This window comes from Lontra canadensis, unplaced genomic scaffold (genome assembly GCF_010015895.1).
Source record: "Lontra canadensis isolate GAN:19392208 unplaced genomic scaffold, GSC_riverotter_1.0 scaffold84, whole genome shotgun sequence".
Classification (NCBI taxonomy): domain Eukaryota; kingdom Metazoa; phylum Chordata; class Mammalia; order Carnivora; family Mustelidae; genus Lontra; species Lontra canadensis.
Window position 1 is genome coordinate 7254817 of NW_022631078.1, and position 70079 is coordinate 7324895.

General features: G+C 49.4%; 2 protein-coding genes, 1 long non-coding RNA gene and 1 other non-coding gene across 4 annotated transcripts; 3 read left to right on the forward strand and 1 right to left on the reverse strand.

Moving 5' to 3' along the window:
• Positions 1 to 2832: 2832 nt before the first annotated feature.
• On the forward strand, positions 2833 to 13440 carry CHADL (chondroadherin like). Its single transcript, XM_032882915.1, has 6 exons — positions 2833 to 2992; positions 4453 to 4621; positions 5303 to 7003; positions 7520 to 7686; positions 8376 to 8574; positions 13331 to 13440. Exons 1-5 carry the CDS (start codon positions 2985 to 2987, stop codon positions 8554 to 8556), a joined length of 2226 nt encoding a protein of 741 aa, XP_032738806.1. The 5' UTR covers positions 2833 to 2984; the 3' UTR covers positions 8557 to 8574; positions 13331 to 13440.
• L3MBTL2 (L3MBTL histone methyl-lysine binding protein 2) lies at positions 12279 to 31321 on the reverse strand. The gene is made up of 17 exons (XM_032882916.1): positions 31194 to 31321; positions 29128 to 29371; positions 27482 to 27615; positions 24685 to 24808; positions 23826 to 23905; positions 22217 to 22334; positions 21635 to 21769; positions 21273 to 21361; positions 17468 to 17699; positions 16998 to 17074; positions 16719 to 16823; positions 15986 to 16133; positions 15560 to 15642; positions 15000 to 15234; positions 14446 to 14511; positions 13407 to 13523; positions 12279 to 13055 (listed from the first exon to the last, which is right to left on the reverse strand). Exons 1-17 carry the CDS (start codon positions 31215 to 31217, stop codon positions 12943 to 12945), a joined length of 2124 nt encoding a protein of 707 aa, XP_032738807.1. The 5' UTR covers positions 31218 to 31321; the 3' UTR covers positions 12279 to 12942.
• A 3444-nt stretch (positions 31322 to 34765) lies between these two features.
• On the forward strand, positions 34766 to 49636 carry LOC116882479. The gene is made up of 3 exons (XR_004385650.1): positions 34766 to 34812; positions 37568 to 37608; positions 49599 to 49636. It is a non-coding gene; the product is annotated as an uncharacterized LOC116882479 (long non-coding RNA).
• LOC116882537 lies at positions 46710 to 46816 on the forward strand. The gene has a single exon (XR_004385660.1). It is a non-coding gene; the product is annotated as a small nucleolar RNA U13 (small nucleolar RNA).
• Positions 49637 to 70079: the final 20443 nt, after the last annotated feature.

Consider the following 70079-nt stretch of genomic DNA (forward strand, 5'->3'; position numbering starts at 1 on the left):
AAATTTTTAATGACATGTTACAGTGAAGTTATATTGCCTCAGGAAAGTGGTTGCCTCTGGGGGGAGAGCGAGGGAAGAGAACGAGATAAGGTGGAGAAAAGGGGGCTTCCAACTGCCTGCACTCCTACTTCCAGTGTGTGTGCACCCAGAAGAAGGGAAAGCAGGGACCCCAGCTGATAACCTGTAGGCCCACAAACACAGCAGCATTACAAGAGTCAAGAGATGGACGCAGCCTACTGTCCATTAACAGGGACAGATGAAATGTGATCATTATACAGGGGGGTGCAGTCGGTTGAGTGTCTGATTCTTGGTTTCAGCTCAGATCTGATCTTGGGGTCATGAGATTGAGTCCCATGTCGGGCTCCACATTCAGTAGGGAGTCTGCTTAGGTTTCTCTCTCCCTCTTCCTCTCCTCTACCCCCTGCTTTCTCTCTCTCGCTAAAATATAAATCCTCAAAAATACACACAGTGGAGTACTGTTCATTCATAAAAAAGCAGTGAACTTTGGACACATGCTACCGCACAGATGAGCCTGGAAGCAAGGTGCTCAGTGAAGGAAGCCAAACAGGAAAGGACAAGTAACACGTGATTGCACTGATAAGGGGTAGCTCGGAGAGGTTACTACGGGCTGAAGACAAAGGAGAGTTACTGTCTCTTGGGTGTAAAGTTTTTCTGTTTGGGATGACGAAAAGTGCCTGGAAAGGGGTAGTGGTAATGGTCTGCACAGCTTTGTGAATGCGCGTAATGCCACTAAATTGTGCAGTTACAGGGTTAAAATTGTAAATTTTATGTAATGTACATTTTACCACAATTTAAAAAATCCTAAATGTAAAAGACAAAACTACTGATCTTTGAGTTTGCGTAGGTGAGTATCTTGAAGACCTTGGGAGTAAAAAAAATTAATACATGAACCTGCATTTAGCTTCCTTGGTTTGCCATTGCAGGATACTCACACGATGGATACTGTGTAGCAGTGAGAACAGGACTTTGTTTACCACAAGGCATCATGGGGTGGGGGGGCGTCTGGGCGGCATAGGCAGTAAAGTGTCCAACTCTTGGTGTCTGCACAGGTCATGAGCTCAGGGTCCTGGGATCGAGCCCCACATCCGGCTCCCTGATCAGCGGGAAGCCAGCTTCTCCCTCTCCCACTGTCCCCTGCTTGTGTTCTCCTCTCTCGCAGTATCTCTCTCTGTCAAATAAATAAATAAAATCTTTAAAAAAATAAAAAATAAAATTATCATGTGATGCTATTATACTCAGTAGGGTGGCAAAAGTGCAAGACAGATGATAGCAAGCACTGGTGAGAGTGTGAAGCCATGGCGCTCCTACAAGGCTGGCGAAAGTGTAAATTGGTGCAAACCCTCGGACAAACTGTTTGGCAATATCCACTGAAGCCGAAAATAAGCACATTCTATGGCCAACAGTTCCACCCATCCGTCTGTCCCGACAGCGATGGGCTGTGCTGTGTTCCCCCAAAGACATGCAACAGGGACGCCTGGGTGGCTCTTAAACGTCTGCCTTCGGCTCAGACCATGACCCTGGGGTTCCAGGATCGAGCCCCACTTCAGACTCCCTGCTCAGCGGAGAGCCCACTTCTCCCTCTCCCTCTGCCCCTCCCCCTGCTCGTGCACACTCACTCACTCTCCTGTGCGTGCACTCTCAAAATCTTTAAAAAAAAAGCAAAAACAAAAACGTGCGAACATTGTAAGCAGCCCTCCTCATAACAGCCCCAGCCTGGAAACAGCCCACACATCCGTCAAGAGTGGAATGGATTCATTGCATCATGTGGTACGGAGAAGGCGGAGGTGAGAGTGGTCCACCCGAGCAGGGAGGAATATTTTAGCATCAGCGTTGTTTAGAATCACCAGCATGTGATGACAATGAAAAGCAAACCAACTGTGTCCCATTGCATTTAAATTCCCTGTTGACCGCACACCCCCTCATTCCCTGCATCTGGGGCAGATGGCTCCCCTGCCTCCCCCCAGCCACTCTTGTGGAATCCTTATGGAACGGAGTGCTGAAATGCTATATGAAATTAAACAAATTTTTAAAATACACATCACAGATGAAGCTCACAAACAGAATGCTGAATGGGAAAAAACCAAAGAGTGTACACACCGCGATGCCGCTGACACGAAATTGGCCGAGTCTGTGGCATGGCACTATTTCTGGTCAAAACAAAAAAATCCAAGCAAACTGAATGCAAATCCACCAGAAATAGGATCTGAACAGTCACAGATGTATAAGTTTGCTATGGTTTACTTTTTTTTTTTTTTTTTTTTTTGTTTAAGTAGGGTCCTTGCCCAGCGTGGAGCCCAACGTGGGGCTTGAACTCATGACCCTGAGATCATGATCTGAGCTAAGAGTCAGAGGTTTAACTGACTGAGCCACCCAGGTCCCCCTGTTGCATTTTTTTCTATTTTTGAAAAAATTTATTTGACAGGCAGGCAGAGAGAGGGAGGGAAGCCAGCCCCCTGCCAAAAGCCCAATGCGGGGCTCGATCCCAGGACCCTGAGCCACACAGACGCCCCAGAGTCCACCATTCTTGAGCACCTGTTATGTTCCCGCTGCCTACTGGACCCCCACAGCACCCCCGTGAGCTGGTTACTAATACTGGTTTTTCACAGCGTAGGGAATGAAGGCTCAGTGAGGGGCAGCCCCACCCGACAGCCCACAGCTAGGATGGAGCCCAGGTGTGGGACCCACAGGCTGTCCGGGGACGCCCCTCCCTGCCAGCCGGCCCAGGACCTGGCTGTCCGAGCTGGGCCTGGCCCACGATCCTGAGCCCTGAGCGGGCTCCGGGCAGGAGGCCCTGTAACTCCAGCCGCCTCTCCCACCACTGCCCGCCCCTCCTTCACCTCGGCCTCAGGCTGGGCTGCTCACAATGCCTCCCATTCAGCCCCGTCCCCGCTGCCAGGCCTGCGGGCCCGACAGGGGGGCTCCCGCGGCATCCAGGCTGGACTGGCAGTGCGAGGCGAGGCGGCATGGAGGAGTGAGTCTTTGGGCCCTGGGGGGCACCGGGGGTGTCTAGAGAAACTGGGGGCTACAGGCAAGCCCCTGGCCCTCTCTGGGCCTCTGACAAGTCGGGGAACAGGGGCTCTGGGATCTGCTGGGGGAGAGATTCTCCAGGGTGTCCCCAAATTGGTTTCTGAGGAAGGGGGTGAATGGGAGGGGGGCTGCTGCAGCCAGCCGCCGTGGGCGCGTCTTTCGGGGCTTGTCTGAGAGCTCAACGGGCCTCTGAACCCGGACACTTGCCCTGAGGGATCTGTCCCCACAGAGCCCCCCTTTCCCAGTCCACCCTGAGCCTCGGGAGGATGCCAGCAGCCCCAGCCTTCAACGGGCCTGGGACCTCAAGGAGACTGAACACAGATGGTGACAAGCAGAGAGGAGGCTGAGGGTCGGGCCCAGCGCAGGCACGGGCGAGGGCTGCCCAGGGGACGCTATGCGGGCTGAGAACGGCAGGAGGAGCGGGGGGGGGACTTAGCTGTCACAGGCGGCGAGGAGGAAGCTGTGTCGTGGGAGCCAAGGGCGACCCTGGAGAGTCTGGGCACATTCCAGGTGGCATCAAGAATCAGGATTTGCCACCAAAGGCAGTAGGGAGATGCTGGAAGGTTTTAAGCTGGTGGTGTCAGAAGCCCCTCTTTATCGTGGAACGTTCCCTTCGGTTGGTGGTGGTGGGCAGTGTTGGGGAGCCAGGAGAGCCCCGGTGGCAGCGGTCACCCCTGAGGCAACAGGCCGGGGTTGTGGTTGTGAGGGGAAGGGCCCCCACTGGCTGATGGATGCGTAAGTTGGGGGAAGACGGATGGGGAAGGGGATGGAGCTACCCAAAGCACAGCCCAAGCCTGTCCTTCAGCTCCCCGCATCCCCGTCTGGGCTGGTGGGTGGCATCGGATGGACGAAAGGGGAATAAACTGAGGCCCAAGCCTCCTGCTCACCTGCCAGTGTGGCTAGACCAGCCAGGACGTCCCCTCGAGCCTCTTGGCCCCCACAATACCTGCCCCCCCCGAGCCTTGCCTTATACACTCGGGCCCGGCCTGGGTCCCCCTCTGGCCGCGGGCCATCTTCTCACAGTAGGTGCCACTATGCTCCCTGCCACCGCGCCTGGGGCACTGGTTGCTTCTCTCTCTGCCATTGGGAGGTCCAGGAGCCTCACCACAGCCTGGGCACACCCTTTGAGCCCTCAGGTCACCCTTACATTCAGCAAGGCCTCCCTGAGCCGAGGGGCAGGTGACCAGAGACTCGCCAGGTCACCTATCTGAGCCTCAGTTTCCCCTAGTGTTAAACAAGGCTAACAATAGAAACTTTGCTGCATGGAGCAATGGTAATGACGCCTTCGCTGCGGCCAAAGGAGGAAGACATCCAAGTGTCTCGGGAACTAGGAGCTGGGTTTGGTAAGTGGACAGCATGGGACACTTCCCCCTGTGAATGACTGACCCTTCCTCCCTCTCCCAGGCCCCAGAGCATCTCCCTGGTGCTGCTGCTGCTTCTGCTGCTGCCACTGGGCCCAGCCTGGCACATAGCTGCCCAGCGCTGCCCACAGATGTGCATTTGCGACAATCCCAGACGGCATGTCGCCTGTCGGCACCAGAACCTCACTGAGGTGCCAAACGCCATCCCTGAGGTTAGCAGGATGAGGGGGGCAGGGAGGACAACAGGAGGAGCCTGGGTTGGCACCAGTGGATCTGCCACTGCCTGGCTGGGAGAACTTAGCTTGTCACTTTTCCTCTCGAGCCTCAGTCTTCACATCTGTAAAATGGGAATAACCATCACCACTAGGGAAACAACCTATTTAAAATTCTATATGATTGGAACAAGTAGGTGACATAAATTGGGGCGCTTGGGTGGTTCAGTTAGTTAAGCGTCTGCCTTCGGCTCAGGTCATGATTGGAGGGTCCTGGGATTGAGTCCCACATGGGGCTCACTGCTCAACAGGGGGCCGGCTTCTCCCTCTACCCCTCCCCACCCACCTCGTGCTCTCTCTTTGACAAATAATCTTTAAAAAAAAAAAAAAAGATAAATATTGAATTAATTACAATCCCTGTGAGAATATTGAATTAATTACAAACCCAGAGAGAACGGGGATATGCTGGACTAAGATCCGGTCCCTGCCCTGTGGAGTCAAGAGCGGGAGGGGAAGAGAGAAAGTAGATGGACAAGGCTGGTTCGATGTGAGAAGAGCGCCGGCGGCTCGAGCCGGGAAGCCGGGTGAAGAGAACAAGGAAAAGGAGAGGGAAGAGCACATGCGAGGGCTGCAGTGCCTGCGCCCCTCAGCACCCCCCAACCCCCGCCTCTCCCCGCGCAGCTGACTCAGAGGCTGGACCTCCAAGGCAGCAAGCTGAAGGTGATCCCCCCAGCGGCCTTCCGGGATCTGCCCTACCTGACACATCTGGACCTGCGCCACTGCGGGGTGGAGCTGGTGGCCGAGGGCGCCTTCCGCGGCCTGGGCCGCCTGCTCCTGCTCAACCTGGCCTCCAACCGCCTCAGCTCGCTGCCGCAGGAGGCCCTGGATGGGCTGGGCTCGCTGCAGCGGCTGGAGCTCGAGGGCAACCGGCTGGAGGAGCTGCGGCCCGGCACGTTCGGGGCGCTGGGGGCGCTGGCCACGCTGAACCTGGCCCACAACGCGCTGGTCTACCTGCCGGCCATGGCCTTCCAGGGGCTGACGCGCATGCGCTGGCTGCGGCTGGCCCACAACGCGCTCAGCGTGCTGGCCCCCGAGGCCCTGGCCGGCCTGCCCGCCCTGCGCCGGCTCAGCCTGCACCACAACGAGCTGCAGGCCCTGCCCGGGCCCGCCCTGGCCCAGGCCCGCGCGCTGGCCCGCCTCGAGCTGGGCCACAACCCGTTCACCTACGTGGGCGAGGAGGACGGGCTGGCGCTGCCCGGCCTGCGGGAGCTGATGCTGGACCACGGCGCCCTGCAGGCCCTGGACGCCAGGGCCTTCGCCCGCTGCCCCCGCCTGCGCAGCCTGGACCTCCGCGGGAACCAGCTGGCCGCGCTGCCCCCGCTGCGGGGCCCGGGGCAGCTGCGCCGGCTGCGGCTGCAGGGCAACCCTCTGTGGTGCGGCTGTGAGGCCCGGCCGCTGCTCGAGTGGCTGGCGCGGGCGCGGGTGCGCTCGGACGGCACGTGCCGGGGGCCGCGGCGCCTGGGAGGGGAGGCCCTGGACGCCCTGAGGCCCGCGGACCTGCGCTGTCCCGGGGACAGGGCGGAGGAGGAGGAGGAGGCGGAGTGGCAGGCGGCGGCGCGGCTCCGCGGCCCCCCTGGCGCCCCGCAGGAGGCCGACGGGGCCGCCCGGCCCTGCCCGTGGGCCTGCGTGTGCGCCGCCGAGTCCCGGCACAGCGGCTGCGAGAGCCGGGGTCTGCGGACGGTGCCCCGCGGCTTCCCCAGCGACACGCAGCTCCTGGACCTGAGGCGGAACCACTTCTCGTCGGTGCCGCCCGAGGCCTTCCCGGGCCTGGGCCGGCTGGTGTCGCTGCACCTGCAGCACTGCGGCCTCACTGAGCTGGCGGCGGGCGCCCTGGCGGGGCTGGACAGCCTGATCTACCTCTACCTGTCGGACAACCAGCTCTCCGGCCTCAGCGCTGCCGCCCTCGAGGGGGCCCCGCGCCTTGGCTACCTGTACCTGGAGCGCAACCGCTTCGGGCAAGTGCCCGGGGCCGCCCTGCGCGCCCTGCCCGGCCTCTTTTCCCTGCACCTGCAGAACAACGTCGTGGACCGCCTGGAACCCGGGGACGTGACGGGCCTGCCCGCCTTGCGCTGGCTCTACCTGAGCGGCAACCGCATCACCCAAGTGTCCCCTGGGGCGATAGGCCCAGCTCTGGAGCTGGAGAAGCTGCACCTGGACAGGAACCAGCTGCAAGCGGTGCCCACGGGGGCCTTGGAGGGGCTGCCTGCCCTCCTGGAGCTGCAGCTCTCGGGGAACCCGCTCGGAGGCCTGGCAGATGGGGCCTTCCGGCCCGTGGGCGGGTCACTGCAGCACCTCTTCCTGAACGGCAGCGGCCTGGAGCAGGTGGGCTGGGGAGTGGAGGGGAGGGCGAGGCAGCCTGAGGCCCCGTGCCGCATGCAGACCCTCGGCAAACACTGCTGCCCCGCAGTCAGGTCTGAGGCTGGCCCAGTGCCCCTGGGGTGAGCCAAAGGCTGTGCCTGCCCCCAGAGCGCTCTGGTGTGGTGACAGATCAGCTGGATTCCAGGGCCACACCGGGAGGCCGGCCAGGGAGGGTACTGCCAGAGCGAGGAGGAAGGAGGAAGGGGGTCCGTGGGGTTCTTGAGCACTTTGAAGGCAGGGCTGGAGACCCCAAGGGTGTGTTCAGGTATAGAAAGAACCATGAATGTTCAGTGATGCACAAAGGGCAGGCGCTTTGGGATCAGACCAGCCAGGGTTTCCATCCCTGCACTGCCCTTTCTCCCTGGGCCACCTTGGGCTCTCTGCTTCCTTTCTGCTGGGTGAGCATGGGTCAACCTCCCAGGCCTTGGGGTGAGATGGGCCTGGCAGGAGCTCACACCAAGGCTCGGCATCTCCTCGCAGATTTCTCCCAGGGCCTTTTTGGGTCTGGGGCCACGGCTGAGGAGCCTGCACCTGCAGAAGAACTGGCTGCAGGCCATGCCCGCCCTGCCCCATCTCAGCCAGCTGGAGCTCATCGACCTCAGCGGCAACCCCTTCCACTGTGACTGCCAGCTGCTCCCACTGCACAGGTGGGCACCTCACTGCCCCTGCCCTGGGGCGGGCTGGGGACCCACCAGTGGCTCTCAGGCCCCACCCTCTCCCCAGGGCACCGTGGCCGCGCCGCCGAGCATCTTCTGGGGGGAGGGTCCTGCCAGAGCCAGCTGCCAGGCCTGAGGGAGCCAGAAGTGCATGGGACTTGGGGTGGACTTCTCTGGGCCTGGATTCCCTCACTCGTCCTCCCGGCCTAGCGGGGCGGGACCTAATAAATATTTGTGGGCGCTTCATTAATTTCATAAGAAAGCAACAGGAACCCTGGAGTCCAGCAGAGCTGGAGACTGGCTCTGGGCCCCATGACTTCTCTGTGCCATTCCCTCATCTGTAAAGGGGATGGGAAGGACCTGTGTCCACCTCATGGGGGTTCTTCGTGAGGATGACCCTGTGAGCTCGCATATAATGATGGATTTGAACAGTGTCCGGAGCACCCTAAGCTCTCTGGAACTATTATTGCCACTATCCCCTTTTTACAGACAAGGGATCTGAGGATTGAAGGGACTCCCTCTGAGTCCCCTAATTGGTGAGGGTCTGAGCCAGGATTCCCTCCAGAGTCTGCCCTCACCCACCAGGCTCCACTGCCCCCCAGTTCCCGAGGACCTCCTCGCCGCCTCCTCCCCAGGAAGGCTCGGCATAGCGGGTTCCCTGAACTCTCTCCTCTCCTCAGGTGGCTCATAGGGCTGAACCTGCGTGTGGGAGCCACCTGTGCTACCCCTCCCAGTGCCCATGGCCAGAGGGTGAAGGCTGCAACTGCTGTCTTTGAAACCTGCCCAGGCTGGGCTGCCAGGAAGGCCAAGTGGATGCCCGCCCCCAGGTCCAGGGCCAGGAGAACCCCCACGAAAGGATGATGGCTGAGAGCAGACAAGGTTGGCCTGGGGGCAGGTTGGGGGAGGCCTTGGTGGGTGGGTCAGTTTCCGAAGAGCCTGGGGTAGCAAGGATCTGACTTCTCTTAGTCCTAATTCCTGTGGTTCCAGATCTGGACAGTGACTCTTGTCGCTTCCATTCCATGATATCTGTCCCTGCTCCTCACCTCCTCTACCTCTGGCTGGGCCCAGGTGGGTCTGTGAGGAAATGACTACACTGTCCCATCCTGTGGGACAGTGGCCTGAGAAGCCACAGAATCCCTGGAGCCTGCATTCTAGAAGCAATGCCACTATTGCCAGATTTGCTGCTCATTGTTGATTCCAGTCCTTCCTGGCCTCCGGGGCCTGGCTCAGCCCTGGGACGGGAGGAGCAGGGGTGCCATCGCTGTGGCCACCGCCTCCTGCTGGTCCCTGTTTTGTGTTGTTCCATCACCTGCCTGACAGTTTTGTTCACATATTTGAGCCCTCGGTTTTAGGAAAACTGTGCAGCGCACAGCGGAGGGGGAGGATACGGGGACCCTGGCCTGTGAGGCCCCCTGCTGTGTGGTGAGGGCACTGGGAGGGTGTCTAGGGGAGGGGCCAGTCCTGAGAGGGAAACTGAGAACAGAGAAGCGGGTCCCGGTAAGACAGGGAGAGGGTTCAGCCTGGCCTGCCTATGGAGAGGCATCCCCAGGACCTGGGTGCCTGGGGACCAGGAGGTGGTGGAGTAGCCCCCAGGGGCCGCTGTGACAAAGTACCACAAACTCGGTGGCTTAGGACAACGGACATTTTGGCTCACTGTTCTCAGCAGTCTAGATGTCCACGGGGCTGTGCTCCCTCTGAGAGCTGTGGGGGAGATCCTTCTGAGCCCCTTCCAGCTTCTGGTGGCCCCTGATGGTCCTTGGCTCGTGGCCACACAACTGCAGTCTCTGCCTGACTTCACATGACATCTCCCTGCCCCTTCACATCTTCCTGTGAGATTGGAGTCCAAGTTCCCCCTTTTAGGACAGGAGTCCTATTGGATTAGGGCCCAACCCCATGACCTTGTTCTAACATGATTACCTCTGTGAAGATCCTATTTCCAAGTAAGGTCTCATTCTCAGGTGTATCTTCTTTGGGGGAGGGGCACACAGCTCATAAGTGTTTCTAGTCAGGTAGGCTGGGAGGAAGGAACCTCTAGAAAGACCCCAAGCTGAAGGTGAGCAGTTGTGCCTTAGAGCACAGATCTGGAAGCAGCATTAATGACAATAGCATCAATCTTTGTGGACACTTTTGTGGCGCCAACTTCCTGCCAGGTGAGGTGCTCCAAATAGCCCTGGAGTTATGTTTTTTCTTTTTAAAGATTTTGACAGATCACAAGTAGGCAGAGAGGCAGGCAGAGAGAGGGGGAGGCAGGCCACCTGCTGAGTAGAGAGCCCGATGTAGGGCTCAATCCCATGACGCTGAGCTGAAGGCTGAGGCTTAATCCACTGAGCCACCCAGGTGCCCAATTCTTCATTCTTTAAAAAGATTTTTATGGGAGAGAGTACAAGCAGGGGGAGGGCCAGAGGGCCAGATTCCCTGCTGAGCAGGAAGCTCAACATGGGGCTCCATCCCAGGACCCCAAGATCATGACCTGAGCCGAAAGCAGCCGCTTACCCAACGGAGCTACCCAGGCGCCCCAGCTATTTCATTTTTGTGGAAAGTGGCAGTTTCCTCCCAGGAATGCAAAGGAACAGAAAGATGGGGGCCCTGGGGTGCCTGGCTGGCTCAGTCGGTGCAGCCTGCGACTTCTGAGCACAAAGACTCTTGAACCAGACTCCACGCTGGGCATGGAGCCTACTTCGAAAAAAGAAAAAGACAAGGACCCTGACCTCGAGGATCATACATGGCTGGGAGCCCTTCTCCGGGCCGTGCTCACCTTGCGCACAGCCATGACTGGTCCACGCACGCATCATGCTTTCGAGGCCCAACCTCTGGCGTGCTGTCTGGCAAACGGAAGATGCTTCAGCAAGGACACCGAGTGTGGACGAGGACTTACTGGTGGAAACATGGCAGGCCACCCTGGGTTTAATCCCAGTGCTGTCATTTAACAGTTGTGAATTTAAGCGAACAAGTTACTAAACTCTGATAAGCCTTTTCCTCCCCCATAAAGTGAAGTCAACGTGTACGTCAGGGTTCCTGTGAAAATCAATTGTGTACACGTGTACCCTTGTACCTGGTGTATGAGGCCGTTTCCAATGGCAGTCCCCTTGCTTGCCCACCCCTCGGGCAGAGCAGTATCTAGACTGGGGAGCAGTGAAGGAAAGGTGTGCGCATCTGCACTTGGTCTAATCTGCGCCAGGAGCCACTGCGGGTCATGGAGCAGGGGAAATGTTTCCTCAGGGGGTCTCACAGCTAGCCCCCACCCTCCCATCTCTCCCCTACCCATTCCCCCCGCTACTGGACTCCAAGGTCTCCAGTTCTCTCCAAGGGCAAATGAGGTACAAAGCTGGTCCTGTGCCCGGAGTGAAAACCTCCCAGAAGCCCACAATTCCGTCTGTGATCAATCAAGTAGCTCTTTTGGCTCCAGCAACACAGGTTACGTATTTTCAGGTCCCACACTCACTGGGGCTTAGTACCAGGCGCTGTGGCAGACAAGGCCCGGGCTCCGCCTCTGGGGAGCTCAGGATCTTCCGCGAGAGGAACAGCAAACATGTAAAGGGTAACCTGCGTGTGGTTGCTATGGAGACGGGGTGCTCAAATGAGGGCGTTTATTCCTTGTGCTTGTGGGTGAACCCACCCTCCGTAATGGACTCCATGAGGGGACAGATGAGAATACAGTCAGCTCTCAGGCACAGGCAGGCGTCACTTCATTCAGGAAGGAGGAACTGAAGGTCACGTGGCATACAAGTCCCATTTTCCCAGAAGCTCCGGTCAGAACTGGACCCAACTCCAGGTGGACTGGGACGGGCACTAGCTGCCGCCGGGAGCAGGAGCCTGCGAGCGCTCCACGGGTTCCCTGCGAGCCCAGATACACACTCAGGATGTCTCTCTCCCCTGGGGACTGAGGCTACGGACCCGTCACCACCGCGGGTCTGGGGTGTGTGGGAGCGACAGCAGGAAAAAGCAGGGCCCCTGTCCTTGACTTTCACTGCGTTCCAGATCTAGTTACTTTTGGGAGGGGAATTCAGGCTGCACCAAACGGCCACTTTCTGGGCCTGGTTTCTATACCACATGGAGCTTTCTAGTGCTTTTAGCAAAGGAGTGAGGCTGGAAGAAATGAGTGGAAATTAGCTCCCTTGGGCTGGTCACCCCATCTCTGGCTGACACCACAGAGCCTGGGTCCCGAGCGAACGCATGACCAGCGCCGCCCTCAGCAAGCACGGGCGGCGGCGGCCTGACGGGCCGGCTGAGGATGTAGCTGCACATCCCCAGCGGCCGGCTGCATCCCCGAGGGACGACACGGGAACCCACCCGGCAGCGCGCCTCTACTCAAAGACAAGAACTAAAGGTCAGCCTTCCTCCACCTTTCCTTCCAGGAAGAGTCACTGAAGAGATGGAAGGAGGAGACAGTTTCCAAGGAGACTAACTGGGAAAAGCAACTGAAATTTGGGTGGACACTAGGGGAGCTTCTAGAATGTAATTTCAGAAAGAACGATGGACAGAAAGGGATAGAGGGCCAGGAAGCAGGTGCTGTTATCCTCTTCTCCCTCCCTCCAGGGCTCCCTTAGGGCCACCTGAGCCAGCCCTGAGACTCGGCAGCGCTGCATCTGGCTCCGGGTAACAGCGAGAAGGGGGCGTGAAAGCCAAGCCGGGCTCAGAGTGGTTAAGCGCAAAGCTGGCGGTGGCCTCCCTTCCAGCTGCCCCCTCTGCCACCGGGCCTCCCCACGTGGCAGGAGGCCCTGAGCCCAGAGCAGACCCCACCTCAAGGCCACTATTCTGTTTAGGAGATCAGGGGCAGTCCTCTTGCCAACAGAAAAAACAGGTTAAGGCCACCTCACAAGTCACCAGAACCTGCCTCCTGGTCATTGCCACTTAGCTGCCTGCGTGGGGTTCCCTGGCCTCCCCCGGGTGTTGGCAGGAGCAGAGCGTCAGGCCCAGGGGGAGAGGCTGCTCTCAGGCACCCACACCACTCGCCACCAGCCTCCCCTCCAGAGCGCGGCTCCAGGCCTGCATTACGGGACTTGGAGGACACACGCGTACACGCTTCACGGACTCGTCTTCCCGTGTGACTGGGGCAGCCCTCTGCCCCCTGGCAGCTGAGGGGTAGGTGGGTGTGCGGCGAGGTTACTGCAGGGCGGAGGGCGTGAGTCCTTGGGGCCGGCCGTCGGAGCTCCTGGCAGAACTCAGGCAGAAAGGCTCCGTCTCCAGACTGAAGCAGCAGGGGAAGGGCGGCGGCCCCGAGGAGCCCGGGGCTGGTGGTGGGAAGGCTCAGTCGTCCGTCTCCTGTTTAATGCTCTCGATGGGAACAGGCAGCGCCGGACTCGGGGCTCTGTCGGGCGCAGCCGTGTCCAGATGCTCCTCCTTCACGCGCACGGCGATGACTGAAGAGGAGGGGTGGGGGGCGGGAGGACAGGGTGAGCGGGTGTGAAGCTCCTGGGAAAGGCAGGGGCCCCTGGGACGTGGCGGGGAGGTGGGAATGGCACCTTCCCCCCGTGGGGCAGGCGGCGGAGACGGAGAGGGCCCGGCTGGAGACGTGCGGGGGCGTTCAGAGGCGGGGGTGGGCGTTCGGGAAGCTCTCCAGGCCCCGGGGTCCAAGGAGGACTGCTTGGCGCCCGGAGAAACCCCTTCACACTGGACTCTCCTCTTCTGTGCCCAGGTGGGGAAGGAGAGGGGCCGCCTCTGAGCGCCCGAGCAGGCCGGCCCTGGCTCGACCCCGCCCGGGAGGCTCTTACTGTCTTCTGGAGCAGGATCTGACGACATCTTCTCTGCGGCCTGCAGGTCACCCTCCAGCAGGGGCTTCTTGGACCCCTGTCTGAGGGGCCGGGCCTTGGTCGGTGGCATTCTTTTCCCTTTGAATAAAAACAGAACGACACTCAGCACGGGCTGTATCCATGGGGGGGTGGGGGGCTCGAAGGCTGGGGTCATCCAGCGGGGAGCAGAGGCGATGGGCGGAGGGGCAGGTGCCCGAGCCTCAGAGAGCGTCTCCCTGGGAGGGGGTTAGTTCCAGCCACGCCCCCTGCCCCCCCGGGGGGCCTGCTGAGCTTCCCTCCCTTCTTCCCCTGCGCTGTGACTCTCCCAGCCTCACCAGTGCTGACGTGACCAGCTCCATACCCTCACGTCACCCTGATCCTGCCCAGGGACCGCATGCCTTCCTCCTTGTCCTGTTTCCAGAAACCTCTCCTCTCTGTGGTGCCCCCTCACGGAGAGCATCTCACTGCCACAGGCCGGCAGCTAGGAAGGACGGCTTTACCTCCCCCCTCCATACCCACCCCACCTGCCGTCCCCTCAAGCTGCGCCTGCACAGGGCTCCAGATCTGAGTGGGCCCTGCCTAGGGAAATGACACCACAGCTCCCACCCCTGAGGGTCCCAAGGGAAGAACGACAGGCTTGAGGAGAAACTGCCAGCCTCCCGGACATCTGACTTCCAAACAGCAGTTGTGTCCGCCTATGGGGTGGATGGGGTCATGCTGACTTCTGACCACAGGGCAGTAGGGATGGGGATCCCTCCCCCTTTTCTCTCTTATAAATACCATCTCTTGCCTTTTTTTCCTCGGGACCCTGACCATTCCCAGAGACCGAAGCCTCCCTATTTGTGCTTGGGTCCCTTAAGACACAGGCTGACAGGACTGTTGGAGCCAAAGGGCAAAGGAGAAGGGACGGAGGGACCACGAAGAGTGCTACCTATGTGGTGACCACCCCCTGCTCCCAGAGACAAAGGCCCAGCTGATCCCAAGTCCCACACCAGCCCGGCTGCTTCAGAGAATCACTTACTTTTCTTCCCAAACTGTTTCTTTTTCTTCTTTGTGGCCTCTTTGGCCTTCAGAGGTGTGGTTGGCTCTGTTGTTGCAAGACGAGGGGAAGAGGTAAGAGGAGAGTTTGAAGAGGGCATGGTACAGATACACCTCGAGACCCCTTGCCCACACCTCACTAGCCTCCCTTATACACAGGACACCCCAAGAAGGAAAACCAAAGTTGGGCAATGAGAATGGGGGAGGGACTGGAGAGCAGCTGTCCCTTTTTCCCACCCTTGTCACCCAGGCTGCTCCGAGGGGCCTGGGTGGTTTACCTGGGGTGCACAAGGGCACGAGCATATGACAGAGTGGGCAAGATCAAGGAAGGCGCTCTGCAGGCCAGAGGGAGAGGGAGACAGACAAGTCAGGAGTGGGAGGTGGGGACACAAGGGCCAGTCTTTCACTAGAAGTGGTCCAGGAGACTTCTCGGTCTCATGCCAAAGAATGAGGCAGGCATGGCACAGGGGCAGTGGTTGGCAGGAAGGAAAAAGAGAAGGAAAGTCAAGAGTACCCCGGGGCCGCAAGAGCCCAGACCTGCGGCCACAGGTGGCTGGAGCTGGTAGCCGGTGAGCTCACACCAGCCGACAGGGTAGATGTCCGGGGACTCACAGTCCACCCACTGGTCGTACTCGCTGTCCCAGCCGTCGAAGTGGATGCTGAGGAGCCTGTGCACCACCCGCTTCACCGTGGCCACGCAGATGAGCCGCGGCTCCATCAGGTCCACGGCCTCCAGCTTCATGCCCACCTTGAAGCCATGGTTGGGGCAGTCCTGGGGATGGGGGGGGAGACGCGGTGACCACGGCGGCCAGCTCCCTGCCCCAGTGGTGCTGAACCAGGGGGGAGTGGGCCCAGAGTGCCTGTGGGGAAGGGTCCCTTGCCAGTGATCCCACTGTTCCCCAGCACCAGCCCCTCCAGGGAAGGAAGCAGGCCAGACTGTCTGGCAGAATGCCTAAGGCAAAGTTTGGGGCTTCTCCCCTGAAGTGGCTGATCTCCGCAGTCCGGACTTAAGGAAGAAGGGGATGGAGTTAGCACCGCCGACAGCGGGCAGGGCAGGCAGGGCTGCCCCAGGCCCCGTGCCTCCCGGCTCTCCTCACCATGTTAAAGAGCCTCGATGGAGCTGCTTTCGACTTGGTCTTCTCCAAGTAGGTGTCCCAGCTGAAAGTGTGTGCCTCATAGCCTGATGGGGCAGAAAATGTAGATGTGGAGGGAAATCAGGGGAGGCGGAAGGGAGTCCAGGAGAGGAGCACAAGCCAAACAGGATAGCTGCTTCAGGACCCAGTCTAGAGTCTCCCCAGCAGCCTTCTTTCCTCCTCCCCAGCCTGGTACCTGCTATATAAGACCATGGTCCTGTAGTACAGGTTGTTCACTGCCCAAAGGAACAAGTAGGAGCTCCGCTCACCCAGATACTCATCAGCCATGGAGCCAAGTCAGCCCAGTTTAACGGCTGGTGGTGTGGGCTTGGACAGGGATCTGGGCCTGTGGGCACACACTGCCCTTTCCAACTGTGAGGACAGTCTTACCTTTCGGGGGCGTGAGCTCAATGTCATTCTTTTGGCAGAAGGTGGCTGGGAAGATGGCGTGGGAGGAGGCATGGTAACAGAACCAGTCTGAGCCATCTGTGGAGGGCCCCCCATCCACGCAGATCATCAGGTAGCCGTCTAGGAGAACCTAGTGAGGGGAGGGGCAGGCAGACACCATGGTATCATGAACAGCACCACCCATCCCAGGGTAAGGAGGCTACGGTGGGGACATGAGGCGGAAGGAGCCAACCAGAGTTAGAGGTCAGCCTTCCCTGAGCTTCTGCTTCCGCCGGAACCCATACTTAGCAAATGCTGTTTCCACAGGGACTACAGCTGTTTTTTTCCAGTGTGCTCAGCGGTGAGCACATAGCCCCAGCCTGAAGACTGGCTAGATGCGCAAACCAGCATGTCCCTGGGGCTCAGGCATAGTCATTCGCTTCTTAGGCCACAGCAGCAAGGGAGGCGGTGGCGTGCAGCGAAGTCAGCAGCTACGGCTCCTGGCGGGGCTGCCACTTGAAGATGACGGTGTGTGGCGGTGGGAAGGCCCCCCAGGGAGGTAACAGGGAAGCCGATCCTGAGCAAGAAGCAGGTAAGACTCCTACTCACGTAAGCACAGCACTCTGCGAGCAGCCAGAGCGGGGAAGAGGGGCTGGACGCCGAGTGCAGGGCTCTGCGCCCCCTTGCCAGCTCCCAAAAGCCACGCTAGAGGCTGCGGGGCCGGGCCCGGGCTTACCTTGCAGATGGTCGCCACGCAGATGCTGCCCAGATTCAGGGGGTCAATGGCTTCCAGTTTCATCCCCTCCTCAAACCAACCACCTTCTGTGTAGACAGCTCGAACCTTAAAGGAATGGGGCAGCTGGGGAATCTGGGCGGCCCAGGTGGAGGGTGGGGGGAGCTGGCCTCATCTGCCATAGGCCTGGGAAGGAAACAGGGAGGGAAAGGAACACCCGGGGGCATGAGGCCTGGAGCACACCTATGACCGAGATGAGAAGTGCCCAAGGCTGTGCCTCACCTTCTTGAACAGGTAAGGAACAGCGTCACAGTAGATCTTCCGGAAGGTGGGATGGTGGGCCATGTCACTGCGCCTCTCTTTTGGGGAGATGGTAAGGGGAGCAAGGGAGAGAAGGGAGTTGCAGGCTGCTCACAGGGCCACCTCCCTCCCCTCCCTAGAAATGTGGGGCTGCCCTGCATGGGCTCTAATCTGTATCTGGGCACCCTGCGCCCTCCCACCTAGACCAGAAGACAGAACCTGTCAGGGGCTCTCTGTAGGGGCTCCTGAACCCTTAAGATCCAGATGCTTCCCACGCCATGTAGGCTCCAGGTTCGAAGTGCTTTAAAATCCTCACAAACTGAATGACCTTGGTCAAATCATGCACCCTCTCTGGACCTTGGTACCACCATGCACACGCTGGAGACGGTCACCCCCACCACACAGGGGCTGCGGGGTGCAGAGGTGCTCCTGCCCCAGCCCTGACAGCGGACCTGACAGCTTGATGCCGTGGCCGACTCGCCGTGACCAGCCCACTGGGTGGATCAGGGGGCTCCACATGTGGCACCAGAAGTCATCATCACTGTCGCCGTCTTCATAGAGGAGCCGAAGGCGACCCCCGATTACTGTGTCCACCACGGCCATGCGGGTCCGGGACACCTGGGACTTGTCCACCACCTCCAGCCGCATGCCTTGCCGGAAGGGGTACTTCATGCTCTCCACCATCTGCAACATTAGAGCACAAGCCTGCTGGGGTCCTGGGGCAACCCCCGCCACCTCCCTGTGCCAGCCCTTACTCACCCATCCCTAAGCCAGAAAACTGGCAGGTGAGCCCTCAGGTCCTACCAGGTTCGACCCTGGCCCCCGATTCCCCAGGATGATACGGAGGGACAGCACAAGGCTTCCAAGGTGGGCACCAAAATGCCAGTCAGTAAGATGGGAGGTATAAAACCCACTTCGGACTAAGGAAACAGGTGCCTCAGAGGGCTCAAGTGACTTGCCCACACCCACCCAGCTTCACCAGTGCCAGAGCTGGACTGTGAAACTGGCGCCAGTGTCCAGCCTTATGAACGCTCTGCACTCATGTCCAGAGAGCAGTGGCCCCTGGGGACTCTGTACGTCTCATTACAGCTGTGAACCCGCTGGGCTGCAGCTCTCAATGGCTGCTGCACTCTGAGCCAGCAAAGGACAGCGACCAAGATGCCCACAAGCTGTTCCGGAGAGCCCTGACGACAGGCCATGGATGAGCGGGTAGGAGGGTAGAGAGTCTTTCAGGTCACTGTGACCTCAGGGCTTTCCTGCCTGGGGTAGGAAAATGGGAACAGTAAGCTCTGTAGGGCTTTTCCAGCCCCGGAAAAACCAGCCCCAGCCTGGGCAAGGTGAGGACTAAGCTGTGCTTTTTTTTTTTTTTTTTTTGAACTTTTTTATAAAAAGATTTATTTATTTGTCAGAGAGAATGTGCGCACAAGCAGGGGGAGCAGCAGGCAGAGGGAGAAGCAGGCTCCCTGCCCAGCAAGGAGCCTGTTGTGGGACTTGATCCTAGGACCCTGGGACCATGACCTGAGCCGAAGGTAGACACTTAAACCACTCACTGAGCCTCCCAGGTGTCCCTAAGCTGTGCTATTTCAACGTCCACCAGGAGGGGGAGCAACTCCAAGGTCACAAATCGGCCAACAGGCAAAGCTAAGGGTCCTAAACCACAGACCCGTCAGACATCAGCTCAAGGCGGGGAATACAAGCCCAAACCAACTGCCTGATTGGCCCATTTCAGAGAGAGACACAGGGTGAAGTCTGGGCTGGGGTTCCTCTGGGCCACCTTCCTCTCCTAGCCTTTCCCAACATGTTCCTTCCTTGCCGCCCACCCAGGGCAGCCCACAGCCCAACACCACTTTTGTGACTTCTTTGTTTAGTCACCTGGAAGCTGAGCTCCACAGGGGTGGAGGCTAGGCTTGGGAGGACCCTCTTCTACAGGCCCAGCTCCAAGCACAGAACCAGGCAAACAGTTAGTGCTCAATCAACATTTTTTTCTCACCTGACCAACACACAGTACACTCCCAACCTTGGTGGTACTAAACATTTACACTGGGTGTACTAAACATTTTACTCAGCACTTACCACATTGTAGGCATCAAAGGAACTAGACTGGGTTTGGACTACAGCTTCCTTTACAACCCTCCCCACCTTTTACCCTCTGCCCCCCGCCTTCCTCAGAGGCCCTGCTTTTGTATCCACTGTAGGACTGGGTAAGTGACAGTGAGTCACCGTGTGCTTGTTGACTGGCTCACATGGAACCAGAATCAAGCTTTTTTTTTTTTTAAACATTTCATTTCTTTGACAGAGAGAAAGCAAAAATAGGGAGAGCGGCAGGCAGAGGGAGAGGGAGAAGCAGGCTCTCCGCTAAACAGGGAGTCTGACGTGGGGCTTGATCCCAGGACTCTGGGATCATGACCTGAGCTGAAGGCAGCTGCTTAACTGACTTGAGCCACCCAGACACCCCTCTTTTTTTTCTCCATGCTAGGCATGGAGCCCAATGTGGGGCTTGAGCTCACGACCGAGATCAAGACCTGAGCTGGGCTCAAGAGCCAGATGCTTAACTGACTGAACCCCCCAAATGCCCCAGAATCAAGCTCATTTTATTTAAAGTGGAGGAGAGGCCAGTTTGGTAACACTGGTGGCCGTACCAAGCCACAGCCACCTGCCTCATCTTCAGACAAGTGCCAGCTGGAGAAGAGTGAGTGCTCGGCTCCACCTGCTGAATCTGCCCACTGGGCAAGGCATTTTGAGTACAGTTACGGTTTTATTGGAAATTACAGTTTAGTTGTACACTATAGTTTGTTGGAAAGAGAGCGTGGCGCCTCCTGGTGGTTCAGTCAGTTTAGCATCTGCTTTCGGCTCAGGTCTCGATCCCAGGATTCTGGGATCAGACCCCATATTGCGCTCCTGCTCAGCGGGGAGCCTGCTTCTTCCTCTCCCCGCTGCTCGTGCTCACCATCACTAACTACCTCTCTCAAATAAATAAAATCTTATAAAAAAGAGAGTATGAAAAGATAAATTAGCAAAACACAGAGAAATAAAGAACAAATGGACAGTACCCAGCAAGTTCAAATAGAGCAAAAATCATTTGTACTTTAGGGAAAACCAGGGAAAGCTTCCTTGAGGTGCTGGAACCATTACTTGCCATAAAATCACTCTCCACCAGCTAAGACTAGGACTCACGGTGGCAACGTCTTCACCAGGTGACCCGTGCCTTGGATGAGATGGCCCCAGCTCCTCTTCCATCCTTACTTTCCACTTGTGGCTTCCAGACCACCCACACCCTACTCATCAAGGGAGAACTCAAATGCCACTTCCTCCAGGAAGCCTTCCTTAACAGCTGCTCCTCTTCAGGCCACAGGGCCAGCTCAAGCCTGCGCCAAGGCGGCCCCTGCTCTGCATCCCCTGCTCACTGTCGCTTTTGGAGGCAACGTGGGAACCAGAGCTGTGTGCATCCAGGTCAGGAGACCTCACAGTCCGGGCCCCTAGGTGAGTGAGCCCCACCACAGCGGGTCTGGGTATTAGAGGAGGGAGAAATGAAGTCTTCACTATGTATCCTTGTATTCCCTTTGAATTTTTACCGTGTGTGTGATTCTTTAAGGAGCTAAGTTTTATAAAATTTAAATTAAAAGCCACAGAGGGGGCGCCTGGGTGGCTCAGTTGTTAAGCGTCTGCCTTTGGCTCAGGTCATGATCCCAGGGTCCCTGCTAGGCGGGAGGCCTGCTTCTCCCTTTCCCACTCCCACTGCTTGTATTCCTTCTCTTGCTGTGTCTCTGTCAAATAAATAAATAAAATCTTCAAAAATAAAAAAATAAAACATGGAAAGCCACAGAGATGACTCAGAGGCACACCCCTGGTTTAGAACCCAGGCTATTTTATGATTGCTCTGCTTGACTTCGTTTCCTCTGCCAGACTGCAGAGTCCTGAATACAGGCTCTGTATCCCCACAGTTCTTTGTACACAAGTACTTAACGAAATCCATGGAACAAATGTTGCTATGAGCAAAAGTGAGGCTCTGGAGGAGGAAACAGGAGACAAAGCAAGGTGATTAACATGGCTGGAGCAGAGTCTGGGTCGGGGGCCAGGCTGACACTAGGCTGGGGAGGCAGACAACAACCGACATCCTTCCTGGAGAAACGTGAAGCTGCTAAAGACTGGCAAACAAGGGCGTCTTTGAGAAAACACTCCAGTGAGTAGCAGGGACAGAGGAAACGAAGGGTGCAGGAAGGAGATCAGTTAGGAGACCCAAAGGGCTCGCTGCCAGACCTTGATATGGAAATCCACGGGAAGTGTCCTGGAGCCCACCAACCGCTTCATGAGGTACCCCTTCCAGTCGGTGAACTTGGCATGGATGGCTGTGGAGACACAGCAGAATCCTGGTTACACAGACTGACAACGCTCCCACCCACAGGGGGCGCCAGAGCCACTTAGTTCTGCCTTGTCCGGCCAGCCATCCCAGCTTCTAAAACCAGCAGCACAACCTTGATCTGTCCTGGGGCTTCTGAGGGAGGGAGGACAGGAAGCAGGCTGGCAAGTAGGTTCTGCTCTGGTCTAACCTCAGACAAAGGGTTCCCCTTCCACCAAGGGCTCTGCAGAAACCGTGACAGGGAATGTTCTCATCAACTCACTCCGTGGGGGCACCAGGATCTTGCTGTTGATGGCACACCAGCCAATGGGGTGGACGTCCACTGTCCCAAGGTTGCACCAGAAGTCATGGCTGGCGTCATTTTCAAAGCCTTCATACCGGAGCAGTACCCGGTACCCTGAAAGAAGGAGGGCACCCATGAGGGAGGGAGGAATGAGGAAAGGTGTATTCTCATGCCTTCCCTCTTCTCAAGCCTAAACCCGACTCCTATTCTAAGAACTCCTTCCGGGCAAGAGGGGTCCCTGTTGTCCACAACAGTCACAATCAAAATAAACCCATGCCCCATACTCAGAAAGCAGTATGGCACAGCAGGAAGAATGAATCTTCTGCAACCTGATTGTTCCTGGAAAAAACCTTAAAAAGGGGAATTTACAAACTTGCCATGCTTTGTGGCCTCTCTGAAGCCAGGAAAAGTAGGAAAATCCCAAGAAGGGATTGGCAGAACTCTAGTAGGTGGGCGTTTTTGTTTGTTTTATGAAGCCAGTTTCTGCCTGCAACAATCCCCACCCATGTGGAGATGTCGCTCTCCAAACCCAGACCCTGCCATGGCAGGAGGAGTCCCCACCTGCGGCCTGGATGACGGAGGCGATCCAGTACACCCGGCTGGGGAGCACCGCGTCGCTGTTGAGCACCTCCACTTTCATCCCCTTCATCACATCCTCCCACTGGTCATAGAGTGGGACCTGTGTGGGCACGAGAGCATTTGGGGGGGGGGACGACAGTGAGCTGCCCAAGCGGACAGGGGAGAGTGACTGGCCTCATGAGCCATCACGTCCTTCTCTGCACCTTGGTGCAAGTCACTCGCTGCATGTAGCAAGCCAGGTATGGGGCTAGGGATGGAGACATGAGTAAGACAAGAGAGGAGAGTCCCAGAGAACTGAGGGAGGACACTGGGGATGGGGTAGCAGGGGACAGGACAGGAGGGCGGGGGGCAATAGCCAGACATCCTGAGTGAGTCTCCCCGAGTGCTGCTCTTAGTGGACCAGCTCACTCTGTCATCCTGGGCACCTCACACCTGTGCCAGTTTTGCGCCAGTGACGACACTGGCTCAACACCACCTACTGCTCGCCACACGCGAGACTGTGCTTGGCACAAATACCACCTCTTTCGATAGTCACTCAAGCCTGGGCAGTAGTCTCTAAGCCATCACCATGCTGGCACTCACGCACTACTTCTGGTACATTCTTTTTCCACCTCTCCAACCTGTCTTCTCCTCTTAGGATGCATCAGCACACCCTTCCTGCTTGCCTTCCCCGTTATCTAATCCTCACTTGGCACCAACAGGACCCTGATTCTCCTTTGGAGAAACTCAACCCTTTTTCCCTTCTCACCCTGGCTTGAGCTAATTGGGCTATCCACCCCACATCTCTGGCCACAGAAGGGGTCTCACACAGAACCTGAGAGGGCTATGTCACCAGGCACACAAGGCCCCGCTTGGCAGAGCCTATGGAATCAGGTACGCTGAACGCAAGGACGATTTAACTCCCTGCAGTGAAAACTCAGGGCAAAAGAGTGTCCCACTGGGAAAGGGGGGTGCCTTCAACAGCAATGCGGAAAAGTCAGGAGAAGTCAAACTTCCCTTCCACTGTCCACAGCGCTCCCCAGAGTCCAGCAGCTACTTGGATGGGACTCTGGTCAGAGGACTCCAAGAGTCAAGAGGCCTCCTCCTCCACTTCCTGGCCTGAAAGACCAGACGTGAGTGCCGCTCTAGGCGGCAGCATCTCTGCCGTCCTTCCAGTCCAGGCCCAGACCCCTGGGGCCTCACTCTTCTATGCTGCTTTGGGCAGAAGTGGGGTCCAGAAGGATCCCCACCTGCCTCCTGGGGCCAGGAGGCCCGAGGCAGCTCAGAACAAGCTTTTAGTGGGAAAACAGGGAACAATGGGGAAGAAAGAAGAAAAAGAAAAAGAAAAAGAAAAAGGATTTCTAGCACAAAGTTCCTCAGAGGGAAGCTCGGTGCCAGAAAGCCTCAATGAGGATTTGTGGGATACCGCCAGGAAAAGGTGGACAGAAATTTAAGCCGGAGCGAGAGGCAAAGCTGGACTGCGCTCACCCGGACCTGTTCTCTCCCTGGTGCCAGTGCCCAGCCTGGAATGCTTAGGAGGCTGGCAGGGGTGAGAGGGGCGGCGAGTGCCCCAGTTCCCAGCTCTCCCTCCCCTAATCTCCAGGGCACTCACATGCTTAAAACAGCTGACGGGAGCAGCTTTGTAACTGTGATCCTTCAGGAACTTTCCCCAGTCGAAACCCAGGACGAGCGCTGCAGAGAATGAGGAAGAGTTCGAAGTCAGCAGCCCCGCTAGGAACCTGGCCCCTACAAAGCTTGTAGAAACAGGTCCTTCCCCACCGTGGCAGCCCCATACCTGCCCCACCAGTGGCCATCAGAACAGGGCTAGACCTTATCCAAAGGGTGACAGACTTTCAGGAGTAGAGGAAACATTCAAGGGAAATGTCTGATCTTTCTTCCCCGGAAAAGAAAAGGAAATCCAAAGATCTTTGGGCTTAAATTCCTTAGACCTCCCCCAACCTTTCATTGGCCACAGCTTATCTGAATGGGTGGGAGGGGCGCACACCTAGGCCCCTCCAGGCTGCCTGTGGAGCTCAGCTGCAGTGAGAAACTCAGACCACCTAGAAGAGAGCTGCTTAATGCTCATATGCTTAGAACCTGCTGTACACACTCCAAGAGAAAGGTTCCTTTCCTTATCCCACAACTCCTCTCCAAACCAGAGAGGGGGCTCCACTGCCCAAGGGAAACAGAAGTCAAAGGGCCAAAAGCAATACAAGAGAAAAGAAGCTAATTCTGGGCTTCTGAATTACCAAGAGTAGGGGTCCTGGCACTTGGAGTGACTAAAGGGATTTTCTGGGGTAATTTCCATACCACATACCGATGGGGCAATCCACACGGGGCTTCGGCCAGGGCACTCTCTGGCCGCCCCATCTTTCCCATTCCTGGCTCCCAGGCAGAGCCACCCCACAATGGGCACCCCACTCCCGCCGACCCCCAGCAGCTTCCTGAGCACCAGTGCTCTGCCGTCTTACCGTCTTGCCCTGTCGGTGTCCCGTCTGCTAGCTGTCCTGTCCCTTGTGAGTGGAGGAAGGCTCCGATTTTGGCGGACCAGGCTGCCTTGTGCAGGACTTTGGCTTTCTTGGTCGGCGGTTTTCCCTGGAGGGAGGAGAACATGTGTGCAACCCAATAGCAGAGAACCGGGCTACTGCCTAGGTTCAAACCCTGGTGTTCGCCCACTTACTCCCCTTTAGTTTTTTCATTTGTAAATCAAGTGGATAACAATAACAATCTCAACTCAGAGGGGCGTGGCAAGGATGAGAGTTTCTGCTTTAACACCAACACTCAGTAAGTGCTTAGCTATTGTTCAATGAGGGAGGACCGGTCAGGTCAGAGGAGCTACAGGGCAGGGAGGGACACTCCTTCTATCTTTTCTATCTTTTCAGCCTCTGCTTCCTTTCCAGGAATTTTCCCTCCTGCCTTCAACTCTCAGCCATCTCTTTCCTCTGAGGATCCTACAGACTTACTGCAGAGAGTGGGCTTCAGAGAGGTCTGTGAACAGAGTCAGGAGGCAACCTTTTGTACACATACAGGAATCTTCTGGAACAGGTCCATGGCTTTTATCAGGTGCTCCAATGGGGGCATCCCCATAGGTGAAAGGCCACTAGTCTGGTCTATAATTTGTAAGTTAAGCACTGCTCAGAAAGGCCCAGAGACTTTTAATTTTTATTTTAATATCTATTTTATAGGGAGGGGGCAGAGAGTGAAAGTGGGGGAGGGGACAGAGGGAGAGGGAGAATATTTTTTTTTTTTTTTTTTGAGAGAGAGAGAAAATCTTAAGTAGACTCTATGCTCAGCACAGAGCCTGACACGGGCTCCATCTCACAACCCATGACCTGATCAGATCATGACCTGAGCGGAAATCAAGAGTCAGATGCTTACCTTCACTGAGCCACCCAGGCGCCCCCCACCAGATAATTTAAAAAGATCAGTGAAGTAAAAATGTGAGTTTAAATCCCACACTGACCTGGGATCAAATCCTGGCTCTTCAATTTCATTTGTATACCTCTGTGTAAGTTACTGAAAATGTTTCAGCCTTAAAAATAGGAATTTAAGGGATACCTGGCTGGCTCAGTCAGTAGAGCATGCAACTCTTGATCTTGGGGTTGTAAGTTCAAGCCCCATGTTTGGTGTAAAAATTACTTAAAAAAAAATCTTAAATAGGAATTTTTAAAAAATCATTTTTACGAGATTATTGGTTGGATTTAGTCCAAACGCTCAGCAAGTACTCCCAATTGTAGCTATTAACAATACTATTATTAGCTCACTGAGGGGAGAGATTTTTCCATGCCCTGACTAAAATCCACGCAATGAAGGAAACAACAAACAATTATCTCACAAACGTGAGATAAACTGTATGAAGTACTAAGCAGAAGACCTGGCACACTGTGACTTTCAAACGTCAGAGCAGTGGGTCTCAAGCTCAGCTACGTATTAGTCACCCGGCGAGACCTGTCTATGTCCAGGGGCGCCTGGGTGGCTCAGTGGGTTAAACCTCTGCCTTCCGTTCAGGTCATTGTCTCAGGGTCCTGGGATCGAGGCTTGCATCGGGCTCTCTGCTCATCGGGGAGCCTGCTTCCCCCTCTCTGCCTGCTTGTGATCTCTTTCTGTCAAATAAATAAATAAAATCTTAAAAAAATATATTTTAAAGTCCCTGTGTCCAGGAGGCACCTGGCGGGCTCAGTCAATGGAGTGTATGCCTCTTACGACTATTTATCTGAGAAAGAGCGAGCACAAGTAGAGTGGGGACAGGGGAGAGGCAGACTGCCTGCTGAGCAGGAAGCCTGCCCAGGACTCAGTCCCAGAACCCCAGGATCATGACCTGAGCTCAAGGCAGACGCTCAACTGACTGAGCCACCCGGGTGCCCCAAGCATCAGTATTTTAAACACCCTCCAGATGATCCAAATGTGCAGGAAAGTTTGAGAACCAGTGTTGTGGACAGTGGCCATAGTTACCAGGAAACCACAAAGTCAGGCACCTGCAATTACAGACCAGTTCCAGCTCTGCTGCTCTTCCAACAGAACTACCTTAGGTAAGTCATTCTTCCTCTCTGAACCTCAGCACACTGCTCAGCTAATGTGTGGGTCAACACATCTCTTTAAAAATCCTTCCATTTATAGGGGTGCTTAGGTGGCTCAGTCCACTGGGTGACCGACTCTTGATTTGGGCTCAAGTTATGCTCTCAGGGTCATGAGACTGAGCCCTGAGTTGGGCTCTGCACTGGGTGTGGAGCCTGCTTAAGACTCTCTCTCTCCCTCTCCCTCCGCAGTCCCCGGTCAACCCCCCACCACTCACTACTGTGGTCTCTCCAAAAAAAAAAAAAAAAAAAAAAGACTTTCTAGGTAGCTGCCTATGACTTGGAGTCAGAGACAAGGCATCAACTTCCTAAACTCAACTGTGGTTGGTGAAATATATGCCTGTCTCCTAGCTTCCCTTCAGAGCATTTATGAAAGCTAGGAAGCAAAGACCAAGGGCATCGGCCTCCCCCAAGGCTCTTGTTTAAACATACTAAACACATCAGACTATGCCGGGAGTGAAGATGGGAAATGAGAGCAGCTCTAGAAATCTGCAATTCAACAAGCTCCATAAATGGATTCCTCTGCCTTCTAAATTGCAGAGCATAACAAATAGCAGGAAACTTAACAACCTCAGACAGCCACAAGTAAGCTTCTCCCAAGCCCTCTTGGCCCCTTGCCATCAGCCAGTTGGCTGCTCCTGTCTTGGACGCTCCCAGGACCCCAGGAAGGGTCTTCCAAGTGATGGTCTCTCACCTGTAATCTGGCCAAGATACTGGCTTTCTTGGAGTTGGAGGAGTAACTCCTGGAACAGGAAACGCTGCAGAATCTCTTAGTCTTGGAGAAGAAGGCTTCCCTTGTACCCACGATACCACACATCTCACAGACAGCTGGGAAGAGAACTTAGGGCGTGACCCACCTAATACGATCACCTCAAATCAAACAAAATAACGGGCCCTTCAAAACCTGGAACAGTGCGATAACCAGGTGTCCCAGCCCCCCAGTCAGGCTGAGAGGACTGCAACACGAGCAGGAGGTGTGTGTCCGCCTGAATGTTTTGTCTAAGATAAGCTGCCTGGCATCACCTGGCTATATGTCAACAGTGGAGCTAAGGAAAATCCACAGGGCAACAGTGAGTGTTGGAAAGTCTGTGAAGAGGAAAACGAGAAGAAAAAAGTGCCTACTTCACCTAACTTCTGTGGCTTTTCTTCTTATCTATAAAGAGACTGAACTAGATCAGTGTTTCCATCCTGACATCATAGTAGAATCACCTGAGGAGCTTAAAAATTACCCAAGCCTGAGATTCTGATTTACTGGTCTGTGATGGGATATAGGCATCTGTAATCTTTAAAAGTTCCCCAGGTGGGGCGCCTGGGTGGCTCAGTTGGTTAAGGGCCTGCCTTGGACTCAGGTCATGATCCTGGAGTCCCGGGATCAAGTCCTATAGGGGGATGGGGGTGGGGGTGGCTGGGTGGGGGAGGCCCGCATGTCCCTGCTCAGCAGGGAGTCTGCTTCTTCCTCTGACCCTCTCCCCTCTCATGCTCTCTCTCAAATAAATAAATAAAATCTTAAAAAAAAAAAAGCTCCTCAGTTGATCCTAACACACAGCCATGATAGAGACATCTGGACTCAATGGTTTCTAATGGTTCTAGTTCCAGAGTTCTAAGATTCTAAGAGAATGGCTGGAAGAAGGGAGAAAAGGTGGTGGCACGGTGGGCGGGGTGGGGCGGGGGTAGGGGGAGGAAGAGAAGATAGGTCAATGGAAAGGAAAAGTCAAGTGGCAGAGTATTAGATCACTCTTCTAAAGAAGGCAAGCACTAAGGGACAGGTATGTCCTCATAGACATCTAGCCTGTCTCTCCTCATAGGTAGTCCATACACAGCAGGCCTGACACAGGGATCCAGCAGCTGTCCAAGCGGCACAGCTCAGAAATTCACTGGCTTCCAGATGCTCTATGGGGATTCTCATCAGTAATTCTCTTCCCAGGAAGTCACTTTATTCTGTATTTTCCACCCCCCACCACCAACCACATCCAACCCACAGGCTATTTCTTGTCCTTTCCCGGAGAGTAAATCAGAACATTTTAGGTGTTCTTCTCAAATTCTAGGCTTAAAAATCAACCAGCTATTCACACCAATGTAAAAGCAGCACCATATTAATGACTGGCATCTAACGTGTGCCAAATAAGTATTAGTCGTATGAAAGAACAAAGGAAATTGCGATCTCAAATCAGACTGCAGCAGGAAATGCCCCTTGGGGCACTTCTATCTCTCTCATAGGCCCTTAGATATGAGATCAAGCAGCTTTTACACCTGGACAGCTCTGCCCACATGGCCTATATCCTCCTCTTCCTCCCTAGCCTCCTGAAACCTCCCCGTCTTCAGGGGACACTCTAAAAGCACCTGGCTCAGAACCACTGCCATCCAAGGAGCGGGGAGTCCCAGGGCTGAGCAAATGCAGGGGGGAGGTGGGCAGCTCCCCTGCTTCCCGATCTTCATTTTCTGCTTCACTTGACTCTTCGAGGTAGGAGCTGCTCTCGCTGCCTGCGCTGCTATTATAGCTCCGGAAACTGTCATAGCCACCAAAGAGCTCCAAGTCCTCCTCCTCCTCCTCCTCCTCTTCCATAGGTTCTGAAGATGGAGTCTCCTAGAGGAAGGATGACACAAACCAGGCAGAAGGATATCAGGTCTGGCTAGTGTATGAGGAAGAAGGATGCAGGTCTGCTGTCAGCTCACTTTCCAATTCTTGGGTCAACACCTTTGGGCTAAGTGTCAGGCAGAATCAAATACTCCTTTGGCAAACACCAGGATCATCACTCTTGTTTACACAATTCTTAACTACAACTTATCAGAATAGCTTAACAAGACAGAAAATGGTACTGGAATTCACCAAGCTCCTCCTGTGGATTTGTAGATGATGACATTTTAACATGATTCACATAGAATACAATGATGTGAAAATACTCTAAGTTATCTCATGAAGACTTTCTGGGGGAGATGTATATTAGAAAATCATTCTTCCCTCTTCAGCATACGTACACCAAAACAATCTCAATTCGGAAACAATTACAGCCACAGAAAAGTTAATTTGGAATGCAGACTGCCCTAAGGAAGATCTGGGAAACAGATGACACACTAGTTAGAGCATAGTAGTATGTACCATAGCTCTGGACTCTGCTCTGATCCGCTCTGATCCTAACTAGGTGTGGTCTTTGGGCAGGTCACGGAATCCCTCTGGGCCTCAACTTTCTTATCTATGAAACAGGAAAAGTAGTTAGCGCACAGGATGTGAAATGTAAATGAGATATTGTATATCAATCTCCCTGGCACTTAGGAGAAAAGGTCCCAAACCAGGGCTCAACTACCATCTCTAGTGCCGACAAGCTGTATGATCTACAGCAAGTCAATCTCTCTGGCCTCGGTTCCCACATCTGTAAATGAGGATACCACCTCTTTCAGAAGCTTTGAGGGAGAAATAAGGGTTAATGCAAGTATAGCGCTCAAAACAGTAGCAAGTGTTCGATACAGGTTGGCAATTATTACTGGCTAGAAGCCTGGGCTTTCAAACCAGATTTGCCTGGGCTTGAATCCTGGCTCTACCACTTAACTGTGGTTTTGTGCCATGTACTGAACCTTGCCTTCATCAGTACAACGGAGATAATAGCAAGCCTTCTTTAGATGACTAGAATGAAGACTGAGATATGTAAAGCCTAGTTGTTTCCAGCAGTTAGCGACAGCTCTAAAAGCGTGGACTATTATTCTTAGCCTCCATTTCCCTTATAGAATTTTTGAGCTATTTCATTTTATGTTTACAACTACACGCCCAAATGTAGCAGAAAAGACACCGAATTTAAATATAAGGTGACCAGAAGCCAAATGACTCAAGGATGAGTGGGTGACAGGTTATAGGACAGCGGGAAAAGTTTTGGAGCCTGCAAGACTGAGTGCCCATCTCTTTCGCTTTACAGCTGTGTGGCCTTCCTGGGGAGTCACCAACTGTCTGCGAGCCTCGGCTACTTTAACCGTTACAGCGAAACAGTGACACAGGATTGTTGTGAGTATACTGGGCGAGAATGCACGTGAACGATCCAGACACGTAGTTTTACGAAACTTTCCTCTCCCTCACGTCCCACCAGGATGTCACTGGCCCCCTAATCCCCCAAGAAACGACCACGAGAGAGGGAGGACAAAGAAGATTCAGGAGCCCTCAGATCCTGAACCCAGTTCCCTTTCCAGGGAGGCCAGGGAGGCTGTTCCGCCCTGAACTACCCGCCAGACGTCGGGCCCCGGCAGTATGGGCGCAAAAGGCAACGCCAATCGCCTCTGGCCCTGCTCAACCTAACTACCTCAGTTTATCCATCTTTCCACTCTCCACCCTCCAGCCGTCGCTAAAAGACCTAAAGATCGGCCCCACGTGCGAGGTTCTCGGGGTTCCCTTTCCCAGTGACGATAAATCCTCTCCCTCTCACCTCGACGCCCCGAGTCTTCTCCATGAGACCTAACACCGTTTCTTCAACCGTCACCAGGTGCAGGAAGCCATATTGGCCTCGCGGCTCTTCCTCAGCGCAGTCATTGGCCACCTCCCAGAGCCGCGAGCCAATCACACTGCAGGAAGGAGGAAAAGCCGGTTCCGCGCTGGCCCGCGCCCCTGGCCCTAGGGGCGGGGAAGCCGCGGGCGCTTGTGGGACTTGTAGTTCTCCTGTGGGTGCGCGTGGAAGCAGACGTTGCTATAGCGATGTGAAAATCCCTGCGCGCTGGCCCTGCAGCCGCGGGGGCAGAGTTCATTTTTGTACGCTAACCTCCTCCTCTCGCCTCTACCGCATTCTTTATCAAACAATTATTGAGCACATAGGTGCTGTTCCAGGCACCAGGAATGACATCGCATTCTTCCTGATTAGAAGAGTTTTAAGGTGCCCTTGGTCCAGGATGACTCGCAGAGAGACTCATTTCCAATTCAGGCAGAAACTGGAATGCTCTTATGCCCAGCGCCATGAATGTCTCGCATGCTCAAAATCCAGCCACGCTGCGCCTCCATCACCATCGCCTGACTAAAACCTCGAATATGAGGCACTCCGCCTCACTCATTTTGGATGTCCCACAGCCTCCTTAAACACTCAGTTCTAGGTGCTTCGGTGAGATTTACAAAGAGCTCAAATCTGGAGACAGCCAATCACCCTATCAAAGATGAAACAGTAGCTCTTTCCGAGATCGCACACGTTTGCAATTTAAGGTTTAGCTCAGATTCTTTCCCCGTGCTAAGCTCCGCTCTAATTAATTAAGATCTAAATGTAGGGGTGCCTGGCTGGCTCCGTCAAAGGAGCGTGGGACCCGATCTCAGAGTGGTGGCTTCCAGCCTCACTAGGTGTAGAGATTACTAAAAACAAAACAAAAACCTTAAAAAAAAATAGACAAAAGAAAAAAAAAGAATCTAAATGTAGTAAGTGGAGGCTGAATATATTAAAAATATGTCTCAGTTTGCGGTCCACCACATAGACGTCAAAGTCTTTGATTTTTTCTTTCTTCAACACCTTCTACTACAAATCCCATATTCATGCTATCAACCAGCATTGTTGGTTCTACAACCAAAATATAGCCTGTACTCCTCCACCACTACCCGGCAAAGAGAAGCCACCAGCTCACTGCAACAGCCCTCCCAACGGTCCCTGTTTGAGTTTTCACCTTCTTTAATCCATACAGGTGATCTTTTAAATCATAAGCCAGATCATGTTCATCCTCTTGCTAGAAACCTCTACTAGCTTCCCCTTGCACTTTGAGTAAAATTCAAACATTCCACCAGCCCCTGAAAGACCCTTTGCTTTCTCTTCAACCTGCTCCTGTACTACCATCTCCACCTTTCATTGCATCGGTCCACTCACTCCTTGTTCTGGACTGCCAAGCTTGAATTTGCCTTAGGGCCTTTGCACTTGATGTTCTTTGTGTGGGACATTCTTTCTGTTGCTATCCAGGATGGCTTTTCATTTTTCAAATTTCAGCTCAAAGTCACCTCCTTAGGGATCTTATTTAAAGTAGCTTTTCCCTCCCCTCGCTCTGTATCCCTTCACCCATTTCATAGTTCTTTATAATACTTGTTTCTGTCTTAAATTGTCTTGTTCATTTGTTTATTTCTTTATTGTCTATCTCCCACCACTGGATGTAAGTGGCACAAGGGCAGGGACTTAGCCTGTCTTGTTCCCTACTGTATTTCCAGAGCCGAGAACAGATCCTAGCATATACTAGGATCAGTGACTAAAGAGATAGACTTATCTAGATAAGTCTTATTAATAATAGATAATAGATAAGAGATAATAAGACTTGAAGGTTTACAACAGGCTGCTTCTTAAAGGCAGAGCACTGGATTAGGTAGCTTGCTGTTCTGACCCCGGAGAACTGTTTTGTTTTTGCCACTAAAAGTGTTCTTGGCCCCATTCCTTCATGAAGAGACTTCAGCCTTCCCTCTTGGGCCTCACTTTCTTCATCAAATAAACTGGATTCAGTTAATCTCATCCAACTTGAAAAATTCCATGATTTCAAATGAAATATGAACCAAATATTTCAAACCAACCAGGTTCAACATCAAGCATGATAAACAGAGTCTAGGTTTTTACTTTGTACAGTAGAAATAATAGGGTCATATCATTGGGTTGTAAGAACTAGAAATAATAAACAGGCAGTGCCTGCCATACACCGGGCGCAGTCAATGGTGGTTATCATCATCCTGTTAGACACCAGAAGGGCAGCAATGAGAAGGATAAAACAGCTAAGAAGAATCCCCTTTATATGTTGCTTAACCTTTAATTAATTTTCAAAGTACAACCAGAGGGGCACCTGGCTGGCTCAGTTGGTAGAGCCTGCAACTCGATCTTGGGGTCATGAGTTCAAACCCCATGTTGTGCATACAGCTTACTTAAAAAAAAAAAAAAAAGTACAACCCTAAACATTACAGGCAGGGAATATGCTCATAGCAAATCATGCTGTTCAACAAATATTTATTTACTGCGTGCCTGGCACAGTGCTGGACTCTGGGAAGACACAGGTGAATATCTCTGTCCATCCCCATGGAGTTCACTGCCTCCTGCAGGAAGACAGTGAAAACGTAATGTCTGATTGAGCTGAGAAGGTACATGGCAGGGTGCTGTGATGGAGGATAGAGAAGGGAGTGCCTAGAAGGGGTTATGACTTGCCCGATGAGAAGTAGCCAGTTAGGATAGGAAGGTCATTGGGGAAAAGGCCTTCCAGAGACACAGAAGTTAGGGAGGGTGGCAAACAGCTCGTTGGCAGAAGAATGTGATGGGAAACCTTTGAAGGTTTTAAGCGGGGTAGTAAATTGATTTGATTATGCTTTAAAAGACCATTCTCTGGTTGCAGGGTGGAGAATGGATTGGAGATGGATTGAGAGAAGCAGCAGTTAGAAGCCTCTTGTAACGATCCCAATGAAGGATGATGGTGGCTTGGACCAGGGCAGATTCAGAGGGCACACAGAAAAGTAGAATTTTTGAGAAATGTGTTGGAGGCAGTAATTAACTGTACAGAGTGCGGAGAGTGAGGAATCCAGAATGACTCTGGGAGGGCATGTCAAATGGATAGATGCTGGAAGCTTGTTCTCTAATAGTTAAAAACTGTGGCATGAATGAATGAGGTTCTGTGGTTGAATAGAAGGTATTAAGGATTCTACTTAGTCGGAGATGCCTGTGGGGAAGAGGGCAGGAAGGCAGTTGGACTTCATTGGAGAGCTCTGAACTGGAGATCTGTATCCCGCATTCTTTGGCACCCTCCAAGATTGCGTGAGAGTCCCCAGTTTTCACATCTTGAAGCATACATGTATCAACAGTACAAGAAAGTAGAAATTTAAGCTTTCCATCAGTTTTAGAGCATTTCAACAAAAGAGTTTGAAGACTTTGGGAGAGGGAAAGAAGCAGAGTGTGCACCCCAGTAACAGGAACCGTTAGTAAGTTGAAATGACCATTAATTAGGAATTCAGTTGAAACATCTTACTGAACACAGGTTGCTAAGCAACAGTGGCCCCTGGAACCATGTGGTCATTCCTTCTGCCACAGAGCTCTTGGCCCTGGGTCTCACGCTGTAGCACAGGTACTCTTTTCAGTTGGTCGGATTTGTGCCTTTAACCACGGACCTCATATACCCCTCTCTTTCCAGGGCCTCCCTTCCGTGAGTCACCATCTCTCTCTCTCTCTCTCTCTGGGGTCAGTTGATTTCTCTTACTCTGTTGGATCATTCCCAACAGCAACACAAATATGTTCTTGTGTCCTCAACTATACAAATAAATCCCTCAAACCCACCTCCTCTGTCCCCTGCATTCCACCCCCAATATTTTGAAAGTCTTGTCTGCACATACTACCTCCCCTTCTGCTTCTCCATCTGTCCCCACCCTCCCCCCAAACTGTTGTCAAGTTCACGTATAACTTCTCCCATGCACAGCCACACCTCTCTTCTCTCTGCAGCATTTGGCACAACTGATCATTCCAGCCTTCCCGAAATGCTGTCCTTTCTTGGGATCCCTTTGGTCTTCCTCCTCCTCTCTGGCCAGTTATCTCCCCATTGCAGGGCCTGACCCTCAAGTATTTGCATTCTCCAGGACTCTACCCTGGGCCTGCCTTTTCTCGCTTTACTTCTCACCATAAGTGAGTTCGTTTATTTCTAGTATGGTAAATAGCATTTATATGACCCCAATTCACATCTCCAGCCCATGTGTGTGTCATCTGAGCTCCAGACTCCTAGACCCATCTTTATAGATGACAACTGCACATTGCATCATAAACCACACAATAGAACACTTTATTCCCTTATCCCATACCTATTTCTCTTCTAGTTTCCCCCATTTCAGTACATAGCACTACTAAACCACTCAGGGAACTTCTTGATTCCTCCCTCTCCATCCATCCTTTCTATCCGTCTGCAAATCCCATTAATTCTCCTAAACCCACCTCAAATATTTCTCTTTTCTAGCCCTACTGCCCCTTAAGTCCATCATCCCTCCCCTGGATTCCACTGCAGTTGGTCTCCTCTCCTACCTAGCCTATAACTTAGATGGATTAACTCCCCTGCATCACCAGTTTGCAGGCTGGGTGCTCTTTTCTATACCAAATCATCCACTTCTGCCTGGCCTTCCCCCAATTATTTTACAAGACCTTTGGGGGAGGGGGCAGAAAGGACGTCACAGTTCCTGCCCTCATAGAGCTTCTATGCCAATGTGATCTAAAGGTAAAGAGCCCAACGCTTTCCGAGCCCCGGCCTGAGGCCCGCACGGTGTTAACCGCTTTGATGCCGGCCCGCGACCGGTGACTCTGGGCAGGCCTCAGTTCGCCTCGTCTGCAAAATCGGACGGCAAAGGGTAGCTCCGGCCCCTGGCGCTCCGCGGGCAGCAGTGCAGGTCCAGGCGCTGGGGAGAGGCGGTGGTCGCGGGGCAGGGCGGGGCGGGGCCCGTGGCCACGTGGCCGGGGGCGCGCGCCGGTTCCGAGCGCCAACCGCCGGCGGTCCCGCCCGCCTCGCCCCGCGGTCCGCCTCCCGGCGCGCGGCCGACCCGCCCTCCCCGAGGCTGGGAGGCTGCAGCCCCCGCCGGAGCGAGCCCAGCCGGAGCTGGGAGGAGCGCGGCGCGGGCTCGCCTCGACGGCAGGGCCCCGGTTTTGGGGTGGTGGTGGGGGACGGTCCGTGCCGGCCGCGTAGGACCGAGCCGCGGGGACCGAGCGGCCAGCCGGCTTCCGGGAACTATCGAGCTGGGGGCTGGCGGAGCTGGGACACCGCCCCGGGGTTGCGCCCCTGGGGGCGGGGGGCGGCGAGACCCCTCCCCCCTTTGTCTTAAGTACTCGGAGGTGCGGGGCTGCGCCCGGGCCCGAGCAATGAGCACAGTGCCCTCCCCTGAGCGAACCCTTAAAGTGCCCCGGCTTTGATTGCAACCCCGGTGCACGGGGGAGCGGGAAAGGGAGTGATGAGCGGACAAAGCGTAACTGCCATTATTAAGCACCCAGGCTGGCCGGGCGCGGTCACCACCCTTTTTTCTCGAGGTGGCCGCCGAGGCACACGGGACACAAAGCAGGTGCCCTAGGACGGTGGAAGAGGCAGAGCCGGGATGCGAACCTGGGACTTTTGGCTCTTGGCCCAGTGCGCCAGGCTGAGGAAAACGTGTACTCGAACCGGGCTTTGAAAACCGGGAAGGGTTTGGTGAGTGGCAGTAACTGAGCGAGCTCTGCCGTCATCGCCCTGGGGAAGACATTTGATTTTTTTTAAAAATAGGCCACACTTTCCTCCTCCGTAAACATGGCCCGACTTAGGAAAACTAATAACCAATCTGTAAGTAGTGCTTTGCAACGCGGAAAGCACTTTCAGTTACGTTGTCATAGATAATGCCTCACAATGAATTCACCAAGTAAGCTTTTTTTATTAGCCTCCTTGGACGGACGAAGGAATTGTGTCCTCGAGAGGTTTGTTAGGTCAGGGAGCAGTGACCCCTGCATCACTATTGAATAAATCAGAGGTTTTTCAGGATAACTGCCTTGGATGGGCATAAAGCTCAGAAACTCAAACATCCTGTGATCTCATCATCTACTAGTCCAGAATGATACTTTTGCTGGATCTCCTAGCCCTCCCCAACTTCCAGCATCTCTATCCCAGAAACCCAAATGGCCACAGTGGAGCTATAACTATTAATGTTTCTTTCCAGTTTGGGCTGGGCTATGGGGAGTCCTCGAAGCAAAGCCCAAACTGAGAGGGAGTCGGATGGGGAGTTGATTGAATACAGAAAATTTTAACTGTTTTGGGTTTTCTGAGTAATGATTATTTTGAGGGCATTGGTAACAAATAGTAATAATTTTGTCCTTCCTATTGACAGGTCCACCTCCTAGCAAATTGTTTGGAATGAACATGAGAAATGTAAGTAGGGATTTTTAAGTATCAGTTAAAGGAGCCTAAATTGTTTATGAAATGATGGCAGTTAATTTGGTGATACCATTTCTGGATGTATACAGTTAATTGGGAGTTAATTATCACACGCCCATTTTAATGCGTGAAGAGGGGTCTACACAGGTCTGTCACCACAAGCGCTGACAAGTCTCCTGAGAGATGCTATTTTTATTTTTTTTTACTCCCTCTGGGCCTGTGAAAGGGAAGATGGGCTGTGTGTTTCCTAAGGTCTGTGATGTGTGGCAGGTGTTTTCTGGCATAAGTGTTTTCATTTATCCTGTAACCACCTTTATCCTCACAACAAACTTAAAAGGCAGGAGGCATTCTTATCTTTTTAAGAACTGAGGCTTAAGCTTAAGAAGGCTAAGTAAACCAGTCCTCCTGGTGCCAAAACAACTTTTCACTAAACCACACCTTTCATGTCATTGACCCAGGTTCAGGGTCAACAGATACTTAATGAACGTCTACTTACCCCAGGTGCTTTCGAGTATTTTATTGCATCCTCATGACAACTGACCATGCCTTTTGCTCGTTTCAGCTGATCACCTTAAAATCAATTAGCAAGTCTTCTAAAAAAAATAGCCCACTCCCTCTGGTAGGACAGGAGATAAGCATTTGTAAATCCATGGAAATGTTTATCGGCCCTCTTTCTAAATATGACGGGTGCTGGGGGGCTGGCAACAGCAGCTGTTCCCGTGGTCCTATCCTGAAGTCTCCAAAAGAGTGGTGTGAAGCAAAAATGTGGGACTTACATGGCAAATGGAACTGGAGGAGCGTTTTCTTCTACTGATGACAATTAAGTCTGAAAATGCCATTGGTTTCCTGTGATAGATTAACACATAGGGATTAATATGGGACTCACCATTGATCTGATCCTTGGATCAAGTAGGTGTTACTTACAAAAAAGCATCAGGCAGAAATTCTGACATGGCTATAAGCCAGGCTGTGGGAAGGGGCTGGATAGGTGGGCAGGGAGGGTTCCGAGTTTGAAGGGCCTAGGATGTTATTCTAAGACATTTGTGTGTTAATCTGTGGGCAGTGGGAGCCACGACAGTGTTTGAAAGGGCAGTGACATGATAGGTATGTGCTGTAGGTGGAAGTCTGCGGCCCAGTTGAGGAGGGATTGGAGCAGGTGGAATGGAAGCAGGGAGGCCAGGAAAAGAACTGTTGCAGTTAGTTAATTGGAATGACTGTGGAAGTGTCCAGTAACTGATAAAAATGCTAACCGCTGTCATCCACCGAGCTCTTCCTGTGTGGCCAGATTCTCTGCGAGGGGCTTGTACACATTATCTTATGTACCCTTTGAACTAAATATTTTTATCCCCATTTTACAGGGTAGGAGGCTATGAAGATGGCTTGTACGAAGTCACACAGTGACTAAGTGGTAGAGCCAGAGTTCAAATCCACATCCATCTGATCTAAAGCCTTAGGGCTGCAAATCTAAGTCTGCGTTGCAAACTTAAACACCTGTGACTAGGTCTAGGCGGACTATCTGGATCTTTGTACAGCAGAACTTGCCATATAAAGTACCAGCCTAGTTGATCTGTATCTGAAACATATCCCAAATCTGCCCTCTTACCTCCTTGGCCTGCCACCCCAGATGAGTCAGCGTCAGTTTCTGCCCGCGGTCCTAGTAGATGTCTATTTTCCCAGTGGCCTCACTTGCCAACCTAAAACCTATTTTACACATAGTAGCCTGACTGATCTCTTTAAAATCTGTATTAGGGTGGGCACCTGGGTGGCTCAGTCAGTTAAGCATCTCTTTTTTGATAGATCACAAGTAGGCAGAGCAGCAGGCAGAGAGAGAAGGGGAAGCAGGCTCCCCACTGAGCAGAGAGCCCGATGTGGGGCTTGATCCCAGGACCCTGAGACCATGACCTGAGCCGAAGGCAGACGCTTAACCCACTGAGCCACCAGGTGCCCCAAGCGTCTGGCTCTTGATTTAGGCTCAGGTCATGATCCCCGGTCCTGGGATCCAGCCTGACATCTGGCTCTATGCTCAGTGTAGAGTCTGCTCAAGATTCTCTCTCCCTCTCTCTCTCTGCCCCTCCCCCGCACTTGTCTGTACACTCTCTCTCTTTCAAATAAATAAAATCTTTCAAAAATATATATATTGGAATATATATTTTAATCTTTAATTTAGTTAATCTTATTTAAATTTTTATAATATGTATATATTAGTCAAGGGTACCTGGCTGGCTCAATCAGTAGAAAACACAACTTTATTTTTTTAAAGATTTTATTTATTTATTTGACAGAGAGAGAGATCACAGAGAGGCAGGCAGAGAGAGAGGGGGAAGCAGGCTTCCCGAAGAGCAGAGAGCCTGATTCGGGGCTCAATCCCAGGATCCTGAGATCATGACCTGAGCCAAAGGCAGATGCTTAACCACCTGAGCCACCCAGGTATCCCTAAGATTTTATTTTATTTTTTTTATTTTATTTTTTTTATTTATTTTTATTATTTTTTTTTAATTTATTTGACAGACCACAAGTAGGCAGAGAGGCAGGCAGAGAGAGAGAGGAGGAAGCAGGCTCCCCACTGAGCAGAGAGCCCGATGCGGGGCTCGATCCCAGGACCCTGGGATCATGACCTGAGCCGAAGGCAGAGGCTTTAACCCACTGAGCCACCCAGGCGCCCCCCTAAGATTTTATTTCTAAGTAATCTCTACACCCAACATGGGGCTCGAACTCACAACCTTGAGACCACGAGTCACATGCTCCACTAACTGAACTAGCCAGGCCCCCGTGTGCTCTCTAATTTTTCTCTTGAGCTGCGTGTGTGTTTTTGTGCCAATTCCATGCTACTACAAGTACAACAGCTTCGGATCTTATCTTGAAACCTGGGACTGTGATACCTCCTGTTTGCTCTTCTTCCTCCAGATTGCTGGGCTACTCAGGGTCTTTTGTGGTTCCATACACGTTTTAGCATTATTTGTTCTAATTTTGAGAAAAACAACATCCACCTTTTTTTTTTTTTTAAGATTTTATTCATTCATTTGAAAGAGACAGAGAAAACACAAGCAGGGGGAGAGGCAGAAGGAGAGGGATTCAGGGCTCGATCCTAGGACCTAGGATCATGACCTGAGCCAAAAGCAGACACTCAATCACCTGAAACACCCAGGTCCCCCAACCGCCACCCTCTTAATTTTAAGCAGGTCCCTTATCTTGCCCCCCTCTGCTTCCCGGCACTTTGGACATGGCATGGCATTTTGAGTCTCTTGATAAAACTCATGGAATGAAAGACTCTAGTCATGATATAAATACAACTATATTATTATTATTATTATTTTTAAAGATTTTATTTATTTATTTGACAGATAGAGATCACAAGTAGGCAGAGAGGCAGGCAGAGAGAGAGAGAGGAGGAAGCAGGCTCTCCACTGAGCGGAGAGCCCGATTCGGGGCTCGATCCCAGGACCCTGAGATCATGACCTGAGCCGAAGGCAGAGGCTTTAACCCACTGAGCCACCCAGGCATCCAAAATACAACTATATTATTAACAAAAAGCTAGGTTCTGTTCTCTGCCACTCACAATTCCATCTGCAAATCCTGAAGCAGAAGTACTTCTCACCACTAAATATAACCCCATATGTCCGCTTTTCTGCATTCCCACCACTCCCATCCTTCTCCAGCTACTGACTGGCTCTCTCCGTGACACCACGACCGCCTCCAAGCTGGTCCCCTAAATCAAAGGCCTCAGGCCTTCTCTCCTGACTGCACACTGGTATCTGCGGAAGCAAAGAATGAGGTGTGTTATTAGGGCAGAAATGTTTATTTATGATGTCGCCGGAAAATGTGCTAGCTGGCCCTAGTGTGTGCGTGTGCTAGGTGGCTAGAACAGAATCCCACAGATGGTGCAGCTTAAACAGCCGAGAGTTATTTTCTCGCAGTTCCGGGGGGTCAGAAGCCTAAGATTCAAGTGACGGCCGCTTTTCCTTTCTCTGAGGCCTCACTCGTGGGCTTGCAGATGCCGCCTTCTTGTGGTGTCCTCATGTGGTCATTTCTTTTTCTTTTCTTTTTTTTTTTTTTAAGATTTTATTTATTTATTGGACAGACAGAGATCACAAGTAGGCAGAGAGGCAGGCAGAGAGAGAGAGAGGAGGAAGCAGGCTCCCCGCCGAGCAGAGAGCCAGATGTGGGGCTCCATCCCAGGACCCTGGGATCATGACCTGAGCCGAAGACAGAGGCTTTAACCCACTGAGCCACCCAGGTGCCCCTCATGTGGTCATTTCCCCAAATGTGTGCACACATTTGTGTCCTCATCTCTTCTTACAAGGACACCAGTCAAACTGGGTGAGGGCCCACCTGCGGGACCTGGTTTTACCTTGACTACATCTTTACAGGCCCTGTCCCTAAATACAGTCAGAGTCTGACATACTGGGGTTAGAATCTGAACATAGGAATTGAAAGGGGGCAGGACGCAATTCAGCCGGTTCCACAAATGACATCTGTCTGATACTGCATAAATCTTCTGGCTTGAGGCCATTTTGATGCCTGCTTTCACTCTGTCTCGCTGTCAAATAAATAAATAAAATCTTGAACAATGTTTTTTTTTTTTTAAATTTATTTATTTGTCAGAGAGAGAGCACACACAAGTAGGCAGAGTGTCTGGCAGAGGCAGTGAGAGAAGTGGGCTCCCCGCCGAGCAAGGAGTCCGATGCGGGACTCGATCCCAGGACCCTGGGATCATGACCTGAGCCGAAGGCAGAGGCTTAACCAACTGAGCCACCCAGGCGTCCCATTGAACAATGTTTTTTTTGGAAAAGTATTGTGCCTAGATGAATGTGAAACAGGAAATGGGTCCTGCTTCCAAGGTTTGAGAAGGTGTGTGGTGTCCGCCATTAAGTTCTTAGGACATAAATACTTACTGAATTTGTTTGTTTGTTTGTACTTAATGAACAGAACTAGTAGGTATTTCTATAGGCTTAGGAGGTCATGAAACGATTATGGAAACACTAGATGCCCCAAGATTGTGAAAATTCGGGAACCTCCTTTACTCCAAATGGGTCAGTGGATCCCAGATTTCAGAAACACCAGGGAAGATTTTTTTTTTCTAAGATTTTATTTACTTATTTGACAGAGAGACACAGTGAGAGAGGGAACACAAGCAGGGGAAGTGGGAGAGGGAGAAGCAGGCCCCCCGCCAAGCAGGGAGCCCGACATGGGACTCGATCCCAGGACCCTAGGATCATGACCTGAGCTGAAGGCAGACGCTTAATGACGACGCTTAATGACTAAGCCACCCAGGCACCCCACCAGGGAAGATTTTAATTAAACAGATTTCTCCAGGTCCCACCCTGGACCTATTGAAAAAATATTTGGGACTTGAGCCTTGGGTCAGTTTTGGGATCCACTGGTCTAAGCTAACCCCTTCATGAAGGCCTAGGAAGGGAAATGTTTTGCCAGAGGTCACACAGCAAGTTAGCGGCTGAGCTACACCTAGAATTGAGATTCTAATGGAACCATCAGATTTTCTTTCTCTTCTTGAACATTTCTCATATCCATACCTGCAAATGTCAGGGCCATCTGCTGCTTAAAGACACACACGACCCTGACCTCAATGACAGATGGAAATTACATGGAGAGACTCCATGTTAAATACATCAGTTGCATATTTAAAAAGATTATTTATTTATTTATTTGAGAGAGAGAGAGCATGGGGAGGGGCAGAGGGAGAGGGACAAGCAGACTCTGGGCTGAGCAGGGATGTGGGGCTCCATCCCACGACCCTGAGATCATGACCTGAGCAGAAATCAAGAGTCGGATGCTTCACTGAGCACCCCCAGGCCCCCCACATCAGTCACATTTAAAAAATTTATCATGTAAGATCTATATGAGGAAAACCATGAAACTCTGATGAAAGATCTTAAAGAGGAATTAAGTAAATGGAGAGATAGTTCATGTTTTTGGATAGGAAAACTCAATATTGCCAAGATGTCCATTCTTTCCAACTTGGTCTATAGATTCAGTTCCATCCCAGTCAAAATCCCATAAGCTCTTCTGTGGATGTTGACAGGTTCTACAGTTTGTAATGTAGAGGCAAAAAGAATAGTCAATTCAGTATTGAAGAGTGAAGTCAGAGTGATGTAGGCAGGCCAGGTCTGAGAATCTGGAGGGGGTCCTGTAGGACCAGCCAGGACAGTCTCAGGATGCATTGAGGAGACATCAAATGCGGACAGCAGCACGGGTAAGAGGAGAGTTTATTGAAAGCATAGAGACAGTGCAGGTACAGACAGAATGTCTGGGAAACTCAGAAAAGAAAGGAGAAAGAGTCTCATCTTTGCTCAAATTTTTGCTCTGCAAAGGGATTTTTACTGAGGATTATAGTCTGGTGTATGTGTCCCCTTAGACAACCAGGAACTGGTTAGATGAGTCCCGGGTGCTATTCCTTGGAGCTGGGGAATCTTGGTGTCGATGCCTTGCACCAGCTATCTGGAATGTGCATGTGATGGCTTGTCTGGTCCTTCTCACCCGGTCCTTCCTTAGATGTCATCTATTCTAGAGAAATTGTCAACTCCTTGTCCCTTATAAGGAGGACATGCACTATTTGCATTCTGAGGTTTGTGTAAAAGTAGGGGTGTAGGTCCTAGCAAGAATAGCAGCAGGATGGGTGCCTGGGTGGCTCAGTGGGTTAAAGCCTCTGCCTTCGGCTCAGGTTATGATCTCAGGGTCCTGGAATCGAGCCCCGCATTGGGCTCTCTGCTCGGCAGGGAGCCTGCTTCCTCCTCTCTCACTGCCTGCCTCTCAGCCTACATATGATCTCTGTCTGTCAAATAAATTAATAAATAAAATCTTAAAAAGAATTAGGAGAAAGTAATTAAAAAAAAAGAATAGAAGCAGGAAAAGGAGGAAAAAGCTGATTTCTCTGCAGTCTTTCAGTTTCTCTATCTCAAGAGGACTGACATTACCCAACTTCCAAGACTTCCTATAAGGCTATGGTAATCAAGCCAGTGGTATTGGTGAAGAATAGAGAAACGGGTCAGTGGAGCAGAATAGGGAGCCCAGAAATAGAGCTGCATAAAAACAGCCAACTCCTTGATCAAGTAGAAGAGGCAATACGGTGGAGCCAGGAGTCTTTTTAACAAACGGTGCTGGAACAACTGGACATCCGTATGCAAAAAAATGAATCCAGACAGAGACCGATCACCCTTGACAAAATTTAACTTAAAATGGATCATAGATCTACAAGTAAAATGCAAAACTGTGAAACCCCTAGGAGGTAACATAGGGGAAAATCTGAATGAATGATCATCTCCATGAGGAGATGGTGATGACTTTTTTTTTTTTTAAGATTTTATTTATTTATTTGACAGAGATCACAAGTAGGCAGAGAGGCAGGCAGAGAGAGAGGAAGGGGAGCAGCCTCCCTGCTGAGCAGAGAGCCCGACTCAGGGCTCGATCCCAGGACCCTGGGATCATGACTTGAGCTGAAGGCAGAGGCTTAACCCACTGAACCACCCAGGCGCCCCAAACTTTTTAGGTACAACAAAGGCATGATCCATGTAAGAAATAACCAATAAACTAGACTTCATTAGAATTAAAAAGTTTTGCCCTGCAAAGGACATTGTCAAGAGAATGAAAAGCCAGACTGGGTGAAAATATTTGCAAAAGACATATCTGGTAAAGGATTATTATCCACAATATACAAAGAACTCTCAAAATGCAATGATAAGGGGCACCTGGGTGCCTCAGTCGTTAAGTATCTCCCTTTGGCTCGGGTCATGGTCCCGGGGTCCTGGATCGAGCCCCGTATCGGGCTCCCCGCCTGCTTGGTGGGGAGCCTGCTTATCCCTTTCCAACTCTCTCTGCTTGTGTTCCTTTTCTCGCTGTAATAAATAAAATCTTTAAAGAAAAGTGTAATGAGAAGAGAACAACCTGATTAAAAAATGGGGCAAAGATTTTAACAGACACAGAACAGAAGGCAAGTAAGCACATGAAAAAATGCCCTACACCAAGTAACCCCAGTGAAATGAAAACTAAAACAACAATGAGATGCCTCTTTACACATATTGGAACCCCCAAAATCTAGAACACTGACAACATCAAATGCTCTCAAGGATATGGAGCATCAGGAACTCTCATTCATTGCTGGTGGGAATGCAAAATGGCACAGCTGCTTTGGAAGACCGATTGGTGATTTCTCACAAAACTAACCATAATCTAACCATACCATCCAGCTTCTTGATGTTTACTCCAAGGAGCTGAAGACTTATGTCCACAAGAAAACCCGCATACGGGTGTCCATAGCAGTTGCCAAAACTTGGAAGCAACCGAGTTCTTCAGGAGGTGAATGGATAAATAAACTGGTCCGTCCAGATAATGGGGAATTTTTCACCGCTAAAAAGAAATGAGCTATCAGGGGGCGCCTGGGTGGCTCAGTGGGTTAAGCCTCTGCCTTCGGCTCAGGTCATGATCTCAGGGTCCTGGGATCGAGTCCCGCATCGGGCTCTCTGCTCAGCAGGGGGCCTGCTTCCCTCTCTCTCTCTCTCTCTCTGCCTGCCTCTCTGTCTACTTGTGATCTCTCTCTGTCAAATAAATAAATAAAATCTTAAAAAAAAATAAAAAGAAATGAGCTATCAAGCCATGAGAAGACACGGAGGAACCTTAAATGCATATAACTACGTGAAAGAAGCCAATCTGAAAAGACTACATGCTATATGATTCCGCTTGTTTGACATCTGGAACAGGCAAAACCATGGAGATAATAAAAAAGATGAGTGGTTGCCATGAGTTGGGGGAGGGAGAGATGAAGAGGACACAGAAGATTTTTGGGGTAGAAGATATTCTATGTGATGCCATCCTGGTGGATATATATCTTACATTTGTCTAAACCCCTAGAATGGGCAACACCCAGGGTGAACCCTCATGTCAGCTGTGGACTTTGATGATAATGATGGATCAGTATAGGTTCACAATGTAACAAGTGTCCTTCTCTGGTGGGGATGTTGATGGGGGGAGGCAATGGATGTGTGGGGGCAAGGGATGTAGAGGAAATCTCTGTACTTTCCACTCAATGTATCTTTGAACCTAAAACCACTCTAAAAATCAGAAGTCTATTAAAAAGATTGTAGATACTTTTGTGCCTAATAGATGTGACTACTGGGAGTTCATGCTATTCTTGTGTGAGCTGTACTACCCTCAAAGCTTATCACAACACTGGCACATGACCTGTCTGATGTGGGGGAAAAAATCTGTCTAGAAGTCAATAAACAAGTTTATGAATCCCCATTAGTAGCAGAGTCCATTTAGTGAAGCAAAAATAGGATTGTGGGAATTATATAATGCTAAGTACTCAAAACTATTTTAATGAGTCATTACCAGGGACCTATTGAAAGACACAGGGAACCATATAAGGGAAATATAAAATGTTCCTGGGGCACCTGGCTGTCTCATTTGGTAGAGCCTGCAGCTCTTGATCTCAGGTTTGTGAGTTCGAGCCCCATGTTGGATGTAGAGCTTACTTAAAATAATATTAATAATAAATCAGTGAGATCATACAATTGTCTTTCTCTAATTGACTTATTTAACTTAGCATAATACCCTCTAGTTCCATCCACATCGTTGCAAATGGCAAGATTTTAGTTTTTTGATGGCTGCATAGTATTCCATTGTATGTATGTGTGTGTGTGTGTATACACACACACACACACACACACACACACACACACACACACACACCACATATTCTTTATCTGTTCATCTGTTGATGGACATCTAGGCTCTTTCCATAGTTTGGCTATTGTGGACATTGTTGCTATAGACATTGGGGTACAGGTGCCCCTTCGGATCACTACATTTGTATCTTTGGGGTAAATACCCAGTAGTGCAATTGCTGGGTCGTAGGGTAGCTCTATTTTCAACTTTTTGAGGAACCTCCATACTGCTTTCCAGAATGGTTGCACCAGCTTACATTCCCATCAACACTGTAGGAGGGTTCCCCTTTCTTTGCATCCTCATTAACACCTTTTGTTTCCTGACTTGTTAATTTCAGCCATTTTGACTGGTGTGAGGTGGTATCTCACTGTGGTTTCGATTTGTACTTCCCTGATGCCTAGTGATGTTAAGCACTTTTTCATTTGTCTGTTGGCCATTTGGTTGACTTTGCCAAAATGTCTGTTCATGTCTTCTGCCTATTTCTTGATTGGATTATTTGTTCCTTGGGTGTTGAGTTTGATATGTTCTTTATAGATTTTGGATACTAGCCCTTTATCTGATAAGTCATTTGCAAATATATTCTCCCATTCTGTCAGTTGTCTTTTTGGTTTTGTTGACTGTCTCCCTTTTTTGTGCAAAAGCTTTTTATTTTGATGAAATCTCAATAGCTCATCTTTTTAATGTTGAAGTTATAGTTTTTTATTTGCAGGGTCCATGAAGTTGTATTTAAAAATTATTATGGATCAATAAGTTATTTCGACCACTATTAGCATACTATTGATGAAAACAAATGGGTTATATTATAAATTTTGTTAACTACTTAGACAGAAAAATCACATTTTTTATTTTAGATGCATCTTTTTTCAATAGTTCATTTTTGCCCTTGCTTCCTTTGCCTTTGGCGATGTTTCTAGGAGGAAGTTGCTGTGGCTAAGGTCAAAGAGGTTGCTGCCTGTGTTCTCCTCAAGGATTTGGATGGATTCCTTTCTCACATTTAGTTCTTTCATCCATTTCGAGTGTATTTTTGTGTGTGGTGTAAGGAAATGGTCCAGTTTCATGTGGCTGGATGTGGCTGTCCGATTTTCCCAACACCATTTGTTGAAGAGACTGTCTTTTTTCTTTTGGACATTCTTTCCTGCTTTGTCAAACATTAGTTGACCATAGAATTGAGGGTCCAGGGACGCCTGGGTGGCTCAGTGTGTTAAAGCCTCTGCCTTTGGCTCGGGTTGTGATCACGGGGTCCTGGGATCAAGCCCCATGTTGGGTTCTCTGCTCAGCGGGAAGCCTGCTTCTCTTCCTCTCTCTGCCTGCCTCTCTGCCTACTTGTGATCTCCGGCTGTCAAATAAATAAATAAAATCTTAAAAAAAAAAAAAAAGAGTTGAGGGTCCGTTTCTGGGTTCTCTATTCTGTTCCATTGATCTATGTGTTTTTGTGTCAGTACCATGCTGTCTTGGTGATCACAGCTTTGTAACAGAGCTTGAAGTCTGGCATTGTGATGCCACCAGCTTTGCTTTTCTTTTTCAACATTCCTCTGGGTATTCGTTTTTTTTTCTGGTTCCATACAAATTTTAGGGTTATTTGTTCCATTTCTTTGAAAGAAGTTGATGGTATTTTGATAGGGTTTGCTTTAAATGTTTAGATTGCTCTAGGTAGCACAGACATTTTCACAATTGGTTCTTCTAATCCATGAGCATGGAATGTTTTTCCATTTCTTTGTGTCTTCCTTAATTTCTTTCATGAGTATTCTATAGTTTTCTGAGTATAGATTCTTTGCCTCTTTGGCTAGATTTATTCCTAGGTGTCTTATGGTTTTTGGTGCAATTATAAATGGGATTGACTCCTTAACTTTTCTTTCTTCTGTCTTCTTGTTGGTGTATAGAAATGCAACTGATTGGTGCACCTGGGTGGCTCAGTGGGTTAAGCCTCTGCCTTTGGCTCAGGTCATGATCTCAGGGTCCTGGGATCCTTTGCTCAGGGTCCCTTGCTCAGCAGGGTGCTTGCTTCCCTCCCACCCACCACCTGCTTCTTTGCCTACTTGTGATCTCTCTCTCTGTCAAATAAATAAAATCTTAAAAAAAAAAAAAAGAAATGCAACTGATTTCTGTGCATTGATTTTATATCTTGACACTTTACTGAATTCCTGTATGAGTTCTAGCAGTTTTGGGATGGAGTCTTCTGGGTTTTCCACATAAAGTATCATATCATCTGCCAGCTTACTTTTTAAAACAGTTTAAAAAAAGAACAATCATATGTTATATTTACCCACATACTTGCCATTTTCAGTGTACTTTTTTTCTTCCTATAGGTTTGAATTTTCATCTCTCCCTCCAGGCTGAAGAACTTCTTTTAGCATTTCTTGGAGTAAGTGTCTGCTGCTGGCTACAAATTATTCTAGACTTTGCTTATCTGAAAATGTTTATTTTATTAAGAATTTTTATATAATTGTGGTAAAATACCCATAAGATTGACCATTTTATTTATGTTTTATTTTCTTATTTTTTATTTTTATTTTTTCATGATTTACCATCTTAAAGTGTACAGTGACATTAAGTACGTTCACATTTTTTGTATGACCATTACCACCATCCATCTCCAGAAATTTTTCATCTTCCCAAACTGAAACTCTGTCCTCATTAAACATGAACTCCCAATAGAATAGAGCTCTTAGAAAAATACCCCTTGCATATATGGTCAAATGATTTTCTTTCTTTTCTTTTAAAAAAAATATTTTATTTATTTGTCAGAGAGAGAGCACAAGCAGAGTGAGAAGCAGGCTCCTTGCTGAGCAAGGAGCCCCATGTGGGACTCAATCCCAGGACCCTGGGATCATGACCTGAACCAAAGACAGACGCTTAAGGAGTTGAGCCACCCAGGTGTCCCTGGTCAAATAATTTTCAACAAGGGTAACAAGATCATTTAATGGGGAAAGGAGTCTTTTCAACAAGTGTCCTGGGAAAACTGGATTATCCACATGTGAAAGAATTACCTTATACAAAATTTAACACAAAATGGATTAAAGATTTAGGAGACCCAAGAGATAGAACTATAAAGACCTAAGAACTAAAACTTCAAAGCGCTTAGGGCCACCTGGGTGGCTCAGTCAGTTGAGCATCTACTCTTGGTTTTGGCTCAGGTCATGATCTCAGGGTCATGAGATCAAGCCCAAGTTGGGCTCCCCACTCAGCGCAGACAGAGTCTACTTAGGACTGTCTCTCCCTCTCACTATGCCCCTCCCCACCCATGCGCGGTCTTGCTCTCAAATAAATAAATAAATAAATAGGTTTTGTTTTTTGTTTTTTTGTTTTTTTTTTAAAAAGCTAAGATAGTCTTAAAAGAAATCTTCATGACGTTGCTTTTGGCAGTGACTTCTTGGCTAGGACACTAAAAGCACAGGAAAACAAAAGTTAAAATTTATCAACTGGACTACATCAAAACTAAGAATTTCTGTTTATCAAGGGACAGGATCAACAATGAAAAGACAGACTACATGGGAGCCTGGGTGGCTCAGTCAGTAGAGCATTGTACTCTTGACCTGGGGTCATGAGTTTGAAACCCATGTTGGGGATAGAGTTGTTTTTTTTTTTTTAAAGATTTTATTTATTTATTTGAGCGACAGAGATCACAAGCAGGCAGAGAGGCAGGCAGTGAGAGAGGAAGGGAGGCAGGCTCCCTGCTGAGCAGAGAGCTCCATGCAGGGCTCGAACCCAGGACCCTGGAATCATGACCCGAGCCGAAGGCAGAGGCTTTTAACACACTGAGCCACCCAGGCGCCCTGGGGATTAAAGTTTATTAAAAAAAAAAAAAAAAAAAAAGGCAACCTGTGGAATGGGAGAAAATATCTTCAAGTCATATATCTGATAAGGGTTAACAACCAGAATATATAAAGAACTCCAACAACTTAAATAAAACAAAACTCCAAATAACCCAATTAAAAAATGGGCAAAGTATTTGAATAGAACTTCACTGAAGAAGATACACAGATGGCCGAGAAACACACGAAGAGATGCTCAGCGCAGCCCGTCCTCACTCAGGGAAATGCAAATCAGAACCACCCCAGGAAATAACAAGTGTTGGCAAGGATGTGGAGAAATCAGAGCCCATCTGCATTGCTGTTGGGAATGAAAAATTATACAGCTGCTATGGGAAATAGTATGGTGGTTCCTCAAAAAACTAAAAATGGAAAAAAGCCAGCCATTTTACTTCTGAGTATATATCCAGAAGAATTGAAAGCAGGGTCTTGAAGAGATAATTATGTATTTGTTTATATTTATTTTTAAGGATTTTATTTATTTATTTGAGTGAGAGAGAGAGAGCGAGAGAAGGCATGAGTGGAGGATTGGGAAAGGGAGAGGGAGAAGCAGGCTCTCTCCTGAGCAGGAAGCCCAATGTGGGACTCGATCCCAGAACGCTGGGATCATGACTTGAGCCAAAGGCAGACGCTTAACTGACTGAGCCACCCAGGTGTCCCTTGAAGAGATATTTGTACACCCATATTTACAGCAGCATTGTTTGTAGTAGCCCAAAGTACAAACATCCAAATGTCCATTGACAGATTTAATAAATAATATACACATACATATGTATATTCATATATATACATAATATGTGTCTATACAATATTCCAAAATGTGTATATACACACATTTTATATGTCTATTATACATATATTACATAAAACACATATATATATATGAATGTGTGTGTCTGCATATACACAGAGGAATGTTATTCAGCCTTAAAAAGGAAAGAAATTTTGTGTTATAGATAAGTGATGAACCACTAAATTCTCCTAAAACCAGTCTTACACTATATGTTAATCAACTAGAATTTATTTTATTCTTTTAAAAGATGTTATTTATTTATTTATTTGACAGAGATCACAAGTAGACAGAGAGACAAGCAGAGTGGGGTGGGGGGGAAGCAGGCTCCCTGCTGAGCAGAGAGCGCGATGTGGGGCTCGATCCCAGAACCCTGAGATCATGACCTGAGTTGAAGACAGAGGCTTTAACACATTGAGCCACCCAGGCGCCCCAACCAACTAGAATTTAAATAAAAATTAGGAAAAAAAAAATCGGATACATGCTACAATATGCATTAACCTTATACTAAGTGAAATAAGCCGCTCAGAAAAAAGCATTATTCTGTTTGTATGTGGTACCTAGTCAAATACGTAGCGACAGAAAATAGAAAGGTGCTTGCCAGGGGCTGGTGGGGGTGGGGATGAGTTCTCGTTTAGTGGGTACAGAGTTTCAGATTTGCAAGATGAAATAAGTCCTGGTCAGTAGTCCTAAGACAACATGAATGTATTAACACTATTGAACTATACACATAAAAACAGTTATATGTTTAATTTTATGTTATCCATATTCTATCACAATTTTTAAAAAATCTTTGGGAGAGGAAAAAGAACACTAATTCCAATTTCCAGTTTTTGATAATTATGAACAAGGCTGCTACATACATTTTTGTACAGGTTTTTGTGTGAACATAAGTTGTGCTGTCTTTGGGGTAAATACCTAGAAGTAAGATTGCTTAGTTACAAGATGAGTAAGGGTATGTTTAACCTTTTTTTCTTTTTTTTTAAGATTTATTTATTTATTTGACAGAGAGAGATCCCAAGTAGGCAGAGAGGCAGGCAGAGAGAGGGGGAAGCAGGCTCCCTGCTGAGCAGAGAGCTCGATGCGATGCGGGGCTCGATTCCAGGACCCTGGGATCATGACCTGAGCTGAATGTAGAGGCTTTAACCCACTGAGCCACCCAGGCGCCCCTCCTTAAACCAGTCTTAACACTATATGTTAACCAACTAGAATTTATTTTTTTATTTTATAACTTTTTTTTTTTTTTTAATTTGACAGCAGAGATCACAAGTGGGCAGAGAGGCAGGCAGAGAGAGAGAGAGGAGGAAGCAGCCTCCCCGCCGAGCAAGGAGCCTGATGCGGTACTCGATCCCAGGACACTGGGATCATGACCTGAGCCGAAGGCAGAGGCTTTAACCCACTGAGCCACCCAGGCGCCCCAGGTTTGTTTAACTTTATGAAAAACTGCCCAGCTATTCTTCACAATGGTTGTGCATTTGCATTCCGCATACATACCCTCATTCCATGTTCTCACCACGACTCTATAGCCAGGTTCGCCCCATTCTAATAGGTGTGTTGGGATATCTCACTGTGGTTGTAGTTTTTCATTTCCCTGGTGTCTAAGGATTTGGAGTCTCTTTTCCTATGTTTATGTGCCATTTGTAGGTCTTTTGTTGGCAAAGTGCTCAGATCTTTTACTTGTTTTTGAAAAATTGGGTTGATTGGGTTGTTTGCTTTGTTTTGTTAACTTTTGAGATACAAGTTCTTTGTTTTGGATACTAGGTTTTTATTTTTTTTTATTTTTAAAAAGGTTTTATTTATTTATTTGACAGAGACAGTGAGAGAGGGAATACAAGCAGGGGGAGTGGGAGAGGGAGAAGCGGGCCTCCCGCAGAGCAAGGAGCCCAATGTGGGGCTCGATCCCTGAACTCTGGGATCATGACCTGAGCCAAAGGCAGACGCTAAACGACTGAGCTAACCAGGAGCCCCTGGATACTAGTTTTTTGTTTTGTTTTTTTTTTAATCAAGATATAATTGACATACAATAGTATGCAGTCTTAGTTACAGGTACATAACATAATGATTTGATATAAGGTATATTTGGTAAAATAATCACCATAAGTCTAGTTAACAATCATTACCACATATAGTTATGAATTTTTTCTTGTGATGAGAATTTTTAAGATCTATAGTTTTAGCAAATATGCAATATTGTATTTTTTTAAGTTTTTATTTATGTAAGTAATTTCTATACTCAGCGTGGGCCTTGAACTCATGACCCCAAGACCAAGAGTCATACTCTTCCAACTGAGCCAGCCAGGCACCCCTGCCATACCGTACTATTAACCCTAGCCACCGTGCCATACACTACATCCCCAGGACTTGTTTATCTTATAACTGGAAGTTTATACCTTCAGGCCCCCTCCACCCATTTTTTGTCCCCCACCCCCTAGCTCTGTTAACCACCACTTTGTTCTCAGTATCTATGAGTTCAGGTTTTTTGTTTTGTTTTTGTTTTTTTTTGGTTCCACATATAAGTGAGATCACAAGATATTTACTGTTTTCTGTCCGACTTATTTTGTTTAGCATAATGCCCTTAACGTGCATCCGTGTTGTTATAGATGGAAGGATTTCCTTTGTTATGGCTGAGTAGAATTCCATACCTATATATGTATGTGTGCATTTTCTTTCTGTTCATCCGTTGATGAATGGACATTAAGGTTGTCTCCATATCTTGGTTATTGAAAATAATGCTGTTGTATTATAATACAAAATACTGTGAATATACACATACTGTGTATAATAATACTGTAAAGGACAATACAAAATATTTTTTAAGATTTTATTTACTTATTTGACAGAGATCACAAGTAGGCAGAGAGGCAGGTGGGGGCGGGGAACAGGCTCCCCGTTTAGCAGGGAGCCTGATGAGGGGTTTGAGGGCTCGATCCCAGGACCCTGAGATCATGACTTGAGCTGAAGGCAGAGGCTCTAACCCACTGAGCCACCCAGGTGCCCCACAAAATATTTTAAATAATGCAGTGAACATGGAGGACAGATACCCTTTCAAGTTAGTGTTTTCATTTCCTTCAGATAAACACTCGAAAGTAGAATTGCTGGATTATATTTTAGTTCTATTTTTAATTATTTGAGGAACCTCCATAATGTTTCCCAGAGTGGCTGCACCAGGTTACATTCCTGCCAACAAGGCAGAAAGGTTACCTTTTTTTCCTCCACATCCTCACCAATACTTGTTATTTCTTATCTTTTTAAAAAAATTTATTTTTCATTTAATTACTGACTGACTTATTTTTAAGTTATCTTCACACCCATTGTGGGGCTTGAACTTAAGGCCCTGATATCGAGACTCACATGCTCTATTGACTGAGCCAGCTAGGTGCCCCTCTTGTTTTTATTTTTATTTTTAAAATAGATTTATTCATTTTAGACAGAGAGATACAGAGAGCAAGAAAGAGAGAGCATCAGCAGGGGGAGAGGCAGAGGGAGAGGGAGATGCAGGCTCCCAGCTGAACCAGGAGCCTGATGTGGGGCTCGATCCCAAGACCCTGTGATCGTGACCTGAGCTGAAGGCAGCTGCTCAACCATCTGAGCCACCCAGGCACCCCTCTTGTTTTTTTTTTTTTTTTTTTTTAGATTTTATTTATTTTTTTGACAGACAGAGATCACAAGCAGGCAGAGAGGCAGGCAGAGAGAGAGAGAGGAGGAAGCAGGCTCCCTGCAGAGCAGAGAGCCCGATGTGGGGCTCGATCCCAGAACCCTGGGATCATGACCTGAGCCGAAGGCAGAGGCTTAACCCACTGAGCCACCCAGGCGCCCCTACCCCTCTTGTTTTTTGATAGTAGCTGCTATAGCATGTGGGAAGTAATATCTCACTGTGGTTTTGAATTACCATCTGTATGTCTTCTTTGGAAAAATGTTTATTTAGATGCTCTGCCCATTTTTTTATTTGGATTTTTTTTTCAAGAATTGAGTTATATGAGTTGTCTATCTATTTTGAATATTAACTCCTTCGCAGACATAGGATTTGCAAATATTTTCTCCCATTCACTAGGGTTTTTTTGTTTGTTTTTTTTTTTGTGTGTGTGTGTAAGTAAACTCTATGCCCAGCATGGGCCTCAAACTCATGACCCTGAGATTCAAGCCTCATATGTTCTACTAACTGAGCCAGTCAGGCACCGCATAGATTGCTTTCTCATTTTGTTGACAGTTTCCTTTGCTGTGCAAAAAACTTTTTAGTTTGATGTTGTCCCACTTATTTCGTTTTTTGTAGCCTTTATTTTCTTGGATACCAGTTTTTGTTGTATATGTGATTTCCAGATATTTTCTCCCAGTCTATGACTTGTCTCTTCATTCTTTTTGCAAAGTAAAAGCTTTAAATCTTGGTTAAATCCAATTTATGATTTTTGGAGTCCTGTGAATAGAGTCCTGTTTAAGAGTTCTTCGCCTAACCCAAAGACATGATGATTTTCTCCTGTGTTTTCTTTATTTTATTTTTATTTTTTTAAAAGATTTTATTTATTTATTTGACAGATAGAGATCACAAGCAGGCAGAGAGGCAGGCATAGAGAGAGAAGAGGAAGCAGGCCCCCCACCGAGTAGGGAACCCTATGCGGGGCTCTATCTCAGGACCCTGGGACCATGACCTGAGCAGAAGGTTTTAACCCCTGAGCCACCCAGGCGCCCCTCTCCTGTGTTTTCTTAAATGAGTTTTGTAGTGTTATGTTTTACATTTAAGTCTATGGCCCATTTTGAGTTAATTCTTGTAGCCGATGTGGGGTATAAGTTGAGGTGGTTTGCAAGTGGGTGTTCAAATGTTTCCGCACCATTTGTCGAAAAAACTTTAATTTCCCATGGAATTAGCCTTTGTGAAAAATTGACTGACCATATTTGTGTGGGTCTATTTCTGGAATCTGTTCCATTCCTTGGATCCATGTGTCTGTTCTTCTCCAGAACCACACCGTCTTGATTACTATGGTTTACAGTAAGTCTTAGCATTGGGTGGCATGGGTTCTGAAGTTTTGTTCTTCTCTTTAAAAATTGTTGACTACTCTAGTTCTTTTGTCTTTCCACATATATTTAGAATATATATTTCCACATATATATAGAATATATTTCCACATATATTTAGAATATATATTTAGAATCAGCTTCTCTATATCTATATCGGGAGCCTGTTAAATCTAGAGATCAATTTGGAAAGAACTGACATATCTACGTTGAGTCTACCAATCCATAGATATGGCATTTCTCTCCATTTATTTAGGTTTTCTTCAATTTCTTTCATTGGTGTTTTGAACCTTGCAACACAAAGATCCTACATACATTTTATTGGATTTGTACTTACATATTTCCTCTCCTCCTCCTCTTTCTTTTTGAAATATTGCAAACGGTACTGTAAAAGATCTTATTGTTTTGGGACACCTTGGTAGCTCAGTTGGTTAGCTCAGGTCTTGATTTCAGGATCATGAGTTCAAGCCCCATGGATCCTACTTTAAAAAAAAATCATTTTTAAAAAAAGATTTTATCCATTTATTTGAGAAGGAGAGAGCATGAGTGGGTAGGGGGTAGGGCCAGAGGGAAAGAGAAGCAGACTCCCCATTGAGCAGGGAGCCTGATGTGGGACTTGATCCCAGGACCCCAAGATCATGACCTGAGCTGAAGGCAGATGCTTAACCAACTGAGCCATCCAGGCACCCCAGTTTTGTTTTGTTTTTTAATTTAACTGCCAACTGAAACTAATAATGTGTGTTAATTATATTTGAATTAAAAAAATAATTTGCCACTTCCAATCTGCGGTGGTCTGTGTGCCTATTTCTGTTGCCTGGTAATTCTTTGTGGAGTAGATCACATTTTCCTATTTTTTGTATCTCTAGCAGCATTTCATTGTGTTGCGGACATATGGATGATAGGTCGCAGTGACTCTGGGTGGGTCGAGTTATGTTTTAGTGGTTAAATTGCTGGCAGACCACTCTGATCCTCTGGCTTGGTTTTAGGATTCACTGGGGCAGCGTCTCTTGGTTTTACCTTTAATGGTAGAATCAATCCCTTAGTCTTGAGAGGTACCCCTCAAGCGCAGCTCTTCTCGGGTGTTAGTAGAAAGCCAAATTGCTTAACAGCCCCTCTAACGTGGCAGGACTCAGACTCCAAATTGCTGTTCCCTGTTGCGGGGTGCCGCCGAAACCTCTGCCTCGACTTCCAGCCTCCCCCTTGGGCACCAAAGGATCTTCCCGCTGAGTGTAGCTCCGGAGTCAGCCAGTGGCTAGAAGGGAACCATTTACGTACTCTGGGGCTCCTTTTGTGGTTCCCTCCTTTCTAGGATCCCCCAACCTGCTCAGTTTGTAGCTTCTCTGGTAGCCCCAAACTCTGAGCTCTGACTGCCAGGCTATTAAGATGGTTAATTTCAGCGGGAACTCCAGCCCCTGCCTGCTCCATGGACTGAAGCACTTTTGGGGAGAAAGACTTGCAAAGTTGGATCTCACCCAGGGGTGGTCTGTTTATAAAAGGGTAGAGTTTTCTGGGGCGTTTGGCTGGCTCAGTCAGTCGAGTGTGCAATCTTGATCTCTGGGTTGTGAATTTGAACCCCACATTTGGTGTAGAGTTTACTTTAAAATATATATTAAAAAGGGTAGAATTTTCTCCATTTCGCCTTTTTTTGGTCCTTCTTCAGTATCTTCAAAAAAAGTTTTTAAGGTTTTGTTTATTTGTGGGGGTTGGAGCAAAGGAGGGGGAGCGGCAAGCAGAGGCAGAGGGAGAAGCAGGCTCCCCAGTAAGCCAGGAGTCCCATTGCCGTGCTTGATCCCAAGATCCTGGGATCATGACCTGAGCTGAAGGCAGCCGCTTAACCGACTGAACCACCCAGGCACCCCAAGTGTCTTCCAATTGTTAAAAAAATTATTTTATATATATACACATACATAAATTATTTTATATATACACATATACATGTATAAATGGATTTGTTATACACATATGTACATATGTAAATACACACACACACATATAAGAATTTTCTCTTACTGGGAGTAGGGTTAGTCAAATACGAGGTCCACTGCCATTACTAACAGCTGGAATCTTCACTTATTTTTAATCTTCTGTGACTTTTTTTTTTTTAAGATTTTATTTATTTATTTGACAGAGATCACAAGTAGGCAGAGAGGCAGGCAGAGAGAGAGGAGGAAGCAGGCTCCCTGCCGAGCAGAGAGCCCAGCGCAGGGCTCGATCCCAGGATCCTGGGATCATGACCTGAGCCGAAGGCAGAGGCTTAACCCCTGAGCCACCCAGGCACCCCTCTTCTGTGACTCTTTATAAATATCTCATCTTTTTGGGGACAAGATAGGATACAAATTTTTTTTTTTTTTTTAAAGATTTTATTTATTTATTTGCCAGAGAGAGAGAGGGAGAGAAAGCGAGCACAGGCAGACAGAATGGCAGGCAGAGGCAGAGGGAGAAGCAGGCTCCCTGCCGAGCAAGGAGCCCGATGTGGGACTCGATCCCAGTACGCTGGGATCATGACCTGAGCCGAAGGCAGCTGCTTAACCAACTGAGCCACCCAGGCGTCCCAGGATACAAATTTAAAAATACACATACACCATGACACGTGCTCCCTGCTGACAGAGCATGTCCCAGACGTTCTGTGGCATCCCCTGAAGGAAGGGGCGTTCCCCGTGCGCTCGTCTTGCCCGCCGCTCTGATTCCAGCCCCTTCCTCACTCCTGGTTCCCAGCGTGGGCCGCTGGGTCCTTGCCCCACTGCCGTCTGATTTCTCTGCCTTGTGCGCGCCAGCTGCAGAGTGGTGTGCAAGCCACCGTTCAGGTTCGCGCTGGCTTCAAAATGCCCGTGGTCTGTGCAGCCCTCGCCGGTTACCTTTCCAGCCACTTAGCTCCTCTTTCATGGTTCTTGGACTCTCTGCCTCCTCTCAGCAGGGCGTCCCCAGAGCCCCATTCCCTGTCCACCCCTCCTGTTCTTTTCTTCTTATTCCCTGAGACCTTCTCTACCAGGAGAGACTCAAGAGCAGCTTAAGCAACAATGCAGCAAGTAGCGGAGATGCGGATGCCTGGTGTCTGCCCTGCCTTGTGCCCCGCAGCTTGCCACGGCCATCTGAGGTGTGTGTCTAACTCCGCTCCTGTTCTTCCCGGACGGACCCTGTCTGCCGCAGGTCAGACCCATCCGTTGGCTTCCTCCTGCTCCCTGAGCTCTGTCTCTCATTCTTCTTCCTCTCCCTTATGGTCTTCTCTTGTTCCAGGTCACATTAGAACTCTGGCACTCGGGGTAGGATGCATTGAGTTCACGTTCCCCGAGCTGATTTTCTCCCCAGGGGAACATTAGTTGTTCATTTAGTAACTTTGCCTACAGAGGCATAGATCAAAATACCATCCACACTAAATCCAAGAGGACTGTAGGCCTTCCTTGTCCCCAGTGATGTGCTTTATGCAGTCTTGGCACGTGCAAAGTCCCTGTGGCCAGCTGAGCAATGCTTCAGCCCGTGAGAACCCTTCCCTGCACAGAGGGACTCGTGTGCTGGCTGCCACCAGCTCATGGCTTCCAGACAGCCCTGACATCCAGTCCCCAGCACCAGAGGAGATGCTAACCGGAGTTTTCTCAGACACCATCTCCGCTGTTCCTGCTCCTCTGAGCGGTGAGCCTCCTGTTCCAGATGAGGGCACTGTGGTACAGAGGAATTCTTGTAATTCTATCACTAATTCCCAGTCTGACTTTGGGCAAGTTCTTTAATCTTCTGGCGGCTCAGTGTTCTCAGGTGTAGAGCTGGAGTAACCGTAGCTCTTACCTCACTGGGATTTGGGGAGTATTAACAGAGTTTAGTGGTGCCTGGCAGGCCACAGCTCCTCAGGAACTTTTTTTTTTTTAAAAAAGATTATTTATTTATTTATTTGACAGATAGAGATCACAAGTAGGCAGAGAGGCAGGCAGAGAGAGAGGAAGGAAAGCAGGCTCCCTGCTGAGCAGAGAGCCCCATACGGGGCTGGATCCCAGGACCCTGAGATCATGACCGCAGAGGCGGTCATAAAGCAGATCATAAAGCAGAGGCTTTAACCCACTGAACCACCCAGGCACCTCAGGAACTTTTAGCTATAATTTTTATCCCCGATCAAAAACACAGAACTAGGGGCGCCTGGGTGGCTCAGTGGGTTAAGCCGCTGCCTTCGGCTCAGGTCATGATCTCAGGGTCCTGGGATTGAGCCCCTCATCGGGCTCTCTGCTCAGCAGGGAGCCTGCTTCCTCCTCTCTCTCTGCCTGCTTGTGATCTCTCTCTGTCAAATAAATAAAATCTTTAAAACAAACAAACAAACAAACAAACAAAACTAGTGGGTAGTGGAACCAGGACTTAAGCCAGCTGCTGAGATGGAAGCAAACTCTAAACAGGAAAAATGACAGTGAGAGGCTTCTGGGGAGCCTGGACACAGGGCAATGGGCCGGACGGCAGCCATGTGCCTACTGCAGCCTGAGTCAGGAGGCCTGTCGAGGAGGTGACATTTTATCGGGCAGCCGAAGGTCATGGGCAAGGCCCGGCCAGCTCAAGTGCACACACTCCTGGACGCAGGTGAGTGTGGTGAGCTCAGAAGGCAGGCCAGCGGGGCACAGAGTGGGCAGGAATGTGGTGGCGTGTGCTGCGGGAACAGTGTGTGACCAGATCTTGGATGTGCTGTGGCAGCGAGGGCTCTGGAATTTGAGTGGAAAGGAGTCCCTCTGGGCCTGTGATCAGGGCAGCTTTCTGGGAGAGGCGGGCCTCGATTCACCGCTGCATGCTCGCAGCACACCCTGGGCTGTGCTAGGGGTCATGGATGGTTGCAGTTCAAACCGGAAATGAGGCTGATGGAAAAGCTGGGCGTGACCTGGGAAAGACCAGCGGGCCCGAGACAGATTACCACTAGGGGACACGAGTCACACTAGCAAGCCAGCTGTAGTCTTCAGCCAGGAGCTCTGCCTGCAGGCTCAGAAACATGACTCAGCCCCGGGAGGACACTTCCTGTCCTCAGCAGCACCCCGTGATGAGCAGGTGCAGAGGCTGGTGGAACAGCCGCTCGCTCGTGGACTTACACAGAGACATTGGGAATCGATTGAGCATGCTCTCCTGGGAGGCAGGCCAGATGGGACTCCCGATTGTCATCTGGCCATTGCGGTGGGACTCGTGCAACGCGAGTTGGTTGGCAATGAGTGTCCTTAAACTCTGGGAGCCTGAAGACTAATGGGTATGCCTGGGCTGACCCTTTGCGGGGGCTGAGATGTGTGTTTGAGATGACACTGCCTTCCTTCTCTCTCAATCTCTCTCTTTTTTAAAGATTTTTATTTATTTGAGAGAGAGAGGGAGGGAGAAAGAGAGAGAGAGAGAAAGCATGAGCTCAGGGAAGGCCATAGGGAGAGGAAGATGTCAAGCAGGCTCTGTGTTAAGTGCGGAGCCCAACATGGGGCTCGATCTCACAACCCTGAAATCATGACCGAGCCAAAGTCAATGGTCGGACGCTTAACCAAAGGAACCCCCCAGGTGTCCTGATGCTGCCTTCTCTGATGGAGCAGGGTGGATGTATCTGGCCATCCTTTATTCTTTTTTTTTCTTTTTTTTAAAGATTTTTATTTATTCATTTGACAGAGTGCAAGATCACAAGTAGGCCGAGAGGCAGGCAGGGGCGGTGGGGGAAGCAGGCTCCCCACCGAGCAGAGAGCCCAATCTGGGGCTCGATCCCAGGACCCTGAGATCTCGACCCGAGCCAAAGGCAGAGGCTTAACCCACTGAGCCACCCAGGCGCCCCAGCCATCCTTTATTCTTTCTCGCTGTTATTGACTGGCCTTTCTTCTGACCTGTTAACCTCAGTCATGGATGTCCGTGTAGCCTCGGGACCTGCTGTTTCTTGTGCTGACTTTGTGTCTTCGAGCTCATCCATTAGGGGACATTCCATTTCGCATTTCTTTTTTGCTCCCTGTTGGTTGGGAGAACCCTAACACTTCCCCTGTGTGCTGATATGGAGACCTCACAAGAATCCGGTTCGTTCACTGGCAGAATGTGGATTATCATGATTCTCCCTTCAGGGAGACCTAGAGCTGGGCTGTGTGATGCAGCAGCCACTGGCCACGTAGGACTATTTAAGTTTAATTAATTACAATGAAAAACTCAGTTTCCTGTCTCATTGGCCCCCTTTCAAGTGCTCAGTGCCCCCCGCCCTCCCCACCGGTGGCCGGTGGCTCTGTTCTGGACAGTGCAGAACTGCAACATTTCCACGGTCACAGAGTGTCCTCTCCAGAGAGTTCAGTGAAATGATGTGTAAAAACACAGTGCTTGGTGCCGAGTTCAAGAGGTTGTTGGGATGGGCGTCCTGGTGCTGGGGAGTTCTAGAGAAGTGGCCTCTGGCCAAGAGGTTTGCCTAGATGAGGTAAGATGGGACATGTCTGTGAATCCACTCATGATAAGGTCATAGCAGACTAGAAGGGCCTAAGTGAGTTGAATGATTCCTTCTAGACTCACTGAAGCTTGAGGAGAGCCAAGAAGATACTGAGAATATCTGCTGGGGGTGGGGTTGGGTGGGCTTCACAGGGACACTGAACCTTGAATTGGGCCTTGCGTCAGTCCCTTGAGAAGGAAACCATCCGGACTTGTCCTCACACCTCCTCCTCCTCTTTTGTTGCTCCTCCTGACTTCAGGATTTTTCCTGGAATTCATCAGTTGCAGGGGAAAAATAAGGCTCAAAGTTTTGACTTTGACCTACGGCTGCCCTCGTTGATGTTCTTTGCGCTCCCACCAGCTGGGGGAGGAGGAAGAAACAGTAATGATCTGAAGAGCATCAAGCTCTCTAGAGCTATTTGTGCAGTCAGTCTCCTGTTTCCATGACAACTGCTTGACCAGGCTGACATTTCATGATGCTCGTACAAGCATTTTCAGTTGTTCATAAAATATAACAGGAAGGAAAAAAAATCACAGGAATATTCAGAAGGAATGAATCGAAAGTGAGGTGAATGTGTGTATATGGATACATAGTGTTACCAAATAGAAACCACTGGGGCCAAGAGCTTCCTTTGTTTCTCCTTCATTTAATCGTCCACCCATCCATCCATCCTTCTATCCAACCTCGGTCCATCTATCCATCCAACTGCCCATCCATCCATCCATCCATCCAACTGTCCATCCATCCATCTATCCATCCATTCATCCATCATTTATTGAGCAGCTACTCTGTGCCAAGCACTGTGTTCTGTGCTCTAGGCCCAGAGAGACAAAGATGACTGACTCTCTCTAGGAGCTCAGTCCAGAGGGAGACACACTCAAATGGAGAAAGTTCTAATACAATGTAATATGTGCTCACATGCTGGAGTCTGGGCAGAAGTCGAGTTCTTTAGGAACACAGAGAGAGGGCTGGAGCATGCTCGTGGAGCGGGACTATGGAGCTGGGTCCTGAAGGATGAGTGAGAATTCCAGACAGAGGAAATTTCATGAGCCCAGGGAAGAGAAAATACAACCAAAGCGTGTTTTAACGAGAAATAGTGTGATACTCTGCATGTTGGAGTTATGGCAAGATGGTGTTGGAAGGTGGCGATACTAGGGAGGGGAGCAAGACTGGATTGTGAATGCCATGCTAATTTGGAATTTGGAATCTGACCAATAGGTAATTTATGTTCTAGAAAAGTTTTTAATTAAGAGGATGACAAACTAGTCTGGCTGTGGTTAGGGGGATATACTGAGGGAGAAAGTCTAGAGATTGGGAGACTAGTTTGGAAGCTACTATGATAGACTAGGAAAGAGAGTCTCTGAGGGCTTGACCCAGGCCAGGGGAGGTGGCCAGAAGGGCCAAGTTCATGAGTGATTAGGGGATAGAATAGCCAAGACTTGTACTGGAGAGAGGAACCAGGAAGACTCTGCGGTTTCCTACTTGAGCAGCTGGGGGTCAGTGGTCATTCAAGGTGTGTTTAGGGAGCAGGATGAGTCCAGTATAGGGCATTTGGAATTGGGCATGTCTAGTATATTCCAAGAGGAGCTGTTTCTCTTGCCTTTGGGGAAAGTGTGGGCCCGTGGCTTAGGGGGCAGTTCTGGGCCCAAAATAGAGGTTCTTAATCAATATAAAACTTTGGAAGTGGAAGAGGTCAGCCGGGGAAATGTGTTAAGAGAGCATGCAGATATCTGAAAAAACAAAAAACAAAACAAACAAACAAAACTTGGGAATTTGGCCAAAATTATGAAACCTGTCTGGGAAAGGTTGAAGGCCTGTGATTGGAGAAGGAGAAGGAAAATCAGGCGAGATGGTATTAAGGAAGTCGGAGTGTTTTAGAAGCAAGGAGTGGCCGACATCACATCTTGCAGAAAGATGTAAGGAAATAAGGAAAAATTAATTAAATGTCTTTTAAGTCAACTTTATTTCGATATGATGCATAAACAATAAAACACATCCATTTGGGGCACCTGGGTGGCTCAGTGGTTTAAGCCTCTGTCTTCAGCTCAGGTCATGGTCTCAGAGTCCTGGGATCAAGCCCTGCATCAGCCTCTCTGCTCCGCAGGGACCCTGCTTCTCCCACCCCCTGCCTGCCTCTCTGCCTGCTTATGATCTCTATCTGTCAAATAAATAAATAAAATATTTTTTAAAAATGCGTCCATTTTAGGGATCTAGTTCGATGAGTAACCCCTACCACAGACAAGCATAGAACATTTCCACCATTCCAAAGAGTTCCTGCCTATCCTTGGCAATCATTCCCACTTCACCCCTGCTATCCTGCCCCAAGGAAACCCCCATCCTGATTTTTCCTACTAGAATTCCACGTACATGGAATTATACAGTATATGCTTTTGTATCTTGCTTTTTTTACCCAGCATGAAATTTTTGATTTTCGGCCATGATTTTGCATGTATTAGGTTGTTTCTTTTCATTGCTGAGTCGTATTTCCCCTGGTGACATTTAGGTTATTTTCAGTTTGGGGGCCGTTGTGAGTAAAGCTGCTGGGAACGTGCATAACCAATGGACAAGTGTGCGGGATAAGTACCTCGGAGTAGAATTTCTGGGTCTTACAGTAAGTGTGTGGTCACCTTTATAAAAAGCCATCAAACTGTTTTCCAAAGTTTGGTGTTTCATACACCAAACAGAAATTGAGGAGAATTGTAGTTGTGCCAACGCTTGGCTTGCTCACCAGCACTTGGTTTAGTTTAATTTAATTTGAACCATTTTAGTGGGTTTATAATTTATCTCACTGTCATTTTAATTTGCATGTTCCCTGGAAGATTAATGCCATTAAGCAGTTTTCATTTGTTTATTAACCATTCACATATGTTATTGTGTAGATTTTCTGTTTAGATCTTCTGACGCCTTTTAAAAATTTTTATTACTTTAAAGATTTTATTTGTTTGTCAGAAAGAGAGAGAGTGCGACAGACTGAGCGAGCACAGGCAGGGGGAGCGGCAGGCAGAGGGAGAAGCAGGCTCCCCAATGCGGGACTCAATCCCAGGACCCTGGGATCATGACCTGAGCTGAAGGCAGAGGCTTAACCGACGAAGCCACCCAGGTGTCCCCCAACTTTTTTTTTTTTAAAAGATTTTTATTTATTTGACAGAGAGAGATCACAAGTAGGCAGAGAGGCAGGCAGAGAGAGAGGAGGAAGCAGGCTCCCTGCTGAGCAGAGAGCCCGATGTGAGGCTCGATCCCAGGATCCTGAGATCATGACCTGAGCCTAAGGCAGAGGCTTTAACCCACTGAGCCACCCAGGCACCCCCCCTACTTTTTTTTTAAAAAAAGGATTTTATTTATATTTTGAAAGAGAGAGAGCATGAGCAGGAGGAGGGGCAGAGAGAGAGAGGGAGAAGCAGACTCCAGGGCTCGAGTCCAAGATCCTGGGATCATGACCTAAGCTGAAATAAATTTTTTGCCCACTCTCTGAGTTAGTTGTCTTACTAAGTTGCAGGGCTTCTTTATCTATTCTACATGACAGTCTTATCAAGCACATCAATCATATGTATTGTGAATATTGTCTTCCCGTCTATAAATTAATTGCCTTTTCATTTTCTTAATGGTGTTTTTTGAAAAGAAGTGTTAAATTGTGTTTTTGTCAAATTAGTCAAAATTTTTTTTATGATTCATGATTTTTATGTCTTATCTAAGAAATCTTTGCCTCTCTAGGTTTGGAAGGAGTTTCTCCTATGTTTTCCTTCTAGAAGTTTTAATACTTATAGCTTTTACTTTTAAGTCTGATATAATATTTTTATATGGTGTGGTGTATAGATCAAAGTTTTTGTTGTTGTTTTATTTATAACTGGTTGTCCCACTGTCACTTACTCTGAAGATTATTCTTTCACTGTTGAATTACATTGGCCCCTTTGCTGCCCATCAGTTGTCCACGAGTGTGTGGTTCTCTTTTTGGCCTGAGTTCTGTTCCATCCATTTGCTGGTTCCTGCTTATAATGATGTCTTAATCTTTTTTTTTTTTTTTAAGATTTTTGCTCTTTTATCCAAGAGGGAGACAGAAAAAGAGAGCATGAACAGGGGAAGGGGCAGAAGGAGAGGGAGAAGCAGACTCCCCACTGAGCAGGGAGCCCAACGCAGGGCTCGATCCCAGGACCCCAGGATCATGATCTGGGCTGAAGCAGATGCTTAACTGGCTGAGCCCCCCCAGGCGCCCCAGTGTCTTACTGTTTTGATTATTGTACTTAGAAAAGTCTTAGGTAGAAGTCCTTGAACTTACTTTTTCCTTTTCAAAATTGTTTTGACTATTATATCCTTTGCATTTCCATATACATGTTATAATCAGCTTGTCAATTAGAAAATAACTGTGGGGGGGCGCCTGGGTGGCTCAGTGGGTTAGGCCGCTGCCTTCGGCTCAGGTCATGATCTCAGGGTCCTGGGATCGAGTCCCGCATCGGGCTCTCTGCTCAGCAGAGAGCCTGCTTCCCTCTCTCTCTCTCTCTCTCTCTGCCTGCCTCTCTGTCTACTTGTGATCTCTCTCTGTCAAATCAATAAATAAAAAATCTTTAAAAAAAAAAAAAAAAAAAAAAAAAAAGAAAATAACTGTGGGATTTTTACCATGATTGTGTTGAATCTATAATTCAGTTGGGGGAAATATAGCATCATATAATGAAATTTTCAATTCAAGAGCATGACATGTGACTCCATTTAGGCTTTTTATTTCTATTTATTTAAAAAATTTTTTTTATTAATTTTTAAAATTTCTTTTCAGTGTACCAGAATTCATTGTTTATGTACCACATCCAGTGTTCCATGCAATACGTGCCCTCCATAGTACCCACCACCAGGCTCACCCAAATTCCCACCCCCCTATTTATATATTTTTTAAAGATTTTATTTATTTATTTGACAGAGAGAGAGGGAACACAAGCACAGGGAGCTGGAGAGGGAAAAGCAGGCTTCCTGCTGAACAGGGAGCCCAATGGGGGGCTCTGTCCCAGGACCCTGGGATCATAACCTGAGCCACCAGGTGCTCCTTTATTTTTTATTTTTTAAAAATATTTGCTTATTTTTATTTTTATTAAAGATAAGATTATTAAGATTTTATTTATTCATCTGAGAGAGAGAGAGTGAGAAGGAGAGAGAAGCTCCAGCAGACTCCCTGGTGATCGAGGAGCCCAACACGGGGGCTTGATCCCATGACCCTGAGATCACAATCTGAGCTGAAATCAAGAGTCTGATGTTTAATCGAGTGGGCTACCCACACGTCTCTACTTAGGCTTTTTAAAAAATTTCTTTTAGGGACGCCTGGGTGGCTCAGTTGGTTAAGCGGCTGCCTTCGGCTCAGGTCATGATCCCGGCATCCTGGGATCGAGTCCCACATCGGGCTCCTTGCTCGGCAGGGAGCCTGCTTCTCCCTCTGCCTCTGCCTGCCTCTCTGTCTGCCTGTGCTCGCTCGCCCTCTCTCCCTCTGTCTCTGACAAATAAATAAATAAAATCTTTAAAAAAAAAAAATTTCTTTTACTGGTGTTTAGTACTTTTCACTGTGTTGGCATTTTATATGTTTTGTTAGATTTATTCTGAAGTATTTCATATTTTAATGCTGTTATAGATACTAATATTAAAAAATAATTTCCTAGGCTTCTGTTTCTGAGAAGATGGGGTAGACATAATTTCCCTATTTCCCCTGCTAAGTACACGAAAAGCCCTGGACACTGTATATATGGAAACCACATATTGAACAAACAAGAAGATTCTGAAAGGCGGAGACAAGGACTCAGACCAGATAGGGCGATTTGGACCCAAGGAATGACATGGTGGTGAGTTCCCGAGTTTCTTTTTGCCTCACACTTCCCAGACTGGATCTGGAGAAGCCTAGACTCCAGAACCTGGAACCTGGAACCATCAAGAGGCACAGACAAAAAGAAATCCTCTAGCCAAAGGCCCAGGAAAGGGGCAGCCGGGCAAGATAGGAACGAAGAAGAAATCAAGACATTCTGAGAGGCAGAAGACTAAGAGAATGGCCTCCAGCAGACCTACCCTGAAAGAATGACTAAAAAGAGTTGTCCAAACAGAGAGGAAATAACAAAAGAAATGGAATCTTATAACATCAGAAAGGAAAAAAAGAACACAGTAAGAACGAAAATATGGGTAAATACCTAGACTTCTCTTTTTGAGTTTTCGAGAGTATATTTGATAGTTGAAGTGAAAACTTGACTGTTTACCTGATGTAATTCTCAACATTTGTAGAGGGAGATACTGGAATGAGGCAGGACAAAGGGGTGTGAGTGGAGGTAAGCTTTCAGTACTTTATTCAAACTGGTAAAATGTCAACACTAGGAGATTTTTACAGGTTATGTGTATATAATGAAATTGCTAGAATAAACACTGAAAAGCTACACAAAGAAATGCATGAAAAAACACTATAGGTAAATTCAAATGGAATTCTGCAACTATTCAGGTAACTCACAGTAAAGCTGGAAAAATAAAGAAGAAATGAAAAGCAGAGAGAACAGACAGAAAATTTTAAAAAATGGCAAACTTAGGCCTTAACATCCTAACTATTACACTAATGGAAATCTTCTGAATACACCAATAGGAAGAGATTGGCAGAATGGATTTATTATATATTATTTTTCATTTTTAAAAAGTATTTATTTATTGACACAGAGAGAGAGAGAGAGAAGCACAAGCAGGGGGAGAGGCAGGCTCCCTGTTGAGCAAGGAGTCCGATGTGGAATTTGATCCCAGGACCTGGGATCATGACCTGAGCCAAAGGCAGACGCTTAACCAACTGAGCCAC

Bases quoted from the DNA above. Each gene is read 5' to 3' on its own strand.
- CHADL (XM_032882915.1), top strand. The intron at 4,622-5,302 runs GTTAGCAGGATG...CTCCCCGCGCAG, and splicing joins TGCCAAACGCCATCCCTGAG to CTGACTCAGAGGCTGGACCT. The intron at 7,687-8,375 runs GTGGGCACCTCA...TCCTCTCCTCAG, and splicing joins CAGCTGCTCCCACTGCACAG to GTGGCTCATAGGGCTGAACC.
- L3MBTL2 (XM_032882916.1), bottom strand. From the start codon at position 31,217: ATGGAGAAGACTCGGGGCGTCGAG. The intron at 23,906-24,684 runs GTAAGACGGCAG...CATTCTCTGCAG, and splicing joins GACACCGACAGGGCAAGACG to CGCTCGTCCTGGGTTTCGAC. The intron at 13,056-13,406 runs GTAAGAGCCTCC...CCTCCTCTTCAG, and splicing joins AGATCCTGCTCCAGAAGACA to TCATCGCCGTGCGCGTGAAG.